Consider the following 64,747-nt stretch of genomic DNA (forward strand, 5'->3'; position numbering starts at 1 on the left):
AGAGATATACAGGACAGAGATGGGATGAGATTATTAGAATAAAACCTCTGAATCTAATAAGGAGTATTTTGGAGAAAAAAAAATGGTCTTGCATGTGAAGACTTATCTTTAGATAAACTTATCTTCCATGCAACATTTTTGTAAAACTCCCCAAGTTCCATCCTTTCGTAGAGGTTAGTAGAGCCCCAGACCTTGGTCTGGTACAGGAGAGAGTTTGGATAAAAATATATGAATCTGGACAAAAGGGCCAGCCCCACTTCCTTCAACCTCTTAAAGTCTGAGACTTGGGGCTTCCCCAGAGGTGGACCAGTGAGCCAGGCCTCCCCACCGTTTCCACCTGGTGGCCTTTGGGCACTACCTTCCAACTTGCCACCTTGTTTTTCCCACTCCCCTGATCATCTGATCAGCCTACTGCCTCCCTTCCCAATAAAGGTCATGTTCTTCTCTTCCTCTGTCCGTATTCCAGCTATTTCCCCCATAGCCACCGCTTCCTTCTTATCCAGGGTTTCTTACCCTCAGCACTATTGACCTTAGGTCACACAGTTCTTTGTGATGAGGGGCTGTCCTGTGCTCCATAGGATGTTTAGGAGCATTCCCAGGCCATTCCACTAGATACCAATAGCACCTCCACGTTATGACAACCAAAAATGTCTCCAGACATTGCCCAGTGTCCCCTGAATATGAAGTCACTTCATTGAGATCCCCTAAACCAGTCCTTTCTCCCTTCATCTGGGGCTCTTGTTTATTAAGCATTCCCCGGAGAAGACACTGAATTAAATCTTTCATGTGTTTTATGCTGATGGTTCTCAAAATGTAATGAACATAAGCATCACCTTGGAAGGTTCTTAAACTGCATATTCTAATTCAGTCATTTTTTTTTTTTTTGGAAGAGCTTGAGATTCTACTTTACTTTTATTTCTTTTTTTTTGAGACAGGGTCTTGCTCTGTCACCCAGGCTATAATGCAGTGGCAAGATCATGGCTCACTGCAGCCTTGACCTCCCTGGCTCAAATGATCCTCCTGCTTCAGCCTCCCAAGTAGCTGGGACCACAGGCATGTGACATCACAACCAACTAATTTTTATTTATTTTCATAGACAAGGTCTTGCCATGTTGCCTAGGCTGACCTCAAATTCCTGGGCTCAAGCAATCCTCCCACCTTGGCCTCCCAAAGTGCTGGGATTACAGATGTGAGCCATTATACCCAGCCCAAGATTCTACATTTCCAACAAGGTCCCAGATAATGCTATTACTGCTGGCTCATGGGCCACACTCGGTGAGCAAAGCTGCAGGTCATCACATCCTCATGGTCATATGAGGACTCTATTTCACAGATGGGGAAGCTGAGGCTCAGAGGGCTCATATGTGGCTCGATCACATTTTGAACCCAGGTCTGCCTGCCTCCAAAGCTTGTGCTCATAACTAGATTCTCAGCTGATGTTGGGCCAAGGTGCCTAGGTTCTCTCCTTGACCTTCCTTATCAAGTAATGATGCTAAGATACGCTCATCGGAGGCTGAGGCCCAGGCACATGTTTGCCTGAACTATCCATGTTATATGATTCCTTCCTCAGACAGAGTGAGCTATTCACGATCCCAGGTGTATCCTGAGGCCAGCCAAGGTGTATCCATGACCTCATGCCTCTGTTCCAGCCTGCCCTTTGACAGCTCATCCCACCTGCCTGCCCTCCCTGCCTATCTGTAGATGGTAGTCTAGGATTGCAGCTGCCCCGGGGGTTCATTTTCCCTCTCAGCTTCCTGCCTTAGCCGTCTCCTGCCTCCCACTCACCTATTACTCCAGCACTCTCACCTGGTCTTTTCTGTCTCATCACTGCCTCTTGACATCTTTATCTCATAGTAGTTAGTTAGGGGTTCTTGGTAATGCCCTAAATCCTTATGGCAGAAGGAGGGGAGTGGAGGAAGAGAGTGCGCTGTGCAGCTGTGCCTACTTCTGGAGGGTAAGACTCGGGCCCTCCAGGAACAAAGGATTCCGGCTGTTGGCAGCTATAGCCGAGCAAGATGCTGGCCAGAGATTGCACAGGAGTATTTTGTTTGCTTAAGAAAATAAACAACACTGAGTATGAGATGGAGGGAGGGCGTGTTGGTGCCAGAGAGATTGGGAAGAGTCTGCCAAGAGAGTGTTCTACTCACTCTCCTCTTTTCTTTAATCTCCACTGAGCTGGAGGCAGTTATTCTGTCCCCCACATCACATTCCTACTCCCGTTTCCCATGCCTGGACCCAGGTTGGGCAAACTCTTCCTGTAAAGAACCAGACAGGAACTATTTTAGGCTCTGTGTGCCATATGGTCTCAGTCACAACTACTCATCTCTGCCTCTATAGCACGAAAGCAATTAGCGACAATATGTCAACAAACACATGTGACCCATGAAAACTTTATTTACGGATACAGAAACCTGAAAATAATGTCTTTCTTTTGATTTTTTTCCCCAATCATTAAAAAATGTAAAAAGTACTCTTAGGTCGCAAGGTTAAGCCATTCTCAGCTTAGCAGTGGCAGGCTGGATTTGGCTTGGGACCTACAGTTGGCCAATCCCTGATTCCCAAAATGTATTCCTCAGGGATGTGGGCAAATACTTATGGGAAATGCTGGATTAAACAGAGTTAAGAAGCATCAGACATTTCCAGGACGGGCTAGCACATGCCAGGGCTCTCTAACTGACCTCATTAGGATTCATCTGTTTCATGGAGGATCTTGCAAGACCAGAATTCCTCAAGCCTAGAGTCTGAGGACTGTGCTTTGGGAAACACTGCTCTGCTTGATGCTCTCACTGGGCACATGGTAGAATCTAGAGCTGAGTGCCTTGCTAGCTGGAGATAAGGTCAGAGCTCTTGACTGCACTGGCACTCTTGACACATCACACTCTCGGTGTCCCCTGAGTGGTTCAGAGCCACACAGGCCAAGACTAGCCCACCAGAGCACCAGGCCTCCCAGCTTTCTGGGCTTGTCCATGCATACACTTCCTTATTCTTCCAGGTTTCCAGAACCTGAGGAGAGGTACATTTTGATTGAGTGATTATAACCCTAAGGACCAAGGGTAGCTGCATGTCAGGAAACACTCCTCAACTTCCTGGCCCTGACGGATTAAAGGAGAGGTATTTACAGGTTATTCCTTCGCTGTGGACTACTATCCCAGCATGAATAAGGCATCATTATTGAATTATTTTGACAGGAAGGAGACTGGTGCATGCTGCACACCAATAATGTATTAACATGTGTACAGTTTACCAAGCACCTCTGTGTTGTTTTTGCATTTGTTTATTACACTTGCCCTTGGGGGGAGGTGGGACAGGTTTTTAAAAAATTTATACATGCAGAGACTGCAGCTCAGAGAAGCTAAGAGACTTGTCCCTGCCCACATAGCCTGTGGTAGAGCCTGAACTCAGACCCAGGTCTCATCTCACCTCAGGGGCTGCTTTCCCCATCACCCTATTGTCTTAAAGTGATGGGTGACTAGGCAATGAAGTAATTTGCTAGGAAAGCATGACCAATTTCCCTTTCTCCACCTCCCTCTTTTTCCTCCACCCCTCCCCCCTCAGCCCCCATATATATGCCCAAATCTCCACAAAGCCTTGCTTGCCTGCAAACATTTACTTCCGAAACGACTTCCACAGCTGGGACGGGAACCTTCCACCCACAGCTACGCCTCTGATTGATGAATGGTGAGGGTGCCTGTTCAACTTTTCTTTTCTGCAAGCATCACTTACAGGACCAGAGGTGAGCATGGGGATTCTCGGGTACTTTTCTTTGAAGGACTAGACCTCTGCTTTATTTGTGGAAGGGGGTCAAGGCGGAGACAGCGGAAGTCAATTTTTTGAGTGTTGATATAGGGACAAGACATGACTGTGATGAGGAGCTGCTTTTGCCAATTTAACACCAAGAAGAATCGAGGCTGCTTGGGAGGAAGGCCAGGAGGAACACGAGACTGAGAGATGAATTTTCAACAGAGGCTGCAAAGCCTGTGGAGTTTAGCTAGGTGCAGTGGCTCATGCCTGTAATCCCAACACTTTGGGAGGCTGAGGTGGGCAGATAATTTAAGGTCAGGAGCTCGAGACCAGCCTGGACAGCATGGTGAAACCCTGTCTCTACTAAAAATACAAAAAAAAAAAAAATTAGCTGGGCATGTGTTTTCCATATTTTCAGATACAAAAATCCCAGCTACTTGGGAGACTGAGGCATGAGCATCACTTGAACCTGGTAGGCAGAGGTTGCAATGAGCCGAGATCATGCCACTGACTCCAGCCTGGGTGACAGAGTGAAATCCTGTAAAAAAAAAAAAAAAAAAAAAAAAAAGCCTGTGGAGTTTGAAAGAACAGAAATGAAAAGACATTGTGAGAGATGCTGAAGCATAGCCCCTGTCCCCCGTGATCCATAACCCAGGGGTGGCCACCTCCCTAGCCCAGGTGCCACCAGAACCAGGTCTTCTCTGGTCTTTCTTCCGGTGTAGGGATGGGAGGCAGTTTCTTTAGGTGTCAGACCAGTGCCTGGAGTAAGAAAGGTTCTTACATAATTGTGTAAAGAAGCACAAAAGAAAGGGAGAAAGTGAGAAAGGGAGGGAGCCAGAGAGTAAGGAAGGAAGGAAGAAAGAAAGGTAAGGAGGGAGGGAGGGAGAGAGGGAGGGAAAGAGCAAAGGGCAAAGAAGGCAGGTGGAAAGACATTCTCTGAATCAGTTATGATAAATACATAATGGCATTAAGTTCCCCAGCTTGGAGGCTCTTCACACTGTCCTTCCCAACTGGCACTTCAGAGGAAGGCTTTGGAGAAGATTCATTGGGAAATTTGACGCCTCTCTCTTATTTGGTTACTAAAAAAAGTGAATTCTTAGACTCAAGAATGAGTGGTTAGTGGAGGTGGCAGAGTCTGTGTATGACCCTGACCTGCCCTATGTGTCCCTCCCTGGGACCAGGATTAACCCCTTGCTCCCTTGTGATGAGGAGTGAGGGATAGCCATCTCCTGGGGAGGAGAAAAAGACCTGCCTGTCTATGTGTGCCTAGTGACTTCAGGGCAGAACTTGGACAAGCACATGTCTAGTTCAGCTCTTTGTTTTCCTAGGTTTGGGCTGCCCAGACGAGGCACATTAGAACCTCCCATTTCTCCACTCTTCAGGGTCAAATTCCGACTCGTAGGTTGGAGGCTAGAGAGAACTGCAATGGAGAAGGAGGAGGTGCAGAGCGTGTGGGTGTGGATGGGCAAGGTGGGGAAGAGCAGGTAGACTGATGGTAAGACCAGCAGCCTTAAATCTGAGGGGCAGAAAGACCCCTGCTTCACCCTCAGTGCACCCTAGCAAGGCTGCCAGTTTGCAATAGTCTCAACTTTCCCATTGGAGAGCCCCCGGGATTGGCCTGGGGAGACCCTCAAAGCATTTTCCCAGGGTATGTCACTCTGGGTCACAGGGCCGGCCTCACAGGCTGCCTCCCTTTCTTTCAGCAGACCCTTCTGCCCTCCTTTGCTGGCGACGGTCTCCCAAATGCAGATGGCTGTGCTCCCTTGCCTGGGTCTTATCCTGCTTCTCTGGAGCCAGGTGCCAGGGGCCCAGGGCCAAGAATTCCAATTTGGGCCCTGCCAAGTGAAGGGGGTTGTTCCCCAGAAACTGTGGGAAGCCTTCTGGGCTGTGAAAGACACTGTGGTGAGTAAAGAGCTGTTCTGGACTCAGCGGTGGGGGTTCCCAGGGGCAGTGGGCTGGTGGGGTGGGGGGAAGCTATTTTATGATTCTTGAGTCCTTCGCAGCTTCCGAATAAGTTTCCAGTATCCCATGTGATAACTCTGTGAGGTCAGAAGGCACCACAAGCCCCGTTTACACATGAGGAAACTGGGGCTCAGAAAAAATGTGAGCAGCCTCCAGTGAAATAAACAGAGCCCAGGGGAAACCATGAAGAGAGCTAGATTCATCCAGGCTTCATCCCGAATGGAGTCTTTGGCTCTAATCTGAGAACTGGAATGAGTGGCTGGGCTGTGGAGGAAGCTCCAAGGGCAAGAGGCAGTTCTGGCGTGCAGGCTGTCCTCCCTCACGTCCTGCTTCCTCGCCATGTTCAATATGGAGCCCAAATTCTGTCGGTAGTGGTTCTTAAAGCAGATAGGCTTATTTCCTCCCAAATGACCAGAGGCATCAAACCGCTTCCTTATCAAATCTGTGTTCAGGCTCTAAGAATAAGAACTCCTGGGACTCCATTTGCTCCTGGGGGGCCAAGCTTAGTTATTTTCATGGCTGCAACCTTGTCTCCCCTCCCCATGGGCCAGTTCAGCCCAGCCCTTCCTGGGTCCTCCTTTGGTCCCTCTGGCCTTTGAGCTCTCACAGACTGGATAGATGTAGGGGTCTAGGGAAGCAGCACATATTTGCAGAGTTGGTTTCTATGCTGATCCCTAACCTGGAGACGTCTTTTCTTTCTGTTTGCAAAGCAAGCTCAGGATAACATCAGGAGTGTCCGGCTGCTGCAGCAGGAGGTTCTGCAGAATGTCTCGGTAATCAGACCTCGGGGACACCACCCTCTGTGGGTCTGGTCTACTGTGTGTGGGTGGGAGTGCAAGGTTTTCTTAGGGGAGGTTGATGAAAGCCCTTCACTTCTTCCCTGGACTGACCTTACACAGGACAGGGCTAGGCTGTGAGCCAGGGAAGTCAGTGTCTGGGGTTATTGCTCTGTGGTATGTGTGTGCAGTGGTACTGGGAGATGGGGAGGGTGGAGGCTTGTAAACATCTTTCTCCATTTAGCCAGAGAATTATATATTTCTCTTTTACTTCTGTAGGCCCAATGGGTATCTACTCAGGTTCACATCCCCTCTTCCATTTTCATCCTTTTCTCTTGTGTCCATTTTCCTGGGTCCTCCTTTGGTCCATCTGGCTTTTGGTATCTCACAGACTGAATAGATTTAGGGGTCTAGGGAAGCAACACATATTTGCAGAGCTGCTTTCTACGCTGACCCCAACCCAGAGACAACTTTTCTTTCTGTTTGCGAAGTGAGCTCATGACTTAAAATAATACCTAACAAAAGGATTTATCCTTTCTTTCATCACGATCAGGTAGAGTATGTTATCAAGGATGGGTCACCATCTTCTCATCACCCATCGTGGGCACAAACCTGCTGAGCCCTGAGCCCTGAAAGATGTGGCACTTCAGGAGCTTGAGGGGGTTAGAGTGCAATTGCTGTGTCCAAAGATATTAGTTTCTCCTCATTTTTTCTGTTCTCAGTCATTTTCCAGCCAACTCTCTATCACCAAGTCCAAGTTCAAGCCCCTTTCAGGGTCCATCACATCCCCGTAGCTGCTAAAGAGACCATGTGGCATAGAAGAAAGGGAATATGAACCAGATGGGCAGTCAGGAATCCTGGGAGCTAGGTTGTGTCTGCCACTGACTGACTGTGTGACCTGGGGCAGGTCATTTATCTCCTTGGGTCTTGGTTCCTCCTGTCAAACAAAGATGCTGCTCTCCATGGCCCCTGAAGGCTCCTACAGATCTTAGGTTCGTCATCACCTCCTAGAAGATCCCTGTCTCTGCTGTGCTTATCTTGCCTTGGGTGGCATGTGGGTTGCTCCTTCAGGGGGTCAGGGCGGCCAGAGGCCTTGGCTCAGCAGTGACCCAGACCTTCCCCAGGATGCTGAGAGCTGTTACCTTGTCCACACCCTGCTGGAGTTCTACTTGAAAACTGTTTTCAAAAACTACCGCAATAGAACATTTGAAGTCAGGACTCTGAAGTCATTCTCTACTCTGGCCAACAACTTTGTTCTCATCGTGTCACAACTGCAACCCAGTGTGAGTAGCACAGGCTCTGGATACTGGCAACTCTGGGTTCAAGTCTAGGTCTGCTTCCAATCTGCTGGGTGACCCTCTGCAAAGACCTCCACCTTCCTGGGCTTCTGTTTGTCATCTGTAAAATGGGGATGATCACTCCTGCCTGGCAGGATTGCTGCAAGAATTAAAGGAGGCAGCCCCTTTCACAAGGTGGGAGTTTGGAATTAGCTACCTTGGAGATGCAGGATTCAGCCTTGGGCTCTCAGGCTTTTGGGAAAAGTGAGAGGGAAAAGTGAAGGGAGCTTGCATCTGCTCCTACCTAAAACTTGGCACAACTTCTTTTCCCATGTTATGCAGCAGGAAAATGAGATGTTTTCCATCAGAGACAGTGCACACAGGCGGTTTCTGCTATTCCGGAGAGCATTCAAACAGGTAAGGCCAAGAGCTGAGAGCTTGCCCATCCAGTAGAATAGACTATTCTGAACCATCACATGAGGGTGCTTCAGAGACCCAATGCAGAATGTAAAGCAGGGGACGCCATCCGCTTTGCCCCAAAGCCCCCCTGACTTAGCAGGAGCACAGGTATATTTGCAGAAGCATCATAAACTAAGTGGTCTTTTTTCTTCCAGTTTTCAAGTTAAAGTGCTTTTATATTTTCCTACAAGATAATTTTGCTAGAGGAAATTTCCCTGTGTTTTGTAGGTACTTGAGCTGGGCAACTGAAGTCAGAAGAGAGGGAGACACCCCACCCCTATCCCGTATTTTCCACGATGCTCAACTGGTCTAGTTGTGAAAAACAATTACAGGAAATTATATTTGCTTGTCCAAAATTATGACAACAAAGAAAAATATTTGCTTTTCCAAAATTATGACAACAAAGAAAACCCAAATTTCATGCCCAGCTCCCCTCAGAACATAAATGATTTTGATCACTTTTTATTTGAGGAAGAGATGCATCAGCCTGTAAATAAATGGTGAAGAGCAATAACATCTGATGGAGACTGGCCACCTGGGCTCATTTCACTTGTGCAGTGGATTCAGGTGGTGGGACACATCCACCTTATACTGGAGTTTGTGGTTCCTGTTGTTAGGGGTGCCCTGTGCCTTTTCCTTGTTCCTTGCCCACTGATACTCACTAGCCTGTTTGTCCTCACCCCTGAAGCAGACAAACACATGTAGATGGAGGAAAAGTGACAAGCAGGTGAGCTCATCAGAGGCCATCCCAAAGGTGACCCATCCCATGGATTGGAGTCAGGTCTATTTTAGGCATGGCGAGTTGGAAGAAAGACTATTCTCATAGCTAACATGGTTGACCTTCAACTCTCTTTTCCCTTTAGTTGGACATAGAAGCAGCTCTGACCAAAGCTCTTGGGGAAGTAGACATTCTTCTGACCTGGATGCAGCAATTCTACAAGCTCTGAATATCTAGACCAGGACCCCCCTTTCCCCACCAGTTCATTCCCTGTGTCATTTCAAACAGTCTCCCTTCCTATGCTGTTCGCTGGACACTTCATACCCTTGGCCACGGGTCCCATTTTTGGCCCAGGATTATTGTCAAAGAAGTCATTCTTTAAGCAGCCCCAGTGACAGTTAGGGAAGGTGCCTCTGGATGCTGTGAAGAGTCTACAAAGAAGATTTCTGTATTTATTACAACTCTATTTAATTAATGTCAGTATTTCAACTGAAGTTCTATTTATTTGTGAGACTGTAAGTTACATGAAGGCAGCAGAATATTGTGCCCCATGCTTCTTTACCCCTCACAATCCTTGCCACAGTGTGGGGCAGTGGATGGGTGCTCAGTAAGTACTTAATAAACTGTGGTGGTTTTTTTGGTCTGTCTTTGGATTGTTAAAAAACAGAGAGGGATGATGGGATGTAAAACTGAACTTTAGAGTGTGAAAATCACACTGTCTTCTGATATCTGCAGGGACAGAGCATTGGGGTGGGGGTAAGGTGCATCGGCTTGAAAAGCAAATGAGGCCGGGCGCGGTGGCTCAAGCCTGTAATCCCAGCACTTTGGGAGGCTGAGACGGGCGGATCACAAGGTCAGGAGATCGAGACCATCCTGGCTAACACGGTGAAACCCCGTCTCTACTAAAAAATACAAAAAACTAGCCGGGCGATGTGGCGGGCGCCTGTAGTCCCAGCTACTCGGGAGGCTGAGGCAGGAGAATGGCGTAAACCCGGGAGGCGGAGCTTGCAGTGAGCTGAGATCCGGCCACTGCACTCCAGCCCGGGCGACAGAGCGAGACTCCATCTCAAAAAAAAAAAAAAAAAAAAAAAAAAAGAAAAGCAAATGATAAAATGTGGACTAAAGTGCCCAGCACAAAGCAGATCCTCACTAAACAGTTCATTTCCCACCCACACTCACCAACCTACCCCATTATCCCTTTCTCTTGGTGCCTCCTTTTTTTTTGGTCCTAGTCATTCTTCCCTAATGTGCCACTTGAGTGTCAAGCTGACCTTGCTGATGGTGACATTGCACCTGGATGTACCGTCCAATCTGTGATGACATTCCCTGCTAATAAAAGACAACACAACTCAAGTCTGGCAGCCTTTCTTCTCTATTTCTGGATGAATGCCCAGTGAGACTGTACAGTATAGCCAGAAGAGGCCTTCTTCCCAGCACAAAGCTCAGCATCTAGCCTCAAGCTCTGGCTGAACTTTGTGGTCGACATCAATCTAAAGATATAATGTCTGACTATGACCTTGTTCCAAAAACTTAGACAAATAGTATATGTAGGAGGTGGAATATCTCTTCTTCCATGACATAAGTGCTATTGCAGAGCCCTGGCCACCCAGAAATTTCTTATTGCTTTCCTTCCCCACCTTGCTATACATTGTCTGGAACTGCCTAAGAAATGGGCAACATTTGTGAAAACCAAGAAATGTAATAGTTTTGGATGACTAAAATAGACCAAAGTTAAGGTAAGTGCACAAACATCAGTGTCAGGTTATGGAAGAAAGATAAAGAGATGACAAATACTTTTTTTTTTTTTGAGGGGAGATGCTGAGGTCAGGGCACTTACGTGCATCAAGTGATGGAGACAAAGTAAAGAGAGTTTATGGATACATATGCATATCTCACTCAAGCTTGGTTTCTGAAATTTAGAATACATCATCACATCAAGATAAATTGCCTTTAGCATAGAACTTCAGATAAGTAGACGTTCACTAGAAGTGCTAACTTCTGGATCAGGGCAAAGACGTTTCCAGGAGTGTTTTTATACTACACACCTGCCTAGTCCATGGGGCTGAGGCATGTCACATAACTCAGAGCAACAGCCTTCTATTTGTGTAAGACCCAAGCCTGGGAAGGATGCCCAAGACAATAGCTATGCCTCTGCCCCAGCCTGATGCCATGTGATCTAGAGTCTGGGCAGCAACAACCTGGTGGTCAAAGACATGGAAGAAATGCTCTGCAAATCCCACAGCCTGTTAGATTGGAAAGGAAGCAAGTGGCATTGGGACAATTGCTCTGCATGTCTACAGCTTACCTGTCAACTACAGGAGGCTGCCAAGCTGTGCGAGAGGACTTGAGGGCAGAGCCATGCTCAGAGCACAGATAGATGGGGACGGGAGTCAAGATGGGGCATGGGAAGTGACGAGGGCTGTAAGAACACACGAAGCAGGTATTGGATATCGGCAGACAGACGAGACTCCTTGGCACCACAGTCTGAGCCTGAGGTCGGGGGACAGCTGGGGAGTTGTCAGGCAGGAACATTGATGTAGTCGTTTGAATTACTGTCCTCCATCTGGGTGGCAGGCTGGTGGTAGAGGCTCACATATTCACAGCTGGTCTTCAGAGATGGGGCATGGAACCAGGGAGATTCAGACACCTGGGGACAATGAAAGAAGCATCACTGGATCTGGGTAGGGTGATTTTAATATCTTCCCAGGTGGATTTTCATAGTGGGCAATGGAGCATGGGCATGGCTGCTGAGTTCCAGAAGGCAAAGACACAGAGATGGCTCAGCTCCATCAAGCGGAGCAGCCCTGGGGATTTTCAGGGTAGTGCCTCACCCGAGATAACTGGAAAACACTGAGACCTAACGTGGGCAGGAAATGCCTTAAATAGGGCTCAGAGTAAAATCATGTGGCTAAGCATGGGCCTGAAAGAGACCCAGCTGCCAGAGGAGTATCCCCTCGGGGATAAGATGCTGTGACTTATGGAATAAACATGCATCTTCTTAGGGAGTTATTCAGAAGTAGAGTGAGTCACCCTCGGCATCTCTGTAAGGGCTCAGATACGCTGTGATGTGGCGTTATGACAGCGCATTCAGGAAGGGGATGGGTGGTGAAGGGGTTAAGATGGCAGCCCACAGGGCACACTGGTGCTCCTCTTCCCCAGAGGGAAACTTCAGGATCATCCACCTTGAGGATGGTCAGTTCTTAGAGGACAGGATTGTGCCAATGACCCCCACATGGCATAGTTACTATTGCATCCACTGAAGAAGGTCACAAGGTGGACGGTTATGTATTTAAACACAAGCTCTGAGAATTAGACTTCCAGCAGCCTGAATATAGCAGGCATTCAGGAAGCACTCATTGAAAGAAACTTTTATATATTTTGTACTTTACTAGAGGGAAGTAGCAGCAGCAGCTTGCTTTGAAAATACATCTTCCATCAGTCAAGGAAGTAGGAAGTCACAAAACAGAAAAGAAAAAAAAAAGGGAAGGTTGAGAAGAAAAGTAACAGTGAGAGCAAAGAAAACTAAGAAACAAAATTAGATGGTCCTGGTGTAAATGTCAGTGAGGATGAAACTCAGTCAAGTAATCGATGAAAGAGCTAAAAAGCACATGCGGGTAGCACTCCACTTAGATGATGTAAGACCGGTCAAGAAAGACCTGGATCCCAGAACAGCTCAAGATGTCAACCTGAAGCAAATTAACCAGCACATAACAATAGGAGAAACAATACATGAAGTTGGAGGTGACACAGAGAAAAAAGAGAGACGATCAAGATGAAGTTTCCAGGGTGAGAAGGAAGGCAGTAATATTCGAGCTTCCTTTAGAGGCCAAAGAAGAAGCTGAGGATGGGGAAGAAGATGAGGCTGAGGATGGGGAAGAGGATGAGGCAGAAGATGGGGAAGAGGATGAGACAGAGGATGGGGAAGAGGATGAGGCAGAGGGAATCCTCGATGTATGACATGGTTTTTTGTTTTTGTTAAATTAAATGAACTTTGAAAAAAGTAAGCAAGCCCTTTGTTAGTTTCTCACACTATCTCTTCTATTATGTTTTAATTAACTTTCTTTGTCTGATAATAGAGGGGGTTTTAGATTTGCTTTAAAAAACCCCCAAAATTTATCTTTCACTGCCTGTTATAGTTTATAATTTGAGATTAACTTATTTGGCTTAAGAAATGGAAATGCTCCCCATTATTAAAGGCTATAATAATGAGTCATTAAGCATAGGCACCTTGTTGTAAATTTGTTCCATCAAGGTTTTTTGCCCCTAATAGTGGGAATGAGAGTTTCAAGTAAAAAGGCAGGGTCAGCTTGGAACAAGGTGCAGGCCCAGGTGAGGGTCTGTGTGGTCATAGGGCAGTTTTAGAGAAAAGGGCTGCTGGAAAGATGGAGTAGACAGATGGTGTTGCGCCTGTCTGTCCCTCAGACTGGTTGCTGCACCATCCTCTGGAGTCTTGCCAGCTCAACAGTCAATACATAGGTACTAGGACCGTGTGCACATATTTCTGAAGCAAGCTGCTGCTGCTTCCCTCTTTAGTAAAGTACAAAATATACCGAAGTTCCTTTCAATGAGTACTTACTGAATGCCTACTATGTTCAGGCTGCTGAACACTGCCATGCAGGTGTGAACCTTCTCTAGCGGGGGTGGGGAAGGGTGGTTGGAGAAGCCAGAGGGGACTGCACAGAACTGCCTCTTGTTGCTGGGTACTACTGTCCCCTTTGTAGCCAGGCCCACGATTGACCAGCTGGGGATTAAATTTCTCAGCCTGCCTGAAGGGAGGGTCACTACGTGGTTAAGTTTCAGCCTGTAGGATGCAAGTGGAAATGGTGGGAAAAGTCAGGGTCATGGGCTTAAGAAGCAGCATTCTCTTCCTCCCTCCTGTAAGCTGGGACGTGCACACCATCCTGGTGCCTGAGTACTGACCATGGAGCTGGTAAGACTCCAGAGGATGGTGCAGCAACCAGACGGAAGGGAATTTCAGTCCCGAGATGACCTCTTGTCTCACTGGCTCAGGCCACCTCTTCCTGTCCCTCTGTCTCTGAGCCTTTACTTGGGGAGGGGGAAGTAGGATTCCACCGTGTGGGCCCTATCTTTTGGAGTCTTGCTGCATTAGGTTAGTCTACACTCGAATCAAAACAAGGATTTTCTTTTCCCAGGCGGCTGCCAAAGATGGCGGAAGTGCAGGTCCTGGTGCCTGATGGTCGAGGCCATCTTCTGGAACCTCTGGCGGCCATCGTGGCTAATTAGGTACTGCTGGGCCGGAAGGTGGTAGTCATACGCTGCGACGGCATCAACATTTCTGGCAATTTCTACAGAAACAAGTTGAAGTACTTGGCTTTCCCCTGCAAGTGGATGAACACCAACCCTTCCCGAGGCCCCTACCACTTTCCAGCCCCCAGTCGCATCTTCTGGCAGACCGTGCAAAGCTTGCTGCCCCAGGAGACCAAGTGAAGCCAGGCCGCCCCGGACTGCCTCAAGGTGTTTGACGGCGTCCCACCACCCCACGACAAGAAAAAGCGGATGGTGGTTCCTGCTGCCCTCAAGGTCGTGCGTATGAAGCTCACAAGAAAGTTTGCCTATTTGGGGCCCCTGACTCACGAGGTTGGCTGGAAGTACCAGGCAATGACAGCCACGCTGGAGGAGAAGAGGAAGGAGAAGGTCAAGATTCACTACCGGAAGAAGAAACAGCTCATGAAGCTACGAAAACAGGCCGAGAACGTGGAGAAGAAAACTGACATACAGTGGTCATCAAGACCCACGGACTCCTGGTCTGAGCCCAATAAAGACAGTTAATTCCTCATGCTTGGCCTGGCCTGCCCTTCCTCCATCGTGGCCCTGGAATGTGCCGGACCCAGGGGCAGCAGCAGTCCAGGTGCCACAGGCAGCCTGGGACATAGGAAGCTGGAAGCAAGGAAAGGGGCTTAGTCACTGCTTTCTGAGGTTACTTGAAAGCACGTGGAGAATTGTGCAGGTGTAATTTATCTATGACCAATAGGAAGAGCAACCAGTTACTATTAGCAAAAGGGAGCCGGAAGACTAATTGGAGGGGCCCTACCTTGTGAGTGGAGCATCCGTTTAACTTTCCACGGGGTCATATAACTCTGCAGCTGTTAGAATGTGCAAGCGCTTGGGGACAACACGAGCTTGCTGTTGTACAATGGGTATTTACAGCAGCATAGACTGGGAAGATGTGTGACCAAGGGGTTACAGGCATTGCCCGTGCTCCTCACCTGTATTTTGTAATCAGAATCAAATAAATTATTTTTAAAGAAAAAAAAACAGGGATTTTACCACACCCTTAAAAAAAAAACTTTATTCTGGGTTCTGCGTGTTTTGGACACTGTAGGCTGCTTTAGAGAATAAAAAGCTTTCTCATCCCAATTCTTAAACAAAGATGAATGGACAAAGGCTTTCCACCCAACCATCAGTGGCCATGAATGGAAACGCGAGTGCCCTCCGTCCACTCTAGATTTAAAGATGAATCCTCCTCACTCAACGTGTTGAACCTTGTCTACATCTCTCCCAAGTCTCCTCTAGACCAGGCCTAACCGCCTCCAGTGAAGCGTAAATTACTTCCTCTCACCTTCGAAAGTTTACTAGAAAGTTCTCGCGCACAGGAAGGTGAAACTGTCTAGGTAGCTTCCACCTCCCTAGGACCTCCTAGAAATCTAATCTCCTCCACGAGAAAGCCTTTCACATAACTGTAGAGCTGCCACCTATCATTCTCTGCTAAGCCAGCGGCATCCAGCACGCACGTATCCCATGACAACTGCTTGGCTAGAAGCTACGGAACCAGGTCTTCCACAGTTCCTGGTATTCAACCTCCTGACACCAAAGAAGGACGAAACTAAAACAACTTGTTGGGCTCAGGGCCCAGGAGCTGCTGGGAAACCCGCTCTCCGGATCGCGGGGGCGGCGCGGGAAGCCGCACTCGGGTCCCAGCCCAGGGCTGGGGCCGCCCAGTCGGGCCGCGGCTGCCAATCCCAGAAGGAGCAGAGCTTACCTGCAACGGGGCGGGGGGCAACGGCGCTCCGGGACCCGGAACGGGGGCCTCCCCCTTGCCTAGGGAACAGCGAGGGCGGGGTGAGACGGTGGCCCAGGCTCCCGCCCCACTCTCGTGCTACCGCCCCCAGCTCCACCCCCGTCCCCACCCCCAGCTCCACCCCGTGGGAAGCCCTGGCACCTAGGAGCGCGCCCCGCTGCGCCCGGCCTTCCCGGAGCCAGGGCACTCTTTCCGCTTCTCCCCGTGGCCTGCCCGGCCGCTCACCTGCAGCGTCCGCCCCACCAGCGCGCCGCGGGCAGGCGCTGTAGATGTTGTTTTGGGAGCGTGGTAGCCGTGACCCGCGGGTCCTCTGGGAGCTCTCCAGGACGCGCATCATCACGGCCAGTCGGCGGGCCCGCCTGGAGAGGGCTTCCCCGCAAAGTCACAGGAAGAGGGAGGAAAATGGCATCAGAGGCCCGTGCTACCTTCCCCAAACGAAAGGCTGCCTCTTCCCTCGGGCTTGGCAGTGTCTGACCTGGAGATGCTCCAAGCGTGGGGAATGTACGAGGCACCGCCTCGCCCTGCCCTGAAGACCAAAGGGCCCAGGCCGCTCTCCTCCTCAGACCAGGGGCCTCCACTTCCTTACACCCCAGGCTGCTCATCAAAAGCTCTCTGAGTTTCCCATGGAAGTTCAAAAGAGGGTTCCGAATGCTCTGGGCTCTTTGGGCAGCTCAGGACTCCCTCCCCAAGCCCCCAGCCCAGCCGCTCACCTTTCCTCCTTTCAACAGCGCTTTTCACCACCAGCCCCAGAAGTGCCAGCAGGAAAAGGCCCAGGATGGTCGAGATCAGAATGTAAAATCCTTGGCCTTCCCTCCCAGACCGTGAGCCATAGTCCAATGCTCTGGGGAGGGAAGGAAAGGTAGAGAGGGAGGAAGAGATTATTAAAGGAGGTAGGTTCAGGGCGTGCTCCTGTGTGGCCAACGTTTTTGGAGATGACTTACAGGTTCGTCCTTTTGTTAACAGAATTCACTCCACTCCCCGCTCAAAAAGACTTGCCTATGGAGTCACGAAACTTGAATTCAAATTCATATTCTGCCTTTTACTGGCTGTGTGATCTTGAATGAGTCTCCTAATCTCTCTGAGCCTTATATCTCTTCGTAAATAGGTATAGTAAAATCTATTTCGCAGAACTGTTATGAGGATGAAATAAGAATGGATATAAGGAATTTAACGCACCTTCCAATGTTCAGCACGTCAGTTTCTTCACGAGATTATTGCAGATATTGACTGGGCTAGTTCCTTATAATGGTGGGAAAAGGATGTTTTTCTCATAGTGCTCCTTCTGCCTAGAAGTTCTCCCCTCAATTTTCTCTGCATATTGAAATCTTACTTTTGTTAAAGGACATTGCGTAAGTCCTCTTTTCTTCCTAATTATGGTAAGCCAGACTTGTGTGTGTGTGTGTGTGTGTGTGTGTGTTGTGTGTGTGTGTGTGTGTGTGTGTGCGCGCGCGCGCTTTGGGTTTCCAATTCTGTGGTCATGCCTGTTTCAGGCTTTATCACAGTCAGACTTATGTTAATAAGATCTGGATATTGCATATTGTCATCTTCTTGTATCTTCAGGACATAGCACAATGCCCGCCACATAGTAGAGAGTAAGAAAATGCTGGTTGGACTTGATGTTTTCCCTACTAATAGGTTAGGAATCAGGAGTTCTGGTTCTATTTGAAACCACTTGGTTCTCATGACCCCAGTTTCTCCTACCTATAGAACCCATATGATATTGGAGGTCCTCTTGCTTATGCAAAACCAGTTTTGATTATTTTGGGTTTTTTTTTTTTTTTTGGAGCCTGCTATAATGCTTCCCCCTAGTGGTATATTGCAGTACTTCCCTGGACTGCACCCCAGCCTTTAGACCAGTGCTGTCCAGGAGAAATGTGAGTCACATATGTAATTTTAAATTTCCTAGGAGCCACATTAAAACAGTAAAAGGACATGGGTGAAAGTAATTTTATATTACCAGTTTAATAGTTAAGTTTATTTTTATTCTCATTTAGTTCTTCCTCATCAAAATAGATTTGAATGAATCTGAGTGACTGGAAGAGCTGGGTCTCACTACTTGCTACAGGATCAATGCTGGGGCACTGACAAGTGTGGCCAGGCGCGGTGGCTCAAGCCTGTAATCCCAGCACTTTGGGAGGCCGAGACGGGTGGATCACGAGGTCAGGAGATTGAGACCATCCTGGCTAACACGGTGAAACCCCGTCTCTACTAAAAAATACAAAAACACTAGCCGGGCGAGGTGGCGGGCGCCTGTAGTCCCAGCTACGCCGGAGGCTGAGGCAGGAGAATAGCGTGAACCCGAGAGGCGGAGCTTGCAGTGAGCTGAGATCCGGCCACTGCACTCCAGCTTGGGCGACAGAGCAAGACTCCGTCTCAAAAAAAAAAAAAAAAAAAAAAAAAAGAGCTAATGAGTTAATCAGCTATACTCATAGGTGGTATATTTCACAGTGGCCCAGAGACAAAACCAAGGAGGGTGTCTAATAATGGGCATTGCAGTGGATTTCAGTGGATCTCCTAATTCTAGCCTACATCTAGATCCTGGACAGTGTTCTCTTACCTCTGCCTGTGCAGCCTGGTGTGGTGGTTGTAGCTGGCTGTCCGGGGCTTGAGTAGCCTCTCTAGAGCTGAGATCTTTGAGGTTGTAGTGGATGGCAGGAAGGTTGGGGTCTTGTCACCTACTACTGAAGATGCTCTGGACACTCGAGGGCGGTGGGTGATTTGGGTGGTAGGGGAGGAGTGGTGGACTGGAGGGACCTTGGTCCTTTGAGCCGGTGTGGTAACTGCAGGAGGTAGCAGGAAAAAAATGATGTTCCTTTTATACACTCTGTTCTCCAACAGGATTAGGTCACCACCTCTTTCCACAACATACCCTTCCATTTTATGCAGACTATTTTGTTCTTGCAGTCCTCATGGCCTAAAATCCTTCTTAACATGCTATCCAGGCCTAGTCAATTCCAAGTATATTTAATTCAAATACCATTTCTTCCAGGAAGCCTTCCCTGACTTCCGAGGTAGAAGAGCTTGACCCCCTCTGAGCAGGGGGAGAAGCTTTTTTGTAGTTCTATTCCCACTCTGCCTTGTGCTGTATTTGTGTGCTAATTTGTTCTCCCCCATCTCATACCTATCAGTCACAACCTTGGCTACACGATCTGTTCAATTACACTATCCCTCTTGGCTCTCAGCAGGGTTACCTAGTGTAATATTGTTCAGTTAATGTGTCCACTTCATCGGTATATGGGATAATATGATGGAAATATTGCATGTCAAAATGCATTTAAAACTGGACAACGATATCAAAATGTAAAGGTATCATTAGTATGAACACCCTTAATCTTTTAGTTGCAAAATAAAGTTAAGAATCATTAGATGCCAGCAGGTAGAAGACAGCCCTACGGGAAGCACAAGACATGATGATCTCCAGCTGGGAAATGTCTGCCCAGTCTTGTTTTCCGCAGTCATTCATAAAAGAGCTAGATTTTGTGAGTGGAGCACAAACGTCATTGCTTGTGGTGCCACCTGGTGGTAATATGTAAGTTCTGCAGCTAGGACCAGGTGACCTGACAGACAGGCTTGAAGGATATGGACAGCAGATCTCAGGGAGGTATGTACCCTCTCTAAAGGCAGGGAATACACACCTAAGACTCAGCTCGGCTCTGCCAGCCACTGTATGAACTGAACATAGACCCCCTCCTCCATTTTCACACTGCCACAGCATCTCACCCACCTCTCCTACCCTCGCTGTGGTGAACTGACCTCTGGTTACGACTTTGGAAGAACTGGCATATGGCGGCATCTGGAACAAATAGGGCAGATGAAACCATTTTGGAGTCTCAGGCATTGGCTGCTCTTCCCATGATGGCTCGTATTCTATTGGAGGGAAGCAGAATATGTTGGTGATCTCTAGGAGGAGACTGAGGCTTGGGGAAAGGCCTGTTGGTGTAAACTGAAACTAATTCAGCCAGAGTGGATGACAGTGAGGGGATGAGGGCAGAGTCCACTGAAAGAAGCAGAACAGGAGCTGGGTTGGGGGCTTCCCTGGAGAAAATACTGGTTTCCCTAGTCCAGTCAACATTCCCTGCAAGATCAGCAGAGGTCATTGGGATTCTAGGCTGTTAAATTACTGCTGCATATGTGTGGGGAACTCAGTGGAGGAAAGGAGAAAGGCAGGATTCCAGAGAAATAAAGGATCAGATCATAGAGTAATAAGATTGGCCTGTAAGTGTGGCTGGGTAAATTAGTGTCTTTCCTTTATTTCTCATGGGACAATTACATAGGATAGTTATGTCCCTTTGCTTCCAATTTCCTCCATCTCAGAGCCTCTCCTCAATCTCAAGCCCCCATTCCCTTCATGCCCTGGGTAGGATGGACAATACAAAGAGAGTGCCTATCTTGTTCCTTACATCCATGTTGGGTAGAAAATTCTGTGGACCATGAAGTTAATTGACTACGAGGTTTCATATGGATCTCAATTATTATGTGGCTTATATGGCAACAGTGTCAGAGTCTAGGGGACTGTTACAGTTAGATGACTGTCCCAGTCTTCCCAAGTGGAAACATTTTCTGGGTAGTCTGAGCCTCCAATCAGCAGAGGAACCTACCACTGTGGACATTCAGGGTGACTTTCTGGGTCTTCCCCCGGTCTGTGTTCCTGCCCGCTCCACAGGCGTAGACTCCACTGTCACTTTCGGTCAGCTGTGTTACCTCCACTAGGAACAGATTCTTGCGTGGGTATTGCTTCAGAGTGACTCGGCCCTTGTATTCCGCCTTGATAAAGTTGGTGGTAGATACCACAGTACCACATGTTCCAGATCCAACCATCTCCCGGCACAGATATATCCTCACATGCATTTCAGGAAGTGGGCACTTGATGGTAACTGATCCACCCAGCTCTCCCTCTACCTTTACCTCTGGGAGGATCCTCAGGGCCCCTGATACTGCAGGGAGAAGAGATTAATGCAGAGGGAGCCCCATCTCTACCTATATCCCAGCCCCATCCATTTCCCAGCTCCAGCTCTCTCGCCAACCGTATCCCAGGCCCCAGCCCAACCTCACATTCATCCCTAGATCCAGCCCTGTCCCCATTATTAGCCTTGCCTCAGCCTATCCTTAGCCATAGCCGTATCCTCATTTCTTTTTTCTTTTTCTTTTCTTTCTTTTCTTCTTTCTTTCTTTTTTCTTTCTTTCTCTCTTTCTTTCTTTCTTTTCCTTCCTTCCTTCCTTCCTTCATTCCTCTCTTTTTCTTTTCTTTTCCCCTCCCTCCCTCCCTTTCCCTCTCTCTCTTTCTTCTCTCTCTCTCTCTCTCCCTCCCTCCCTCTTATAGGATCTCACTCTGTCACCCAGGCTGGAGAGCAGTGGTGTGATCATGACTCACTACAGCCTCAACCTCCTGGGCTCAAGCAATCCTCCCAACTCAGCCTCCCAAGTAGCAGGGACTACAGGTGCATGCTGCCATGCTTGGCTAATTTTTGTCTTTTTTGTAGAGATGGGGTTTTCATTATGTTGCCCAAGCTGGTCTCGAACTCATGGCCTCAAGTGATCTGCCTGCCTCGGCCTTCCGAAGTGCTGGGATTGAGCCACTGTGCCCGACCCTTATTCTCATTTCTACCCTTAGTCTCAACTTCAGCCTCGTTCCATCCCCAACCCTACCCACAACCTCAAGCCAGCTCTATGTTCACCCCCAATCCTATGCCCTAGTGTTACCTTAATTTAACCCTCAGCTTTGGCCTCACCACCGAACCCAAACCCATAAGGAGCCAGACACCAAACCCTTGAGATGATAATCAAAAGTATATCTCCCACTCCAAGGAGACATAATATGCCTCAGGTGATCCCAAACAGCATATAGCCCCCATGTGACCTCAGCATGATGCTGGCAGCATGGTGCGGTTATGTTGCAACAGGTTTTCCTTTCCAGTTTGGTTTCGCTCAGCCACATCCATCCAGCCATTCATCTGCAGTTCTATTTATTAACTCATTCAACAAGCGTTTATTGAATGTCTTTCCTGTGACAGTAAACCAGCCGGCATCCCTCCCTCAGGAACAAATCATTTAGTGAGTGATACCAATCAATGGCCAGTGAGCAGTGTAATACATCCCATGAGAGAGATCGCACGGGGTTCCCTGGAAGGAGTGAACCCGGGCACCTGATGTAGGCTGTTGCAGGGGGTGGTGTGGTTGGAGGAAGGCTTTCTGGAATAAGTGATGTCTGAGTTGTGACCTGAAGGAATGGGTATGGAGGGCAACTGAGAGAGTGACGATGCTCATCATGGAGGCAGGGGACATAGGAGGGGAGTTGAGGGTGTGTGTGCATGTGTGCATAGGTGTGCACACACTGTATGTGTGCTGGGGAGGGATAAAAGATGTGGTTCATGAGTCCCTGACATCATAAAGTTTATGCTTTGAGTGACAGAGGTCAGGTCTAATGCACTTGAGTCAGCTGCAGAAGAGACTAAGGCCATGCCTGAGTAATTGCCAACTAAGTGGATCCCATAAGTGTCTGCATATTTCTGGGAAGAAAGTTCATAGGGTAAAGCGTGTGTGTGTGTGGTGAGGTGGGGCTGGAAGGCTGAAGTGGAAGAGAAGAGAGTCTTCCAAACAGCCAAAACAGTCCCCTAAAAGGCTGGGATATGAGAGAGAACATAGCATGTCCATGGGCGGAGAGAAGTTTGCAAACATACTGAGATTTATCACAGGGCATGCATTAAGAAGAGCACTAGGGAGTTTAGTCAAATGAGAGTCAGGGAAAGCTTAGGAAACAGGTGGGGATTGAGACTTTGGGATAAAGACATTCTGGGCAAAGGGAAGAATTCTGACAATGGTAAAGAGGTAAAAACAATCATGGGAGCAGAAAAGGGGGTTGGGGAGGGTGGGGAGGGTTAGAGAGGGAGGATGTACGGGAACATGTTGAGATCTAAAAGTGTAGCTGACATAAACGTGGTAAAGACTACAGAAGAGGGTAAGGCCATGTCTGATTAATTGCCAACTAAGGCAGATGAACCAGCCAAAAACATGAACTCTGACATGGAAACTCTCACATGAAAAACCCAGCACAGCTTTAAACCCACTGGAAATCGAGTCATGAGGTAGCCTCACAACTAGACATTGCAATGGAAAGGTGACCTATCACAAAGTGTCAATCAACAGACAAAGACACAATCAAAGGGAGGTCTGGAGGAATCACCTTGTGCTTCCAGACAGCCCCCACCTGTGTGGGAAGCTGAACGCCGAGGGTGGAAGCACGTGGAAGTGTTTGAATGAGACTAACCCAGCCAGGAAGGAGCTGTGAATGCCACTTTCCCAAGAGCAAGAGGGTACAAAATGGGCAGGGGGAAGATAGCAGAAATGGGGTCATCACCTATGTAGCAACCTCCAGCAGCCTCAGGCTACCCAGGGTTGAGCTTTCGGTAAATCTCTGGCTTGCCTGTTCAGCTCCTTGTGCAGACCCTGGATGGATGAAGTGCAAGGAAAGCTACTGGCTATGCTGAGCTCTGGTCCACAAGGAAGCAGTAGCTAGTGATGTGAAAATGACCAGACCCCAAGAAAAAGAAACTAGTTCTCCTCAAGTTCATGGTAGCTTCTAACCTATTCCCAAGACTTAGTAAAGCAGATTTTGAAAACAGAAAAGACAGATATAAGCTACTGGTTTAGGCATCTAAAGTAGCACAGTGTGCATGAGACTCATCTGAGAATGGCTACAATGCAGATGACCTGATCCTGTGCTTAGGAATGGTGATTACATCTATGTGTGGCATGGTCTAGAAATATGTGTTTTTCAACAAGTGTCCTAGGTGCCCTTGCATTTCTGCAATCCTGGGCTATAGAACATTTACAAATGATTCTGGGGAAGAAAAGGAGGAATTGGAGAAGGCTTCGAAAGGAACTAACCTGTTCAATAGTAATATTTTTGAGAGGCTGCTAAGTGACATTAATCTCTAAATTGGTGACTTGATTTTCAGTGCTTATGATAGGGAAGAGGGAGATATGTGGCTTAAAGAATCACTCTCAATATATAAGTGGACGTAAATACATGATTGGAAAATGGGAAAACATTTTCACCATACAAAATAAGGTCAAGGTTCATAGGTCCTTGGTGGCTGGGGAGCTCTGGAGAGGGACTCTGGCATCCACTTAGGGGTGATTTTCCAGTGGAAGTGCAAATGAGGACCTAGTCAACTCAAATCAGAGCAGATCTCAGGAAGAGGAGAATTGGCCTGTGATTTTTATGTTTATCAAAAGGGGCATGGATTTTTTTTAAAAGGATGAGAAACATCCCACTCAGCATCTTATTTCCAAATACAGTAGCCTGGGTGTGTCTAGGCCTGCAGCCTGTCACAAAGAATGAAGTATCCATCTCCTTTCAAAGGCCAGCCCCTCCACCTGTATCCTGAGTCCATCATTCACATCTGTTTTAGTTCTGCTTGTCTGCAATGATCCTGTTTCTTTCTCTGGCTATTGGAGAAGAATGGCCTTCTCATCTAGCATTGCCATAGCTTACACACATGTCCTGCTATTGCCCATCTTTTCTTCTTCTTTTTTTAAGCCAGGGTCTTTCTCTGTCGCCCAGGCTGGAGTGCAGTGGTGCAATCTTGGCTCACTGCAGTCTCCACTTCCTGGGCTCAATTGAGGCTCCCACTTCAGCCTCCTGAGTAGATGGATGGGATTACAGGCGCCTGCCACCACGCATGGCTAATTTTTTTTGGGTAGAGATGGGCTTTCACCATGTTGCCCAGGCTGGTCTTGAATCCCAGCTCAAATGATCCACCCACCTTGGCCTCCCAAAGTGTTGGGATTGCAGGCATGAGCCTCCATGCCTGGCTTTGCCCATCTTTAAAAACTCCTCAGTTGACCTTTGCCTCCCCTTCACCTGCCAACACACCTCTTTATTCTCTTTCTCAAACCAGTCATCAAATTTGCTAAATCAGATTCACTTCCATACCTCCCAATTTCTCTTCAATCCACTCCTATCAGAATTTCGTGTCCAGTGTTCCACTGAAACTGCTCTTGTCAAGTCACTGAAATTCTCCTGTTGCCACATGTAATGGTTGCCTCTTTGTCTTCATTTCCCCTCATCCTCTCAGCAGCGGTTGACAGAATGGAGCTGGCCCATCTTGAAACACACCCTTGGTGTGGCTTCCCCAGTGCACACCCTCAGTGGTGGCTCCCTGTCAGCCTGTGTTCTTCCTCTCCTTCTCTCCCACCTCTCCATGCTGGGCTTGCCCAGGGCCTGTGCCTTGCACCTGTTCTTTTCTCTGTCCTCCCTCCCTCTCTGCCTTCACTCGCTCATTGACTCCCATGGCTTTTATAACTAATGCTATAGATTCCATCAAAACATGATCTCCAGTTTTACCTCTGAGCTCCAGACTTGCCTCTAATGTCTCCACTTGGACCCTACTTGAGTGTGTAAGATATATGCCAAACTTAGGACAGCCAAGAAAGAACTGATTTCTCTTCCAAAACCTTCACATACTCTTCCAATGATCCCATCATCCACCCAACTGCTGAAGCCTAGAACTCATCTTCATGTCAAAGAATAAAGAATAAATGTTAAGTGTGTGTGTGTGTGTGTGCGCGCGTGCACGCTGGGTCCCAGCATCAAATGTATATATGTATATATGTTTGTATGTATGTATGTGTGTATGTATGTATTATTGGTCAAGGTAAAAAGGTTTGAAAGCTCACACTGCATGACACTGCCTTGCTTTATTAAAGAGCTCCAGACAGGGCTCCAGGCAAAGTGGCCTACAGTTTGTGCCTCATGCACTAGGCCCTAGGGAGGCCCACCCCAGCATTTGCAGGACCTGGAGTAGGAGTACAAATTAAGGCCCAAATACTGTATATCTGAATATTTTTAAGTTATAAATCAAGTTAATGAACCGTTAAATAAAATTCGCTTTACTACCTAGCTTGACAAATGCACCCTCTTTGGATGTTCACTCTACTCCGTGGCCATGCAGGGAAAACAACCTCAAGCTTCCTGCCCCCAGTCTCTGCCCACCTTCCTTCTCATCCCTTCCTCCTGCCCACAGCACAGGGGTCCTGGTATATACATAGCAGACACCTCAGCTTGCAAGTACAGTCTTCTTCCCCCCCCACCTTCTTCCCAAGTAGCCACCTGTGGCCACCTTTTATAGGCCAGGGGTCAATCTCAAGAGGAAGACCCAGGATAGAATCTTGCACCATCATTGAAAGGGGGCCCACAGTCATGTGGACAGGGAATTCTAGTTCTAGAAGAGAGAGTTTGGGTAGGGCATGGTGGCTGGGGCCTGTAATCCCAGCACTTTGGGAGGCTGAAGCAGGCTGATCACTTGAGTCCAGGAGTTTGAGACCAGCCTGGGCAACATGGTGAGACCCTATCTCTATTAAAAATACAAAAATTAGCCAGGAGTGGTGGCATGTGCCTGTAGTCCCAGTTACTCAGGAGGCTGAGGTGGGAGGATCACTTGAGTCTGGGAAGCTGAGCTTACAGTGAGCCGTGATTGCACCACTGCATTCCAGCCTGGGTGACAGGAGTGAGATCCTGTCTCAAAAAAAGTGGGGTTGGGTGTGGGTTTGGGGTGTGTGCATCCCCCTGGCCTGCGAACTCCTCACCCTGTGGGCGTGGGCATGGGCATGGGCATGACTGGAGGAGGGTGGGGCCCATAGTGGGATCCCTTTTGGCCCATCTAGAATGGGGGTATTTCTCAGGACAGACTGAAGTGGTGCAATTTGAGGATCCTTCATGTCTTTAGGTCTTCCACTCCCCACCAAATTCCCTCTTCCTCCTCAGGCCTAAGTTTAATTAACCATCCACCATACCCTCCTATGTCCTACGGCCTCTCACAGTGTTTGATATTTCATGTAAACTCCATTACACTGGACTTTTAGAGATTTTCAATCTTCAGCTCAACAAATACCTGAGTTTCTTTCATACTCGAGACATCGCAAAGAAAGCAAACATCAATAGGAAGCCATTTCAACCCACAAGGAACTTGTCACTGAATAAACCAAATTAAGATGGGCACACATTAAACATAATACAAGGCAGCTATTGGGCTCAGAAGAAGGGCCTCAGGAATGTCTACAAGAAGGAGGTGAAGTTTGAGATGAACTTTGAAGAACCCATAAAAAGTGAAGGTGGCCAGGCGTGGTGGCTCAAGCCTGTAATCCCAGCACACTGGGAGGTCAAGATGGGTGGATCATCTGAGGTCAGGAGTTCAAGACCAGCCTGGCCAACATGGCAAAACCCCATCTCTACTAAAAATACAAAATTTAGCCAGGCACGATGGCGCACACCTGTAATCCAGCTACTTGGGAAGCTGAGGCAGGAGAATCGCTTGAACCCAGGAGGCGGAGGTTGCAGTGTGACGAGATCATGCCACTGCACTCCAGCTGGGGTGACAGAGAGAGACTCTGTCTCAAAAAATAATAATAATAATAATGATGAAGGTGAGAGGAAGGGTGTTCCTGGCAGAAGGCACAGCATGGGCAAGGGCATGGTGGCAGGAGTGTATGGCTTGTGTTCAAGGAGGAGTCCTGTTGGCCGGAGGTTAGGAAAGTGTTGGGGAGTGTGGTAGGCTCAGAGTATGAAAGAGGGGTACAGGGAGGAGTGCACATTGACTTCAGTAGGCAGTAGAAGTCATTAGAGGTTCTTGGGAGAGGTAATCCTGTGATTAGAAGTCAAGTTTAGGAAAATTAATCTGGTGCTGCAGGCATCCTGAGTTAGAAGAAGGGGGAAAGATAGTTAAGAGGGGATTGTGTGTTCTTTTCCTGTTCATTTCCTCTGTTACCTTCCTAGTATCAATTGCTGCTGCTTCTTATCCCGGTAGATATGGATCTAGAAACTGCATGATTTGGCCATTGATTGGATCAAAGTCTGAATGAGGATAAATGGGAAGAGGTGGTAATTAGCCATTCTGGCATTTTGTGACTGATGATCGGAGATACTTCAGACAGGTGAAATAGCTGGTTCGGATGGTGATCAATGAGGAGTTTGAGGTAAGGTTAGGTGGGCTACATTTCAAATCTCAGTGGAATATTGAAGTAGGGGTTGCCCAGGAGACAGTTGTAAATTGAGATATGGAATTCAGGAAATAGATTAGAGCTACTGAATGGATTACAGAGTTTTCATTTAGGGTTGAAAGTTGGAAATTCAGGACTGAAAAAGATCTATAGAAAGAGCATAGAGGTAAGAAGAAAGAAATATGGAGACACTTGCTTCAAGATCCCATAATAATAGGCAATACGTTTAAGAGAGATGACACCTTCAACTCTTAAGAGTTAACACCTGGCTGGGCACAGTGGCTCACACCTGTAATCCCAGAACTTTGTGAAGCTGAGCCAGGAGGATCACTTAAGGCCACAAGTTCAAGACCATCCTGGGCAACACAGCAAGACCCCAACTCTACAAAAAAATTAAAAATTAGCTGGGCATGGTGGCATGCACTTGTAGTCCTAGCTACTAGAGAGTCTGGGGTGACAGGATCACTCGAGCCCAGGAGTATGAGACTGCAGTGAGCTATGATCACACCACTGCACTCCAGCCTGGGTGACAGAGTTAACACCTGACTGAAACAGGAGAGTGTCTGGAGTGGAGAAAGGAGCATTAGCAGAGCCCTGGGAATGAGTGAGGAGGGCATCCAACACCTCACGTGGCCTCCATTCTTGTCCTGCCCTAGGTGTTGGTTTGCAACTGAATCTATCCAGAAACATCAGAGCTAGAGCTACCAGGCAACTCTTCTACTTGTGGCCAATTCAAACCTCATTCAGAGGTCTGAAGTGTTTCCCCATAGTACTTACCTGGCAGGAAGTAAAGTGACCAAAGCCAGAGGTCCATTGTTTCTTCTAGAGTGCAAGATTCACCCAAGAGCCCCTAGAGAGGGGGATGGAGACACGCTGCTTACTCAGGAAGCCTTCACAATCTGCAGCTAGAAAGAGATTTCTAGCCCCACGAGGAAGAAAGCTTCACGATGAGGAAATGACAACCTCCCTTGTTTGCTAACTAGTCTTAGGCTAAAAAGAGAGTGCTGACAAACCGCAGAGGAAGTCAGGAGCTGAGAAAACATGTTATGTGGAGTAAGAAAGGGTCACCCCGCTCAAAAGGCATCTAGGAAGTTCCTCCAGACTATTAGCAGCGACCAGGCCTGATATTCCTTTGTCTTGGTGCTTTTTCTTAGCAGGGCCTCCCGTGCTTTCCTTATACTCATTGGTTTCCAAGCTGGGGTCATTTGCTTTCATTTGGCCTTCAGGATAAAAGAGCCTTATCACCAATTTTCCCCACCTGAGGAAGGCTATATGGGCAGATGTTTGGGCCTGAAGTCAGAAGATGCTGACTGTAGTCCTTACCAGTCACCAGTTAACTCATCTTTACAAACGTTTTTGAGCACCTACTATGTGGGGATACTAACTATGGACTTTGAGCAATCCATTACTTTTCTCTGAGCCTCAATTTCTTCAATCTAGGAAATAAATGAAGCTGGGACTAGATGGTCCCTGGCATTCCCTCCTGCAGAATAGTTCCTAGGGACTTTATCATAGCTCCGCAGCACCTCAGCCATCCCTCACCCTTCATCTCCCCCAACTGTCCCCTCAAGGTGCTGCCCTGTGGCAAGAGCTCAGGCCTCTGTCCAGTGACCACCAAGACAATGCAAGAACTGGGCTGTGACAGGTCTTCCAGCCACCTTGCCTGAAGTCACGGCAGCCTGGTAGAGCCCTCCTTCAGGACCCCAAGGGCCCAAGGGTAAGGCCCATGACTGATGGAGAGAGATGCTGAGGCCACAGGGCATCTTGGGAAGAGTTTTGGATGCAAGTCAGAAGACTTCAGGTCTTGTCCTGCCTTCGCACTTTCTAGCTTTGGGCAAATTTCCCTGGGCCTCGGTTTTTTCCTTGATAAAGTAGGGATTGCCCCTGCCCTGCCCACCACACATGGCTTTTCTGAGGCCCAGCAGAACTCACAGGCATGCAAGTGCTTTAAGAAGCCTTCACTGTGAGCTGCGCAGGGGTGTTACTTATAAGGGCATTCCCAGGGCTCTGTTTCCGGAAGTTTCATCCCTGGAGGTCAGTTCCCAGGGCCCTACCTCAGGTGCAAGGACCTCTTGTGCCCCTGGAGGATCCAGGTTATTCTCATACTGTTTCTGGGGAGGGTGTGACTGACAGAGCCGATTCCACGGTGGTCATGTAAGCCACTCCCTGCTCGCCCCCACACAGCAGACTTGTCACATGTTCTCCAAAACAACAACATCCGCAGTGGAAGTCGAATGTGAGACTCAGAGCAGGTGCAGAGGAAGTGTGTGGGGGGGGTGGGCAGCATGCCCTGCCCCATCCCTATCTGAGACTCCCCTGGCCCAGAGCAGCTGTGGTTGTGATGCCCTCCAGCCCCGAAATAAGCCAAGATGGCAGAGGGCAGCCTCGGGCCTCTGCTTAGTGAGTGCCAGAGCTTTGAGCTGGGGTCAGCCCCACTCTGCCCTACTTAGTGGGCTCTTCCCAATGCCCCAGAGCTGTCACACAGCTGGGCTTCACCCTGCACTGGGCTTGAGGCCTGGGGCTGTCTTGGAGAGACAGAGAAGGAGAATATGAGTGAATGGACGTGATGTGTGTGGGGGCAAGAGTGTGTGAGTATGAATATATGTGTGAATGTGTGAGTGTGTGATGTGTGTTGTATGACTCTGATGTGTGAGCGTGTGAAGTATGGGTGGTGTGTGACTGAGGTGCGGTGTGTGAGGTGCAATGTGTGTTGTGTGGTACGTGTGTGTGGTGTGTGTGTGGTGTGTGGCTATAGTGTGTGTGTAGTGTGTGAACATGTAGTGGGTGGCTGAGTGTGAGTGTATTATGTGTAGCGTGTGTGAATGGTTGATGTGTGGCAGTAAGTGTGTGATGTGTGTAGTGAGTGTGTGAACATGTAGTGGGTGGCTAAGAGTGTGAGTGTATTATGTGTAGCGTGTGTGAATGGTTGATGTGTGGCAGTAAGTGTGTGATGTGCGTAGTGTGTGAGTGTGCAAATGTATGATGTGTGGCTGAGTGTGTATGTGCTGTGTAGTGTGTGTGTGAATGTAGGATGCGTGGCTGTGAGTGTGTGATGTGTGTAGTGTGGGTGTGTGACTATGTGGTGTGTGGCTGTATGTGAGTGTGTCCTGTGGAGTGTGTGAGTGTATAGTATGTGAGTCTGTGAATGTGTGGTGTGTGGCTGTGAGTGTGTGATGTGTGTAGTGTGTGTGTGAATGTAGGATGCGTGGCTGTGAGTGTGTGATGTGTGTAGTGTGTGTGTGTGAACGTGTGGTGTGTGGCTGTGAGTGTGTGATGTGTGTAGTGTGTGTGTGAAGGTAGGATGTGTGGATGTGAGTGTGTGATGTGTGTAGTGTGTGTGTGAAGGTAGGATGTGTGGCTGTGAGTGTGTGATGTGTGTAGTGTGTGTGTGTGAACGTGTGGTGTGTGGCTGTGAGTGTGTGAGTGTGCCCTGTGCATAGTATGTGCGTGTGTGAATGTGTGATGTGTGACTATGAGTGTGCGCTGTTTGTAGTGTGTGTGTGTGTGGTGTGTGGCTATGAGTGTGTGTGAGTGTGTGGTGTGTGGCTAAGTGTATGAGTGTGAGTGTGTGGTGTGTGGCTATGAGTGTGTGAGTGTTAGTGCTGTGTGCTGTGTGTGAGTGTGAATGTGGTGTGTGGCTATGTGAGTGTGTGCCATGTGGAGTGTGTATGTGTGTGAATGTGATACATCAGCAAAACTCACTAATGTCCCCATATTTAGGACAAAGATTTTTGGCTCTAGTGTGGCTATGAGTACGAGTGTGCACTGTGTGTTGTATGTAAGTGTGAATGTGTGGTGTGTGGCTATGAGTGTGTAAGTGTGAATGTGTGGTGTGTGGCTATGAGTGTGTGAGTGTGTGGTGTGTGGCTATGAGTGTGTGAGTGTGAGTGTGTGGCTATGAGTGTGTGAGTGTGTGGTGTGTGGTTATGAGTGTGTGAGTGTGTGGTGTGTGGCTATGAGTGTGTGAGTGTGTGTGGTGTGTGGTATGAGTGTGTGAGTGTGTGGTGTGTGCTATGAGTGTGTGAGTGTGTGGTGTGTGGCTATGTGAGTGTGTGCCATGTGGAGTGTGTGTGTGTGTGAGTGTGTGGTGTGTGGCTATGAGTGTGTGAGTGTGTGGTGTGTGGTTATGAGTGTGTGAGTGTGTGGTGTGTGGCTATGAGTGTGTGAGTGTGTGGTGCGTGGTTATGAGTGTGTGAGTGTGTGGTGTGTGGCTGTGCTGAGGCTGGGGCCTGCCAGGCACGGCGGAAGGTGTGTGGGATGGGAGTGGGGAGGAGCTTTTGCATCATGTGTGGCCGAAGTGAAACCTTGAAAACATCCCGTTAGGTTGTTAAGACTAAGAGTTAGGGGTCTGAGGACCGCTGGGCAGGAACTGAATGTTTGGAGTTTGAGGGGATTAAAACCCCCAGAACTGGACCTGTTCCATCTACCTTCAGTTGCTGCCCTTGAGTCATGGGGATTGGGGCCCAAGGGAAGACTGACCGCTGGTGAAATTGTGAAGTTTACATTTCTTACATCCTTATTTTCTCCTCTTTTTTTTCTCGTCTAAACTCAATTTCTCCTTTCTGACTCACAGGGCTGCCATGGTGCCCTGGCACTCCTACTCCCAGGGGAGCATCTGCCAGGCTGGAGCACACCATGGGGCAAGGGAGTCAATGGCCCAACACCCTCTAGAGGCCAGAAGGGGTGAACCTGATGGAAGACATTCACAGCCCCCCAATAGCAGGTGGAGGGAATAAATAATGCCTCATTGGAAAGTGTAAGTCCTTGAGGTGTGTTCATTCACTCTTTATGATGACCTTTTAGCTTAGGCTCTGCCATCCTCCCTGTGTTACAGATGGGCTAAGAAGAACGTTTCTCATAAGGCCGTTGTGAGGATCACATGAGGTAAGTGTTACAAGGGACTCAACACACAGCCTGCAATGTGGTCAGAGTGCAGTGGAGATTAGCCACCGCCACTGCGGGGAGGTTGTTGTCTTGGGTTCTGCTTGGTTATTGCATTTCTCTGCTTTAAGCTCCACATGGCTGGGTTAGAAGGGCCATTTCCAGGGCCTTCCCAAACTGAGGGCCTCCATCCTCAGGTGGTACTCTCCTTGACCCAATGCTGTTCTCTGCAATGACAGATCACAAGAATCTCCTTGTCTGGTGGACTCACCAAGAACAAGCCCCCGCGCCAGGTAGAGCTACCTGACTCAGGCACCCTGTAGTCCCGTCCTTCTGAGCACCAAAGGATCCCAGGCTTGCCTGTCCCAAAGTGAGCCACTCCACAGCAGTAGGGCCTTGGAGCATTTACCTTTATAACAATAAGCCCATTTGTGAGTCTCACTTTGTCCCCAGGCTGGAGTGCAGTGGCGCGATCTGGGCTCACTGCAACCTCTGCCTCCCGGGTTCAGGTGATTCTCGTGCCCCAGACTCCCAAGTAGCTGGGATTACAGGCGCCCACCACCACGCCCAGCTAATTTTTGTATTTTTAGTAGAGACGGGGTTTCTCCATGTTGGCCAGGATGGTCTTGATCTCCTGACCTTGTGATCTGCCTGCCTCGGCCTCCCAAAGTGCTAGTGCTGGGATTGCAGGTGTGAGCCACCGCACCCAGCCATGTGACTTTTTGAAGATAACAAATGGTAGGATTTTGGTGACTAAGATTTCTTTCCTGACTAGGGCCATATTCCTATTGGAGTTCTGAGGTTAAAACTCCAAACACGCAGGACTTTTGGTTCAACTTCAATGTGACTTAACAGCAACAACCTGGATTTTAGAATATTCATGTCCCTGTATCTAGGCCAAAGATTTTTGGCTCTAGGGAGAGTGGCTTGGCTGCCCTTTTGAGAATCAGCCTTGGAAGAGAAACTCCAGGGCTGCTTGGCTCCTATACCGATGATCCTCTCTCCATGCCTGCCTTGCTCCACAGCCTGCTGGGACCTTTGGTCTCAGTCTCACAGCCTGCCTCTCAGCATGTCCACTGTCCACTTAGACATGTAGCCTTTTTGAGATGATCTCTTATTTTTTGTTGCACAGACTCCTTAGTAGAGATAATTATTTTAGGAAAGCTGGGAGGGATGGGGTGGGAAACTACTTGTTTCTCTGCCTGGGGGGCCAGTTTCGTAGACCATAGCACAGTCAGTTCCTCTCGCTGCTGTTTAATGTTCTTAGGAGAGATGTTCTGTCTTGAGTTTTGGAAAGGTCTAAATCAGAGATCTATTTTTTAGCTTTACAAAACAAAATCAGTTGCTAGAAACAAATTCCTGGCTGGGTGCACTGGCTCACGCCTGTAGTTCTCATGCTTTGGGAGGCAGAGGTGGAAGGATTGCTTGAGGCCAGGAGTTCCAGACCAGCCTGAGCAACAAACAAGACCCTGTCTCTACAAAAACAAAACAACAAAACAAAACAAAAATAATTCCTAACCACTCTTGGGCCTTAATAATGCCCAGCAGTGGTTGAGCATTAATAATAGTTGGGCCTTAATAATAGTCCTATCTTTACATATTGGACTTTAAAAAATAATAAACATGAAGATAATTCAAGAACTTGGGGAAGATTTCCTTGTCATCAAATGTTTAAATAGTTCCTTGAATGCTCGGGGCCACTGACTGTTGCTAATTGGTTTATCATCATCAATCTTGCAGTTTATTGTCACTCCCCTGTACTAAGATGAATCATATCTTCTCCAAACTCACGTCCACCAGAACCTAAGAACCAGCTTCCTTATTTAAAAGGGTTTCTCATGCTACACGAGGAGCAGATGGACTTTGGGCTGTATTGACAATATCACTTAGGAATAATATAAGATCGCCTTTGGCTTTAGTGACACTTCTTGACCTTTGCTTCAAAGGACTGGGATAGGCCACACGAGCTCAGGACTGGCTCGCTGGTTATTGGCATTCATACAGAAGTTGCACCTTAGTCCTCTACCATAAACATGGCCCTTTGGTGAGTCAGAGAACAGCTTCCTGAAAGGGTAAGACAGTGGTGGGTTCTGACACACCTTGTCATTTTGATCCTCCTGGAACGATTTGCTATCATTCCAGAAGCTACGCATCCCCATCACAGAAGACAGAAATAAACATTTCTGATTCCCCTTCTTCTGGCTGGATAGAAGCCCAAGGCTCTGACCCAGGTTAGGGTCTGGGAACTGAAACTGAGTATTGCAGTTAGTGGGGCTGGAGGGGAGACCAAAAGAGGACTGAAGTCTGAGTCCCAGGAAAGTGTAGACTTGGCAAGCTCATAGCATCCACAGCATTATGTTTAAGGCCTGGGTGGAAGCAAAGGTTCACATCAGGCAGAATGGCAGACTAGGAGAACTCTCTTGCGGAGAGAACTCTCCACACACAGAGGCCCTGTGGAAGAGTCTAGGGATGAGATGGGGGGCTAGCTGCCAACAGACAGCTTGGGCAGTCCTTATAGGATATGGCATGGTTTCGCACCAGAACTTAGGAATGATCTTGACAGACAAGGGGGTCCCGGGGTGCCTAAAAGCGGGACCAAAGCAAAAGGCAGCCAGATGCAGTGGCTCGTGTCTGTGATCCCAGAACTTTGGGAGGCAGAGGTGAGAGGATCAATTGAGCCCATGAATTCAAGACCTGCATGGGCAACATGGCAAAATTCTGTCTCTACAAAAAAATACAAAATGTTAGCCAGTGTGGTGGTGGATGCCTGCAGCCCCAGCTACTCTGGAGGCTGAGGTGGGAGGATCACTTGAAACCAGGAGGTAGAGGCTGCAGTGAGCCATGATTGCACCACTGCACTCCAGCCTGGGCAACAGAGTGCCCTGTCTTAAAAAAGAAAAAGAAAAAGAAAAGAAAGCCCTGAAAGGGCTGTCTGAGAGACAGAAGGTATTGGGGACAAATACAGTCTGAGCCTCATTGGTGGCAATCACAGTCTTTAATTATTAATTGTCATATTTCTGATTTATTAGCCAGTGCCAGCTTGTAGGCTGGTTGAAGTACAGAACTCAGAGGGAAAAAGAAATTAATGTTAGCTTTCTGGAGAGCAGCCCCTCTCTGACACTATCAAACACTTCTTTGTTTCCCTTCAACTTGGAACTCTTCAAACACCAGGGGTTGTGAGGGTTTGGTCATTCTTTTATCTTAGGTCCATGTGAGTGACAGAAATGGTGGGGCCTGGGAAAGATCTCCCTTCTTTATATTTTCTCTTCTCCCTCCTCCTCCTTACAGAGGGGCAGGGGCTCTTGTAGAGAGATCCCTGGCCCGGGGCAGAAGACGCCAAATCTAGTTTATCTCACTGGGGGCCTTTGAGAAAAATGCTTCAGGGCCGGGCGCAGTGGTTCATGCCTGTAATCCCAGCACTTTGAGAGGCTAAAGTGGGTGGATCACTTGAGGCCAGGAGTTCGAGACCAGTCTGGTCAATATGGCGAAACCCTGTCTCTACAAAAAAAAAAAAAAGCCAGGCGTGGTGGCCCACATCTGTAGTCCCAGCTACTTGGGAGATTGAGGCACGAGAATCACTTGAACCTGGAAGGCAGAGGTTTCAGTGAGCCGAGATTGTGTCACTGCATTCCAGTCTGGGTGACACAGTGAGGCTATGTCTCAAAAAAAAAAAAGAAGAGAAAAAAAGAGGCCGGGCTCTGTGGCTCACGGCTGTAATCCCAGCACTTTGGGAGGCCGAGGCGGGCAGATCACAAGGTCAGGAGATCGAGACCATCCTGGCTAACACAGTGAAATGCTATCTCTACTAAAAATACAAAAAATTAGCCAGGCGTGGTGGCAGGTGCCTGTAGTCCCAACTACTTGGGAGGCTGAGGCAGGAGAATGGTGTGAACCCAAGAGGCGGAGATTATAGTGAGCTGAGATCGTGCCACTGCACTCCAGCCTGGGCGACAGAGCGAAACTCCATCTCAAAAAAAAAAAAAAAGAAAGAAAAATGCTTCACTCTTCCAAACCCTAATTTTCTCATGTGTGAAATGGTAAGAATGTGGGTTTATAATTACCTGTATGTACGCTCATCATACATGACCCCTGAGGCTTTAGGACTCGAGAAATTTTCTGACCTCTCCCAACAGGGGCAGAGGTGAGCACACCTAGTGAAAAGTTAAGACTCAGTGAGTATAAATACGCCAAGAGGAGCTGTGGCTTCTTTCACTGGTGTCCTCAGAAAGGCTGTGAGAGGTGTTGGTGGCATACCTGTCACAGCATCTAGCAGAGCACCTGAATTCTAGTATGTATTCAAATACGTCTTTTGATGGAAGGAAAGAAGAAGAGAGAAAGGACAGGAGGGAGGGATGAAGTGGAGGGAAAAATTCTGTTGACATCCCATGATAAGGGTGCAGAGGGGCGTTACACATCTCTCCTTTCTGCAATCAGCTCTCCCACCCCTGTCCCTCTTCCTTCAAGGGACCTGTGAGGACTTCCATTCTTCTCCATACCTGAGGTTCTCTCAACAGAAAGAAGTTGCAAGTGGGACCTCCTCACACCACCCTCATCCCCAATAGGAACAATTAGGCCAGGCTTCGATGTCACTGAGTAGGGGACCAGCACACCTCTGAGGACAGTAGGAAAAACCTAGGCAGGTGTTAGAGCAGGCAATGGGGTCCCCAGGAGCTGAGGGCCCCCAGGATCGACATGATTCTGAAGGTGATTGTCATGGGTGCAGGAGGCAGGCGGCGACACCATCTAGGCTTCCTGGTGGCCTTCCTGAGCCTCGGTGGCCATAGTGCTGGACTGGAGCAAGAAGTCTTTGTAGGCCATCTCGGCTTCCTCCTTAGATGACTAAGGTGCAAGAGGAGAGGCGTCAGTGTTGGGGGCATTGGCTCAGTGGGTGGAGTCGGGGGAGGGGAGGTACTCAATGTCCTGAATTCATGATCTTGGTCCAAGCAACACAAGCTTGTGGGGCCCACTGTTCTCATCCCAGCCCCCGTGTTCACCAAACAGGACGCATTTTGAGAAATGGAAAGTTGCAGCCTCTAAAAATATCTCCTTCTGTCTCACTACCTCCTTCTGACACGTGGAGTGGAACCACCTCTGTTGCCTGGGCCTGTCCCCGGAAGCTGCCCACACAGTCCGTGGGCAAGGTGGCCCAGGCTGGTGTCAACCATGGTGGTGTATGTTTTTCTTTCTCTACCAGCCCAGAGAGGTAGCTTTTTGGCACCACAGAGTTAAAGGGGAAGGCTGTCTCCAGGAATAACTTGTTCTAACTTTGCTAAATGCCAGAGATGTTTCAAGAAAAAGTAGATATGATAAAAACAACAACAACAACAAAAACATCACCTCGGGATTAGAGGCACGAGATGTTATTTTTGTGGGTCCCCTGAGTCCTAGGGAAGATTGCGGGGATGGTATATGGCACCCAAAGGCAGGAGTTGCCTCTGCTGGGGCTTCAAGAGAAGCGAGCAGGGGCTTTTAGCCTCAAACTGCCCACAGCAAGCAAATGTCTCCTAGGACCAGGCAAAAAGCTGGTCCTGAGCAAATCCTTAAGGGAGGATGGGTGGCCTGAGGTCCTTGGGTCCCCCAACCCAGGAAGAGCATCCATTTAATTACCAGGATTTGGCATTGGGGCTTCCCATCTTTTATGTACCTGCTTTTCTCATCTCCCGGCCTGCCTCCCACTTGCCATTTTCCAGCCTAATCATATAGCTCACCTCCTTCCTGGGTCTTATCCACATCAGCATCCCACCACCAGTAAGATATAGTTCTTCCTCAAAAAGTCCTGAGGACTCCTGAGGACTATTTATACCATCCTCCCTATTCTGGGATCAGCCCCCATGTTAAGGTAGTTCTTCCTGAAGTCTAACTGCAGCCCCTCATGCTGCATTTCCTTGGCGCATAGTGGGGCTTCCTTCTTCCTCCTCACCCTTTTTGCCTTCTTGGGTTCTTGGGTCTCCGTGGTGCTCTCAGGGGAGGCAACAAACTCTGTGTGAAGAAAGAGGGTAGGTGAGCCCTTACTAGCCTCCTTTTCCCAACCCAGATGTGGGGCCAATTCTTGCTCTCCCCAGGGGCTGTGCATTCCCTTGAGTGAGGGTCATACCATCTTTTCCTCCGAGGGATGTCTCCTGAGTGATTGAAGAGGCTCCCATGTTGTCATTGGCTCCAAATTCCCTGGAGTTCTCGAAGTCTGACATGCTAATGTCTGTCCTGTAGCTTCTGATTGAAACTCGATCTGTCCAGGAGGAAGAGGAGTTGGTGTAGGGACAGGGGCTGGGACCTAGAAGGCCAGGCCGGGCTGCTTGATCCACTGTAGCCCTGCAGGACAGCTGAGGTGGTGCACCTCTGACTATGACCCAGGGGGATGGAAATGATCCGAGTCTCCTCCCCAGTCCCTTTTCCTGGGTAATCAGGACTTGGTAATCCCTGATCTTTGTTTGTCACTCTGGGATCTTTCAATGCACAACATCTCCTTTGGTCCTCACATCAGCTCTGTGAGGTAGTGATTATCATCTTTGTCTTGAGCCGTGAGGAAACTGAGGCATGGCATAAGGATGGCCCAATGTCACACAGCTCATTCGTTATCCAATTAGTCCAAGCCCAGGGTCTCCTAAAACCCACTCTTCTCTTCCTGGCAGCCCTGCCTCTGAACCTAGACCCTGGGTAATTGCAGGTGACTTTCCAGAGTTAGTATTTGGACAGCAGCTCTGAATTTAAGTTTCGAGTGTATGTGGGTTTGTCTTTCCCCATCCTGCTTTCTCAGGATCCTTTGTTTTAGCCCGTGAAAAAGGAGAGACAACAGCAGCTCCCTCTATGGGTAGATGATTCAGGACTGAGGGCTCGGGTTGGAGGTGGAGGCAGGGAGTATCCCAGGGACTCACCGACGTTCTTCCTGTGCCGGGCTCTGGCCACCCCCACAACCACGGCTCCCAGTGCCAGCACTAGGCCCAGGGGCACCAGAGTGGAGACCAGCGCTCTGGAGCTCCCACCTTGTTCCTCAGAGCTGGAAGAAGGCTTAAGTTAGTTCATCCCTGGAAAGGAGATCTGGGGGCCAGAGGATGTGCTGCCAAGGTTGACTCGGCTACTTTGTCCTCCCAGGTTTATCCACCCCATCCTGCTGATGCAGCTCCCTAGCTCTGTTCTTCTAAGAAGCCTTCCCAGACTGGCAAAGGCAAGCACTGGGCCTTGTTGCATCCCAGGCCTGGAAGACTGAACTGAACTGTAAACACCTCCCCAGCCATGGGAGAAGGGCAGAGGGTACCATGGGACCCTCCCACTTATTGTATAAGCAGAGGTAGTAAGGGCTGCCCCAGTGCTCAAGAGACAGACAGGCTTTCCTCCTTGGACCTGGTGGCCCAGCCTCAGGTGCTCGGCTCTGGGATGTTCTCCGAGTGGGGAGCCTTGAATCCTTCCTCACCTGCTGGAATCCACAGATGCTCTGCTCCCACCAGCTTGATCTCCCGTATCTGCCACGACCTTTTCCTCTGCAAAAAGCCTGGGATTCTGAATGGCTTTGTTCTCAATCTGCTGGACACCAGAGTCTAGCACCTTCTCATCAGGAGCAGCGTCTGCCTTCGCTGGGCTGACATCGCGGGACCCTGCCGCAAGGAAGAGTGGGGCCTGGGTTGTGGTTTTTTCTCTATGCTCTTACTCCTTGAGGTGAAGGAGTCTGGGGAGACTTCATGAGGAATCACAGGGTCAGGGTTGGATCTCAAGGCTGTTGGGGTAGGACCCAGGATGCCATTAGAAACAGAGCTGTGATGGCCTTCTTCAATTGTCATAGATGATCTCTGCCCCATTACTACCAAACGTATGCTGGGGACCTTCAAGGCTTCGTGTCATAGATCAGCTGTGCATAAAGGCTGACCTATCACTAAGGCTGATCCATCACTTAGGCTGGGGAGATTTTCAAAGCTCTAAGACTCTGGCCCCAGGCTTCCCTACTGCCCAACTGGGTGCGATAGTGCTGCCCCCTGGAGGTAGCCTGGCAAAGGGCCCCTCAGTGAGTCCCACCGGCAGGGTCCAGACACAATAGGATTTCTTGAGGGACTACAAAATACCCTTATTAGGGCTAAAACATTTCATGTGGAATTTTAAAAGAAGACTTGAAATGCAAATTTACTAGATGTTTCCTAATTTTCTTGATCAGACCTTGTAAACGAAGGTACCTGGCCCTCTTTTGAGGGCAAGCTTTGGCAAGGGGAAGGGGGATGAACATATTGCATATGACAGTGATGTATGCATATTATTCTTCTATACAGAGAAGAATATTTCCAGATAGAGAAGAGACTTCAATCTGGGTTGAAGTGGCAACTATGGGACTTGTCTTTTTTTTTTTGAAATGGAATCTAGCTCTGTTGTCCAGGCTAGAGTGCGGTGGCACGATCTCATTCACTGCAACCCTTACCTCCTGGGTTCAAGCAATTCTCATGCCTCAGCTACCCAAATAGCTGGGATTACACCACCATGCTCAGCTAATTTTTGTATTTTTAGTTGAGACGAGTTTTCTCCATGTCGGCCAGGCTGGTGTTGAACTCCTGGCCTCAAGTGATCTGCCTACCTTGGCCTCCCAAGGTGCTAGGATTACAGGTGTGAGCCACCACATTCAGCTGGGAGTTGTCTTAATGCCAAGGTCAAATTGCAAACCCACTATTTTTATTTAGTTGGTATGTTTATTTGAGATGTCCCCTGAAAGGCTCAATGAGGCTATATAGGACCTAAATGTCCCCTCCCTTCCCGCCCTCCACTTTCAGCCTCTTACAGCCAAACATACGGGCCAGCACTGATTGAGAAGCTCGTAGGCAGGGGCCTTCAGGAAGTCCTGCCTCTGGGTCTGAGGGGTGCAGGCCCTGCCCTTGAAGACTCACCTGCTACCTTCTTCTCTTCAACTGCCACATAGACAGCTGCAGTCTCTCCATAGAAGTGGCCCTGCTTCACTCCACACCAGTACCAGCCCTCGTCCGCCCTGGTCACTGGGTTCAGGGTCAGGGAGACAAGCCGGCTGTTCTCGTCACAGTTCACGAAGGCCTCGCTGGGGCCTTCATCTTGGCTGGGCAGGGTCTGGCAGCCTGTGTTACTCCACTTGCACCAGTATTTCTCGTACGAGGAGAATTTGCATGGGAAGTGGCAGGGGACCTTGAGAGTCTCTCCCAGCACAGCCGTGACATTCCCTGGTACCTTGAGGTTTGGTTCTCCTGGAGGAGGGAGGAAGGTAGAAATAAGCACAGAAGTTGGTACTTGGAGATGCTGCAGGAAAGTGACTCTGGTGGGAACCTTAGTCCACATGTCATATATATATATGTATGTATATATATCAACCTTTTTCCTTTTTTTTTTTTTTTTTTTTTGAGACAGGGTTTCTCTCTGTCACCCAGGTTGGAGGATAGTGGTGCGATCATAGCTCACTGCAGCCTCCATCTCCTGGGCTCAAGTAGTCTTCCTGTCTTGGCCTCCTAAGGTGCTGGGATTACAGGCATGTACCACCATGCTCAGTCTACATTTCCTCTTCGTATAGCATTAGACATAAGTATGATTCTGACTACATAAGAAATATAATTGTGTGCCTAGGTAATAATTATTATTGATGAGCACCATGATCAATCCAGAGTCTACCATAACCCATAGATCTTTGCACATGGACTTCAGTTTGCTTCCTCACTCTTCCTTCTCTTCTAGACTCAATACAAAGAGGTATCTGCAATCCTCAACTTCAGCTGACGCCTGCACACTGTGAAAGAGGCCCATGTTCTTGATAGTAGGAGGTACCATGTATGGTAATTCAGAGTGTAGGGTGCGTGTTACAGATATGAAAATGTGACCTCTCAATAGGTGGCCTCCCTCCTGAGGTCTGGCCCATCAGGGTGGAGGTGGGTGAAAAAGGAGGAAGAGTGGCTGGGGATGCTGCTGCTGTCTGGAGAGGTCTTAGAGCTTTCTTCCTTCCTGTTCAACTCTTACCTTCGATAATCTTGATCTCCACGGTGGTCCTCCAGCGAGTATCACCGTTGGTCAGACACCAGTAGAAGCCGGCGTCCTGCGTGGTGAGCTGGTTGAGGATGACAGTGAAGGTGCCGTTGCCTGGCTCCTGGAGCAGGGAGAGGCGGCCCTCGTACTGCTCCTGAACCAGCCCCTGGCTCTCTACCAGCAGGGGGCAGCGGCCATTCTGGGTCCCTTCCCAGAGACACCAGTACTTGAGGCTTTTGCTTTCCTTAGGGTTGTAGGGGCAGAGCACCGCCACAGAGCCTCCTTCCACTCCCTTCACCACAGTGGGGCTGCGGGGAATCGTGGACTCTGAAAACACAGACAGAGATGAGATGGGAGAATGGCCACGCAGGAAGAGACTTGCGTGGCCTGAGAAGCCTTCTTCCGGGGTCTCAGCCAGGATGGGGAGTGAAGTTTACATGCATCACCTTACCCTCCTCAGAAAATGAAAAGGAACTTTCCTAATGTCACAGAGCCTGCAGCTGGAGCCACCAGGGCCAGACTCCGGGGACATGGAGTCTCCCCGTCAACCTGGACATGTTGTTCTTTTCCTCCACCTTATTCTGAGCAGAGAATGGAAGGAGTTGAAGGAGATAATATCAGCTCTTCTCCTTTGGCTTCTTACAAAGTCTCCCTCTGTATAATTTTTTGTCTGTTGTATACACTAATAAGGGTATTTCACAAAAGTGGCCAAATGGGATTATGTCCAAACCAAGAAAATATATTTAGAAAGGTATTATGTAAAATATAAAGTATGTAGCAAGGGTGAGCTAATTGTTGGGGCCCCAAGGGGCATCTCAAAGACGATAGCCATTGACCAGGCAGCTAAAGCCAAGGTCCAGAGAGAACCAGGTGAACAAAGATGCAGGGAGTCCTGGTGAGGACCCCAAGCTGGACATGAACATGGCATGCAGGGAACATAAGCCCCTTTAAAAAAAGTCACAAACACAGATACTTGGACCTGCAAGTACTGGTTTGCTGCTTCTAGCAAGGGCAACTCTATGCAGGGTGCTCTGGCGTGAGACGGAGCTGGGATTTAATTCTTTCACCATGCTGATGGCTCGCTAGAGTAGGGCTGAGTGGGTCAGATGGTGCTGAAATTCACAAATAACCCTACAAAATGTGGGAGTGAAACATTTAGAAGCTGGGGCACTTCTGGGAACGCATTGATACCAAGATTAGCCAATCCTTTTTCCATCTGAATGTGAGGGATGAGGCACCCATCTTGTGTAGGGGCCAGGGGAGGGGACAGAGGACCCCTGCAGAGCCTGCCACAGCCCTGAAACACAGTCTATAAGTCCTGCCTCAATCAAGAGCTTTACTCACCTCTTATTTGTTAAGCAGGGACAGCCATCAAAAGGACTTTGATAACAGAAGAGTAATTAGGAGCTGCCACCAGGCAGAGGCTGCTTTTTCTCGCTGTCCTGGGCAGCAGCCCACACAGCCTCCAGCTTGGGGCTGGTCAGTGAGTGGATGCTGTTGGCTGATTGATGACTATTGATAAATAGACTCAGAGGGAGCTGAGCTTGGCTCTCACCTGCAAGACTGCCCCACCTCCTCCCTCTCCTTCTCTAGGGTCTTACCCTCATTGACGAAGAGTTGCCAGGCCTGGATAGGCCAGCCTTCCTGCAGCTGACCATCCGAGTGGGCTCCACACAGGTAGCGCCCTTCATCCTCCTTCCTCAGGCCTGTGATCACCACACTGAATGAGCCATCCTGGTCCTGGGGGTTGAGCAGGATCCTGCCTTCAAAGGCTGAGTCCCTCTTCCCCAGTGTGTTGACGACCACATCACAGGTTTCCCTACTGCTCACTCGGCACAGAAATTTGGCCACATTTGCCACCTCAAGGCCCAGGGCACAGTGGAAGGTCACTGATCCCCTCAGGTCTGCATAAACCAGTTCCGGCTCGGGCTTTAGCACTTGGAGGTCAACATTCTTCTCATCACGACTGGAACCATCCCCAGCCTGGCAGAGATACAGTCCATGATCGCTGAGCCTGAGTCGGTCGATGACAACAGTGAAAATTAACTGGCCAGTACCTGGAATATGAAGGTCTATTCTGCCCTTATAGCTGGGATTCACATAATTTCTGGAGTCAATGACCAGCACAGAGGTCTGGTCTATCTTCTTGTACAAGGCCTTTACCTTTGGATCATTCTCAGTCTTGAAAGGGCATTTGATGGTCACCGTTCTGCCCACGTCCACTGTGTAGATCTCAGTGTCATTTGGGAGCTCAGGACCTGCAGGATGAGGGGTGCAGGGTAGGGGCCGGGTAAACTGTGATTCTACTTTCTTGCAACATAGGACTATTTGCTATTCCTAATTAGGGGGTGGGTGAACTTATAATCTGGAATGCCCTCCTTCCCAGAGGAACTCTGTCAGAATATGTCTTCCAAGGCCCAGCTTGACGGCCGTCTCCTCCATGAAACCTTCCCCAAGCTGACACTAATCTCTCCCTGCCCTATGCTTTCTTGATACATCTGCATTGCTTATTACGTCCAATCTGGTGTATGGTTAATTATGTTCTCCATGGACTGGAAGTACCTTGAAGGCAGGAGCATGTTTTTCTCATGTTTGACCCCTCTGCTGTGACAAGCACAATGCCTCTGCATAGTAGGTGGCCAAATTAATGTGTGTTGAAATGAACAGAACGAATGTAAATGCAGGGTGATGGATTTCAACGCGTACAATAGAAGTTACTAAAAATTACAACTGTAAATGTGAAATGGGCTGTCTCGAGGAGCAGTGAGTTTCTGCTAAAGTGCTTAATCAGAGGCTGCATACCCACCTTCGGCACGTTCTTCTAAGCATCCAGACAGGGTGAACTCTAAGCCCTCTTCACCTCTTAAGATTCTGTGGTTTCGAATCTCCATCCCCACCTGAATGACCTCCTCATTTAGTCCACAGACAATAGTATGCATATTCCAAAGGAGCAGAACATGTCTTTGGGAGTCCCCCTGAATTTCTTTCCTCTGTAAGACCTCTCTTTTGAATTGTCCTTGACTATCTAAAATGGCCTCATTGTTAAACCCTTGTCAGAAAGAGCTTTTCTTTTTTTCTCTTTCTCCAACTAGAGTAGGCTTGTTAGCAACCTATCCTTTCAGGATCTTGGTCTTTGGTCAAGAACTAATAATCTAGTTTATCCTGATAATACTGAAAGACTAAGGGTTCCTGGGTTAAAAATATATATATACATTTTACAAGAAGCCTTTTGGCAGCCCAAACCTTTATGGAAAGGTGCATTAACGATAGGAATTTAAGAATCCCTGTAAATCTCTCCCTGCCTTTTCTATCTCCTTAGCCTGATGGCAGATTTCCCTTTCTACCTGTAGCAAACACAAGAAAACTTGTCCTCCTGATACCCTTCTAAGCTGGGGTCTCCAGAAAACCTAAAATGTTATAGGCCACCAAGTCCTAGAAGGGTTCACTCATCACCCCCAAGCAGGCCCTATCTGTCTCCTTCTTCTGTTCTAAGAAGTCTTTGCCTGGGGAGAGGGGAGCCTTCTGACCCCCGGCCGGGCTACACATCCTTGTGAGGAAGTTCCTCCTCCAGCCCTCCATGCACCTTAGAGAATTCCCTCTAACATTCCCCCAGAAGCCCAAGGAGCCTGGATCCTTACCCTGGCTGACCTCCAGGCTGACATCAAAGGACAGGCCTCGGCTATTGATGCCCAGGCCACACTTGTAGTTTCCGGAGTCATCCCGGCTCAGCTGGGCAACGTTCACCACAAATGTGCCGTTCTCCGGGAAGTTGGTCAGGTTAGCCCTGCCTGCATAGTTGCTGGAGACGTAGCCCTCTGAGGAGATGAGGGTTATGCAGCGGCCACTGGCTCCCTTCCGGCACCAGTACTTCCGGGTGTGCCGGTTGACAGAGGTGGGTGGGTAGTAGCACTTGATGGACACTGAGTCACCTTCCACACTACTCACCTCCTGGGGACCAAATATGGGACTCTTTGTGGAGATGGCTGTGGGTACAGAAAAGAGAGGTTTTCTGAGGCCCTTGGGAGGTACAGCCTGTTCCAGATAATCCACTATGAGGAGATGTGGTTTTCTACCTGACACATAGGCCCTCTGTTGATAATTTATCATATATTACAGCTGGAAAATTGCTGAGATTAAATAAAGTGACTGTTTTAATCATGATTAAATTCTAATTGTAATTCATTAATGATAACCATTACAAGGACAAGGGAATGACAAATTTATGATATTCCTTGTTTTTTATTTTATATATATATATTTTTTGAGACAAAGTCTCACTCTGTCGCCCAAGCTGGTGTGCAGTGGCACGATCTCGGCTCAGTGCAACCTCCACTTCCCAGGTTCAAGTGATTCTCATGCCTCAGCCTCCCGAGTAGCTGGGACTACAGGCACATGCTGGCTAATTTTGGTTTCGATTTAGTAGAGACAAGGTTTCTCCATGTTGGCCAGGCTGGTCTTGAACTACTGACCTCAAGCAATCCACCCGCCTCGGCCTGCCAAAGTGCTGGCATTACAGCGGTGAGCCAGCATCCAGCCATCCTTTGGTTTTTCAAACAGTAACACCACTTTCGTAAGGTGTTACAAGTTTGCACTTGCCATGTGTTATTTCCTTATATTTCTAAAAACACTTTGTAGATGATTTTCTTTTCTTTTTTTCCCCCAGATAAAAATATTGAGAGCCAGGAAGGATAAGTGATTTCCCTCAGATTTCACAGCGGGTCATAGAGATTGTTGGTTGAAGTTAAGGTCTTTGTTATTCTCAAATAAGATCTTTCACAGACCCCTGGCCTTGAGATTAGGAAGTGCCATTCCTGTCCCTGATTTCCAACGCTCACAGACATGGTCTCTGTAGGACTCTTCCTCAAGGGAGTGCCAACTTTGAGAGGGACATCCCTGGGGATGAGTCTGATTTTAGTGTCCCCAGGGAGGTGAACCCTGGAGTCGGGCAGGCTGGAGGGGTAGAGCTTGGGGAGTAGGGACCTGGCAGACACACCTGGGAAGACCGCCAGCAGGCAGGTGAGCACGAAGAGCAGCATTGCTGGTGGGTCCTGAGCGCCGCACCACTCAGGCTGACTTCTCGTGTGCAACGCTGAAAAACAATAATCACAAGGAGATGAAGCTCCCCTTGTCTTCCAAGACTGTTGACCTTAGAGTTTCTGTGACATCTGTTTGACTTTGTGTCTCCAGCAACTGACATAAATCCTGTTGAATGAATCAGTGCCTCCACCTTTTCTATAACAACTCAAAGTCTTATCATCCTTCAACACTTACATTTCCTTAATAGCTATAAGTAGCTTTTGTCTTCTCAACTAAGCTGCAAGCTCCTTTGGGATAGAGATATTGTATCATTTGTTCTGTTTCCCTGCCCATGAGACACAGTCCCAGGCACTCTGTAAGATCTCAGGAACGGCTTGCTGGGTGATTGGTTCCTACCAGTATGTGGCCCCATCTTTCTGTTTCAGCTGCCCTCCCTACATTCCTGACATTCCTGGGAGGTGAAGCAGGCTGACATGTTTCCCGGTCTGTTCAGATGAGGAAACCGAGACCCACAGAGGAGGTGTCATGATTGTTAAGGCTGTAAATGTAATTATGATGGTCCTAACCCCATTGATTGCTCCCTTATTCTGTCTCAGGCACTGTGTTGAATAATTTATGTGTATTATCTCATATGGACTTGATATCAGCCCTATAAGGTTAGTATTCTTATTCACATTCACATGGTAAGAAATGAAGGCTTAAAGGTTAAGTAGTTTGCTCAAGGGCACACAGGGGTTAAGTGTGTGGGGGTACACAGAATGGGGGTGGGGAAGATTTAGGCCCATCTTCGTCTGACTGCAAAGTCCATGTGCTTAACCTCTCTGTCTTAATTTAATTTAATGTAACTTAATTTAGGAGAGCTAAGTAATTAAACATGAGGCCAAAGTACATAAGAAAGCGGCAGCCTTTTATTGCAAATATGCACACACTCTCGGGCGAGGTTCCCTGGTCCTCAGGTATAGGGGGGCCAGGGAAGTCGCGCCGGCACTCTCGGGTGAGGTTCCCCGGTCCACGAATGCGGTGGCCTAAGAAGTCACGCTGGCTACTGCTGGTGGCGGACTTCTGTGCATTGGTACTGGAAGCGGGAGGGCAGTGGGCGGGATAAGGGCGTGATAGGGGCGTCTCCATAGGCGTGGCCGGGTAAGTTTCGATCTCTTCGGATTGACGTGACCTGGCGCATGCTCGGTTGATCTGCATCTTCCCGGGCGCGGGCTGTATTTTCCTGCGCGCGGGTAAGTTGGTGAGGAAGAACCCGAAGCAACAGGAGCGGTGCCTTCTTGTTTACCTTCCTCCATCTTGTCCCTTCTCCTTCACCTAAACACTCTCCACTGCTGTATGGCACCCCAAATACAAGAGCATGCTTTTACCTTATGCTTATTTGTGTTATTTGTAGAGACCCTGTTGCTTATGAAAGCACTATCATTTACATTATTTCATTTGGGCTTTGTATGTTCCCTTGAAATAAGACAGAGAGGTCTAATCACAACCATTTTATGGATAAAGCATTGAGATTTTGAGATGCTGAATGATAGGCGTTACGTTTTCCCAGCAATTTGGTTATGGAATTGGGGTTTAAAAACTTAGGTGGTAGGGTCTTTGTAATCCTGCCTGGTAAGACCTGGCAGACAAAGATGAAGAATCAAAGATGGCCGGGCGCGGTGGCTCAAGCCTGTAATCCCAGCACTTTGGGAGGCCGAGACGGGCGGATCACGAGGTCAGGAGATCGAGACCATCCTGGCTAACACTGTGAAACCCCGTATCTACTAAAAATAAAATACAAAAAACTAGCCGGGCGAGGTGGCGGCGCCTGTAGTCCCAGCTACTCGGGAGGCTGAGGCAGGAGAATCGCGGGAACCCGGGAGGCGGAGCTTGCAGTGAGCTGAGATCCGGCCACTGCACTCCAGTCCGGGTGACAGAGCGAGACTCCGTCTCAAAAAAAAAAAAAAAAAAAAAAAAAAAAAAAAAGATAAGACCACTCAGATGGAGCAACCCGTGTGGACTTTGTCACCACCGTGGACAAAGCCCAGGGCTGAGGAGAGCTGAGGGTCCCAGGGGCCTGCCTGACAGCAGCTGTCATCAAGGCCCCAACTACAGCCTAGAGGAGGAGAGAGGAGTTCCCACTTTCCCAGAGTTTGACAGACTTTAAACTTTGGAGTTATCTTGACAAAGAGAGTGTCTTGACAAAAGAGTTATCTTGACAAATGATCGTAAGTTTGGGCAGTAATGAGTGCCATAAAGATAAGGATGCTATAAGCAGGAGGAAGCTGGGCATTATCTCCCAGACCTCCCTCACCACCCTGGCCCCTGCTCCTGCTCCCAGACTCCCTTCAGCTTGAGCCAAAGGCAATAGAGTTGTTTATCTTGGTTATTTCTTTGTTGCAGGGGAATTTCCCAGCAAGGAACCTTTTATTTCCTTGTGAATATAAAGGCATTTTGTTTCTGCAGTTCTTTGGAAGAGTAAGGGGAGGGAGTGGGAACAGATATGGGTGTCAGATGGCAACGTTGAGGCTCTCTTGAGTCCGGTTAATTGTCCCAGACCTTTCTTACCAGGTCAATGATTAATCCCTGGAGTGGGGCCTTAGCCAAATACCAGTCAGCTCCAACGTGAAAGCAATCAGGGGACGCTGACTGGGGTGTCATCACCCGCGTAAGCACTGCAAGCTGCCATGGGAGATGCTCCCAGGTGGAAGCAGCTTTCAGGAGGCCAGGAAGTCTCGGCAACAGTTGGGATGGGCTGGCTGCAAAGACCTGAGAGATCTACCACTTGTTACTTGTGCTGGCACAGGGTGGGTGCAGTCACAGGTGGGAGGACAAAATGCTGCCTGCTTTTAAGAACTCACACCAGCAGCAGCTGTCCTTGCTTCTTATTCCTGTCCTCACCTCTAGATAAGCAACTGCCTAATATTTGTGTGAGACAGGAGCGGTCTTCCTACAAGCTGAGCAGCCCTCTTCTGGACTTGGCCTGAGTTGCAGAGAGTCAGATGCCAGCTTCTCCAAGGTGAAGACCCTGACCTCTGTCCCAGACTTCTCATTTTGTGACATGTTTAGGTGACTGTGCGTGTTTGTGTGGAGAGGGGACATGTGCGTGCACCCATTACCCTCTGCATGGTCTCAAGCCAGGGATGAGAGCATCAGGCATGCACAGGCAGGTCGGGCAGATGGCAACATGGGCGGGATGCACACAGTCCAGTCCTAGACGGGATGATTGGCAGGAGAGGATACCCCTGCTCTCAGGAACAGGAGCTCTTCTTTGCCCAAAGCTAAAACTTGAAGCACAATTTCTCTAGTAACAGTTGGAAGGAACCCAAGCTTTCAGAATCATTAGAGACCCCTTCCTCTCAAAACCAGAGACTTTCTTCCAAACCTGGGGGATTCAAATCTCAGGGAGACCCACCCCACTGGGTGTCTGGGGCTGGATTTAAAGGATTTGCTTAAGGAAGGAAGAAAAAGAACACAATGTTGGGCACTCGCTATGTGCCAAATGCTTTGCTAGGTTCTTTTCTTGTATGACTTCATCCATCAGCACAACAACCCAAGAGGTAGATACTGTTATCCTCATGACACAGGTCGGAAATCTAAGGGTTATAGGGATTCTTGACCCCAAGACTCACAGCAGAATCCGAATTTGAGGTCATTACCCCATTATCACGCTTTAAATGAGCAGAGGGACCTTCTTTATTGAGTTTTATATATATGACACTATATCATGCATGAGGGCACGTTTTCTGGTCCTTAAACTAGCAGTTGTTTTTTCACTGCTGAGGCTAGGATGTGCTAGATCATTTTCAGTTTACTAAGTTAGTGTCCCATCATGTTTGTAATATATGGCCCCACAATTGTGGATTGGGGCAGGAGTGTAAGCTGTGCTGAAGAATAGTTTTTCTTTTTATAAAATGTATTTAACAAGCTCCTATTCAGTTAAAATGACTGCACTTCAGCTCTCATGGTGTGGAGTCCAAACCTTTGTCCATCTAATCTCAGATTTCTCTCTTTTTCAGAGGGAGAAAGGTCCCCTGGACTTGATATGAGAGTAGAAGTCTGCTTGCTGGGCATCGTTTAAAGACAGAGAGTGAGCTACTTAGGTTGGATCCATGTGGATAAGAGAGGAGACAAACACTATGGGCTAGGCTAGAAGAACGTACACTGAGTCCTTTCCAGGTGCTTTACGTGTGTTAATGTGTTTCATTTTTACAGCCACCCTAGGAGATAGGACAAAATGGGCAACCTCATTTCATGAGTGAGATAATTGAGACACGGAGAGGTGAAACATTTGCCCAAGGTTGCACAGTTGGTAAGTGACTTAGATGGAATTCTGGATCAAGAGCATAGGCCCTTGGCCACTCTGCTGTACCTTGGAGGGTCTTGCTGTTGAGAGGAAGCAGTGGAGAGAGGAAGGAACAGGATATCCAATCTTAGAGAAGAGAATTTGTTCAGTTCTTTCCTCTCTGCCTTTCACAGAAAAGGCAGTTCTTATAAAGAGACACCTGGGGCCGGGCGTGGTGGCTCACACCTGTAATCCCAGCACTTTGGGAGGCCGAGGTGGGCGGATCACGAGGTCAGGAGTTCAAGACCAGCCTGGCCAACATGGTAAAACCCTGTCTCTACTAAAAGTGTAAAAATTAGCTGGGTGTGGTGGCACGGGTCTGTAATCCCAGCTACTTGGGAGGCTGAGGCAGGAGAATTGCTTGAACCCAGGAGGTGGAGGCTGCAGTGAGCTGAGATCACGCCACTGCACTCCAGCCTGGGTGACAGAGCAAGACTCCAAAAAATTAAAAAATGAAGAGACACCTGGACCCAGAGGTAGGTGTCAACAGAGAAATTTCTTCCTGGAAAATATTAGCTGCTATTTATTTAGCACCTACCATGTGTAGGATATGTTACATAACCATGTGTATAACCAGGCATGTTGACGCCAAAGCCTCTTTCCACTCCACCATACTGTGTCGATGCCAGTGGCATTGGGACCCCAGCCCCAGCCCCTCCAGAGAGAGGGCGAGACATAGATGAAGGTCTCTGCTGAGCACAATGCATAGGTATTATTTTTTTAAAGTTGGATAGTTTGCTTTGTAGGTGACATCAAAATGTCCTCATGACCATACCAAAATGGCTGTACCAAAACTTCATTGTTCAAACTTGCTGGTGACTTTATACCACTCACATAGACTCATGCTGTCTTGGTTTCCTCAACTAGGGAATGGTATCACAAAACCAGCCCTGCCTACCTCCTCGTTTGTATCAGGGGAGAATGAGATGAAGCTGTGAAAGCCCAGGGCAAGTGGGTTTACCAAATGGAAGCCTGTGTGACTCCACTTTTTATCACCTAAAGCCACAGAGGTCTAGAGGCGCTAGGAGATAGGCAGAGAGAGTTGCTTTCCTGACTCCTGGCTCAGTGTTCTTTCTGTTACATTAGCACATCCAGGGGCAGAGAGAAGGATGGAGAGAGAATTCCAGGTCTGACTCTGGGAAGACCTATGTCCAGGCACCAGATCCCTAAACCCCTGAAATTGGCATCTCCTCTCCAGATGTTAAGGGATCTGTAATTCTCCTAGTGAAGGGGGAAAGTGATGGCACAAAATAGGAGCAGCTTCAATGGTCCCAGACACCGTGGCAGTTGCACAAAGGAAACTGGGGGTCGGGGACAGAGCTTGACCAGCTGCTGCCCTTTGCCGGACGGTCTCACTGCTGGCTTGGGATGCTGTCAGGATGGGCAAAGGGAGGGGAGCCCATGTCTGAGATCTGCTGGCTGCAGAGCCAGGAGGAGCAGCACGAGTTGAGTATGCTACCTGTGGGGCTCAGCCCTACCTCACTCAGTGACCCCGTGAGGACCTCATTTTTTCTACCTCTAGGAAGGGCAGGATGATGTGATGACACACACTTATGTCTCTCATGGCAGGAATCTGCTAGAGCAAAGCGAGGTGGAATTGGAAAGGATTTCAGGGGTTCTTGGAAGCCCAGAAAAAGGAGCTGAACATGCCTTTGCCAGAAAGCCACAAGCGGGAAACCTCAAAGACTGGAAGAGGACTTGCTAGGTGCCATACTTTATGCGCATTATCTAATCCCAGGTCTGTCTGGTGTTCAATATATCCTTGATTAATTAAACTAAACTGAAAAATATGAAACAATTCCTATTTCATTCTAGAGGTGACAAAGCTATTTCACACGTATTTTCTCATTTGAACCCACATTGACCCTGAATGATAGGTGTTATTTCTGTCTTTGTTTTACAGATTAAGAAACTGAGGATCAGAGAGGTTAGGTGGTTTGCCTAAGGCCACACAGTTAATCAACTGTGAGGAGTTAGGAAACCCAGGCACAGACCAAGCTGAAAGAGTAGAGCTACATATGCTGACCACAGTGGTCCCTTCCCACCTGCTGATATTTCTCAGAAAAGGATGGGGGGCTTGCACACACTTGTATCCCTACTTATCCCACTGGGATATGCACGCTTACTCCCCACCCACACACAGTCACACAGTCTGCCTCCTTGTCCTTCTCACCCCACTATCTGGGAGACTGGGAATTGGGAATGGAGGGGGTTGCCTGAGCCATCGTCCCGAGCCCTTTCCAGATAGCATCCCGTCTGGGGATCCCAGAGCAGTAACACTTACTTTTAGCCACTTCCTTCTCTCCCGTTGATCTGATTTCAGGGACACAGCCTGCTGGCCAGTTGGTAACCCCTGCCTCTCTAGGAGCTACTGACAGGGCACTGGACGCTGCTGCCAAAACTGAAACTCTGCTCGGTGTTTGACCCACACCTGGGCTCTTAAAGGGCCACTCTCCCACAGGCACCGTGGCCAGCCAGGGTCACGTGACTTTCACAGCTCCCTTGCTTTCCTTTCATTTTAGCTTTCCTGGCTGGCTCCATTTGGTTTCCTTTGACCTTGGGGAGACTCGATTACTTGGGAATCCTCCATCATTGCAGCTTCAGGATGAGGGACAGAATGTCAAGTGTGAAGATGCTGTTCTGTCACTTTCTAGCTGCAAGACCTTAGGCAAGTCACCTTCCTATTTCTTTTCATCTGGAAAAGAAGGATGGTAATATCAAATCTACAGGTAGAGGATATAGCCAGATATTAGCTACAGAAAACCCGGCCCAATGCTTGATTTGAAGTTGACATCATCTTAAGGGGCACAGGTGGCAGGAGTGGCTCTCATAATCCTTGGTCTCATATCCCCAGTTGCTCGGGAACCCCCTCCAACTCCCTAGGTTACTTAGCCTGGACTAAAAATGCCCTTTACACACCTCCTGCCAAGCCCCTTTTACCAGTCCCAGAGGTCCAGGAGCTGGCAAGACTGTGGCCCTTCCTGTTTCTCTCCCCGGAGTCATGAAAGACTCTCGCTGCTTCTGGGCTCCCCTGAACATGGCTGACCTCAGAGTCTTGTTAGGACCCGGGCTTGGCTCCGTAGCAAGGAGGGTGCCGACCTGCTGAGTTGAAGTAGCACCTCCTTCCCTATCTCAGTCAGTCCATGGGGGCTGCCAAGACATGACCTGGTTGGGACTCCGGGGTGTTCCCCAAATGATCGTGGCAGTCCTGTGACAAAAGTGAAGCCCACTCCCCAACACACACACGTATGCCCCCGACCCCTCACTGCAAACCCCCACTGAAATGCTGCCCCATCCTTCCTGTGCAGGGCTGACCCAGGCTCTCACTACAGAGTCCTACAGGCCGAACACCAGAAGGGGAAGGAAAAATAGAGAACTAGAGCCCTGGAGAAACACAAGGCAGCCAGAGCCCTGGGTCTTATTTTAGCTAACCACTGACTCACTTGCGGGTATTAACACACAATCACAGATTTCAATGGCAAGCAAAACAACCCATAACTTCTTTATGTAGCTTAATTTCTTTCTTTTTTTGTGGTTTGCACATTTGGATTTTCTTTTTTTATTTTATTTTAGGTTCCGGGATACGTGTGCAGAACGTGCAGGTTTGTTACACAGGTAAACGTGTGCCGTGGTGGTTTGCTGCACCCATCAACCCATCACCTAGGTATTAAGCCCCACATGCATTAGCTATTGGTCCTGATGCTCTCCCTCCCCCGACCCCTACCACAAGCCCCAGTGTGTGATGTTTCCCTCCCTGTGTCCCTGTGTTCTCATTGTTCAGCTCCCACTTATGAGTGAGAACATGTGGTGTTTGGTTTTCTGTTCTGTGTTAGTTTGCTGAGGATGATGGCTTCCAGATGTAGCTTAATTTCAAACCCTAAACCCATAATCCGATAAAAGACAACAAGTTCCTTAGTCACTTCTAGGCAAGCTCAGCCTAATTCAATGATCTCTCAGTCACTTCACTCCAGATTTAAAATTTAGCCTCATTATGGAGTTCCCTTCCTTTTTGTCTCCCTTCTCTCCTCTGGGGTCCAGTCTGGGGAGAATGGTCTTGGGCGAGGGGGTGGTCAATGTTACTGCTGAGGCAGTGAAAGGGGGTGGCCCATTATTTTGGTCTTGCCTTGTCACGATGCTTTGCTGGCCTTGGGCTCCAGAAGGAAATAATTTTGTCTACTGAGATGTGACTTGCCCTGCTTGGTCAGTGGGCTTTGTCCCTGCTCATCCTGAGGGCTCTGTGGTCCATACTGTGCCCTCCTAGTGCATACCCCGAGCTCCCTGGGGTGGGTCTTCCAGGCCCTCAGCCTCTCTTTGCTCTCCTTGTGGGTGCAGGGTGAGCTTGTCAGATCGCAGGCTCCTGAGGCCTTTGGGAGATCCTGTGCAACAGAGGTGCATTTTCCTCAACACTCTTGTGGCCTCCCGTGTACCAGTGTTCCCATACAATTGGGGGTGCAATGGATAGCAGCAAGACTGTGGACCACCAAAGTTCTATACAGGATGGGCAAAGGTGAAGGCCCCTCAATCTGGAATTTCCAAGGCCATCTGGATATCTCTATCATGGTTAATCCCCTCTCCCCTACTGTAGCCTGGACTCTGCCCCATGGTGGTGTCTGGGAGAGCACCAAGACACATCAGTAACTAAGCTCTCCTTCTTACTCGTCAGCAGTCTTTCTCCTCCCCAGTTCTGGGGTTAATGTCTAGGGGGAGGATGTGAGGGGAGACAAGATGTACAGGTCCAGTGATGAGGCAAGCCTAGTTCTGTCAGATTATAACTCCCTTTAAACGGTTCCCGGTTTACACCTCTCTCCATTTGAACTCAGTAGTGAAAATATTTGTAGGGTTTGTTTCTTCCTTCCCAAAGCAAGAAATAAGTTGCATCCAGTTGTCCTGGCTGGAGTAGAAGTCAAGGCAGGTTCACAGAACACTAGTGTAGAAATTTGACGAGTGAAGGCTTGCAGGGAGGAAGGGGAGAACACTCATTAAATCATTGCTTCTCATGCTGCCTTGGTGGGGGTGGAGGGCAGGTTGCAGATTTCCTTCCCTGCTTTGCTATTTCATGACAGTGGGTAATTTACTAGATCATGCACTGCTGCATGTTTTCAATAGTCTCCAAAACTGTCTTAGCTGACCCATGTCAGACACACACGTATACACACACACACACACACACACACACACACACATACCTGGAGCCCACTGATCGTACTGATCCAGTTTACAGAAAGGGGAAAATGAGAAGTAGAGCCCCGGGAAAAGGCAGGGAGTCAAAATCCTACGTCCTATTTTGGGCTCAGCCACACGCCGGTGGTGTGATTGGACTCACTCGCTTCCCCTCTCACACTGTGGTTTCCCCATCTGGAACCCAGTGGCCCTAAAATAGTGCTATTTCCCAGCCCTGTGGGAGAAGGAACAGGCCAAGAGAGTCTATTGCCCAAATCAATAATAATGATGATAACAGCAGTGATTATGGTTTCCAAACTTACAACACTTCATCTGCTCAACCCTCCCCACTTCTTTTAAAGTAATCATACAAGAAAATACACCAGCAGAAGGACAGCTTCTCATTGGACTTTCCTGACTCTGGGACTCAGCATAAGTCGCTGTGGAACACCTTTGTTTTGTTCCCGATTCTGTCTCTAATTGCTGAGTGACCTTTGCCAGATCACTTCATCCTGTAAGTCTGCAGGATTGTTTGTTTCATCAGAGGACAGAGCCAAATGCTTCCCCAGGCTCTTTCAGTTCTAGGATTCTGTGTTTTGGTTGAGCACTGTATTAGTTTCCAACAGCTGCTATAACAAATTAACACAACTTTAGTGGCTTAAGACAACAGAAATGTGTGCTCTTTCTGTTTTGGAGACCAGAAGCCTGAAATCAAGGTGCCAGCAGAGCCATCCTCCAGGCTCCAGAGGATAATCCGTTGCTTGGCTCTTCTAGCTTCTGGTTGCGGCTGACATCCTTAGTGTTCTTTGGCACGTAGCTGTGTCACTCCAACCTCTGCCTTCATAGTCACATTGGCTTCTGTGTACGTCTCAAATATCTCTCTGTTTCTCTGTTATATGGATAGCATTTAGGGTCCACCCAGCTAATCCAGGGTGATGTCCTCATCTCAAAATCCTGAACTTAATCACATCTTCAAAGACTCTTTCCCAAATGTTACATTTCTAGGCTCCACAGATTGAGACATAGACAAACCTTGGGGAGTGGGGGGTGGGGGTTATTTCTCAGCCTATTGACCACGACCAGCTCAAGGTCCAGGGAGATTTGAGACATGCAGGAGCATGCACCCCTGTTCCCCAAGGGCAAGTAGTCCAATTGAGGAGTCATCACTCACATGCAACACTGTCAAGGAACAACACAAGCCAGGAGGTAGCAAGCATGGAGAGCCTGTGTAGCCTTGGGGAAAGATCAGGGGCTCTGGACCTCAACTGCCCTGGGTTCACATCCAAGTCTTACCACCTGCCAGCCAAGGGACCTTGAACAAATTGTTTCATGTCTCTGGGGAAAATTATACTTACTGTATAAGTATGTAATAAAGATTAAGTATGGGCCAGTCTCAGTGGTTCACACCTCTAGTCCCGGCACTTTGGGAGGCCAAGGTGGGAGGATCACTTGAGGTCAAGAGTTAGAGACTAGCCTGGGTCAGATAGCAAGACATTATCTCTACAAAAACAAAAAAATTAGCCTGGTGTGGTGACACTCCCCTGTGGTCCCAGCTACTTGGGAGGCTGAGGTGGAAGGATTGCTTGAACCCAGGAGTTGCAGTCTGAAATGAGCTATGGTTGCACCATTGCTCTCCAGCCTGGGTGACAGAGCAAGACCCTATCTCCCCAAAATACAAATCTAAAAAAGATTAGCTATAATATGTTCAGTGACTAGCATCTAATAGGTGCTTATGATTCAGCATCAAATAAATGGGACAGCAAAAGGCAAGTGTGTGTGTGTGTGTACATGCATACATGTCTGACACCATCTGCTAAGACAGTTTTGGAGACTACTGGGAGCATGTACCAGTACATGGTGGAGTAACTAGAGTGATTAGCCACTGAATGATGAAGGACCAAGAACAGAAAAGTGAAAATGACTTGCCCCAGTTTGCACAGGAGGTCATTGCATAGATGGGTCTAGAATCAAGGTTTTCCAGAAAGCGTTTTCCTCCACTTCCCAAAACTTTTGCTGTCAGGATGATATTTCTACAGACAGCGAGGGATGTCCATTTACACCCTTGGTTTAGCCAGAGAATATTGGAGATGATCAAGCCCACAGGCTCACACAAATCCAGCCCTTCAGACTGTCATTAGCTTGATGCTCCATGACCATGGGTTGATACAATCACCAACAGAGAAAGGGAGGCTAGATAGCCCTTCTTCACTCTCCACTAATCAGTGGGCATCCCTCTGCATGGACGGTTCCTCTGAGTGTGGCTTTTGCCATAAAAATGAGATAAGAGGAACAGAGGAAATGCTGTTTACTGCCAACTCTCTGCTCCTGTGTACAGATCTTCAGCTGAGTCAATGTTTAACACCTGTCTGGAGTCAATGTTTAATCCCAGGCCAGCCAGCCCTGCAATCCAGCATTCCTCATCAAGCCTAAAATATAGTTATTTTAGAATCAACCACTGAAGAATAAAATTGGAACTGAATCTGCCAAAGCTAAATAGACTCTCCCCACTTTTAAAGGATACTGGCTGTTTGGAATTATTCGTGCCATCTATTCCCATTAGCAGATAGTGATATGGAGTTTGCTGACCCTAGCTGTCACTCAGTGGCACGAGCACAGCGTTTGTTCTTCCTGTTTCAGTTCTTCCTTTTGGGCTGGGGGAGAAAAGCATTGGGTGGGGACCACTGCCCTTGTTATGCAGTTGGCAATGCTGCTGGCTGGCAACATTCTTCCTTGTGAGGCTGCTACTTGGAATCCCACTAGGGGAGCTGGAACTTGAATGTTCTGGTTGGCTGCATTTAGGCATGTTTTCTGGGAGTTTCTGAGCCCAGATTTATGTTTAAAGGCCTAAACCTTTCCCCCAGTGAGTCTCCCTGTTAAGGAGCAGGTGGGAGAGGGAAGAGTTCATTAGAAAGACCCTGACTGATTCTCTAGGGGCTTCCTAGGGTCCTTCCTAAGGAGCTCAGGGCACATGGCATCTACCAATGGGCAGCGTTATGTCAATTCTAAGAACAACCTTAATCAGGGAAGTCAAAGGATGGCAAGCTAGGTGGTGGGGTGCAGGGACGTGAAGAGGGAAGGAAGGCTGCTGTCAGATTAGCAGCTCTAGTCTTCAGTTGGTGTTGGAGAGGTGACTCACTGGCCAAATGTCTGCATGCAATGCTCAAATCTTTTCACTTTCTTCTGTGAACACACTGAAGCACCTCCTTCTCCTTGACCACCTGCCTCCCTGTGTCACTGCCCTGGTGTCCCACCCTTCACCTGTTTTCCTCGCTCAGGTGCCTCCCAGTCAGAGAGTGAAAACAACATTTCTTCTGGGGCTCCCAGCGTGGGGAGGTTGTTGATACCCTTTCTCATTTTGGCTGGTGAAGGAGTGAAGGTGGAAACTGTGGTAAGAGCCCCCTGAGATTGCCGTGTCCAGCCCTGAGGAGCCTGCCCTGGGGAGTGGGGAGTGAAGTGGAACATAAGAGGCCCTGGAGGCTGGGCGTGGTGGCCCGCACCTGTAATCCCAGCACTTCAGGGGGCCAAGGGAGGCGGATCACTTGAGGCCGGGAATTAGAGATCAGCCTGGCCAACACGGTGAAAAATACTCTACTAAAAATACAAAAGTTAGCCAGCCATGCTGGCGTGCGCCTGTAATCCCAGCTACTCAGGTGGCTGAGGTAGGAGGACTGCTTGAACCCTGGAGGTGGAGGTTGCAGTGAGCCAAGATTGTGCCACTGCACTCCAGCCTGGGTGAGGGAGCGAGAGTCTGTCTCAAAATTAAATAAATAAATAAAAATAATAAAAAAAAAAAGAAAAGAAAAGAAAAGAAAAAGGCCCTGGAAATGGAAAGTCAGCCATGGTCCAAAAGCTCTCTCAATTCTTCTTTGGGCCTAGTCCCTACACTCCAAAGAGCTTTGATTCTTTGTTTCTGAGAGGCAGGGACATATGAGCAAACATTTTTTGAGGTTACCGAACCATTGTCCTGTGTGCTCCTACCTCCACACCCTGGCTAGGGAGGAGCGGAAGGAGGAAGATTTTTAGAGTAGGCATCCAAAGTCAATAGGTGGAGTGTCAGGTGACAGGGCCCAGCCCCTCTCATAAGCCACTGGGGTCCTCCGGAAGACTTGGCTGTTTCCTTGTTCCTGGTCTAAGCCTGGCTCTCAGCCCAAGGCTTGCCTGGCAGGCAGCGTTTGGAAAAATAGCCCCTGTAATCCCCTGCAGCCTGTGTTCATCTGAGCCTCAGTGTCCCCATCTGTAGAATGGGAGTCTGTTTTTTTTTGGTGATGTATATTGTAATTAATTTGTAGTTGTCTGTACTCCACTGGCAGAGGTAGGGAAGGAAAATGCTGGCCCCATAAAATGTTTAGATTAGTTGCATTTACTAATCAGTCTGATTTTTCCATGCCAGGCCCTAAAGAAGCCACATTCTGAATTTTTTTTCTTGAACTCTTGTCTGAAATGAAACGCAGTATCTTCAGACAAATTAAAGCATTCTGAAAACACCTTTGGATACAATAGTCCTAGCTTTCTTCCTCTTCTCTAAAGTACTCAACGTTAGGAAGCCAGAATTTTGCCACTCAGGGAAAGAAGTGGCCTTTGTTTGACCCTCTACGCTCACAGCAGAACTGGTAGATCTGGATAGAGGTAGCAAATAAGTGAGGAGTGGGAATAAGGCCAGAGGTTGGCAGAGGCAGAACATAGAAGAGTTCAGATCCTATTCAGCAAATGTGTATCTTTTTGTTGTTGCTGTTTGTAGAGATGAGGTCTCACTATGTTGTCCAGGCTGGTTTCTAACTCCTGGCATCACGTGATCCTCCTGCCTCGGGGTCCCACACTGCTGGGATTACAGGCATGAGCCACGGTGCCTGGCTTCAATCAATGTCTTTGATGCAATGCATCCAGGAGGCAAACAGTCTTTGATGCAATGCATCCAGGAGGCCTGCAGGCTGGGGGCATTGGCACCAGTGATCTGCACATGCCTCTAGAGGTGCAGCATGGGGTTCTCTCCCGAGGCTGCCACTTCTCTGCTGCCCACGTGGCTTTCATCTGGCCCATTAGAGAGTAGGCAGTAGGATGACAGCTCATCCTCCTGCTGACAGCGAAGGAAGCAGGCAGGCTCGGAAAGGCCAGCACCTGTAAACCAAGCTGTGTCACCGCATGAAAAATGAAGAGCTTGGTGGCACTGCACCCTGAATGCAGAGTTTGTTTCTTTCTGAGTAGAATCTCCATTCTCCATTCCTCGTTAGTCATGCTTTCAGCTCTGGGGTATCTGTACCAGGGGAGCACAATCATATAACCTGCTTTGGCTGAAGTGCGCTATGGGTCTCTCTGTGAGGTATCTTCCTGTAGGGTCTGACTGAGGCTGTTATTAAACTGACTTTTTATGTGTCAGACCACAGTGGGCTACTGGAGGAGAGGAAGAAACCTCCAACATGTTAGCAGAGAGCTCTGAGAAGTTGGCTGAGAGTCAGGCATTTGCCCTAAGTAACCTGAGACAGATAGACATCCCCGCAAATAAAGATCTGAGCTCCTTTTATACATATGCCAGCAAGGACCTCAGGGCTGGTGCCTGGATTTTTAGCTCTAGTTCTGGCTCTCTGAACTTTTTTATAGTGCCTCATTAGGCCGGGATTGTAATAAACTAGTTAGGTGACTAAAGAGAACCAATTCCTGGAAATGATTATGAAACCTTCCATGCATGAGCCTAAAAAAGAGAGAGAGAGGGAGAGAGAAAGAAATAAGCAAGCCTTTAGAGCTTTACACAGGAAAGGACCTGACCAGATACTCAGACTATACATCCAAGCAAGGGGGAAGGCAGGGGACACCACAGAGATGGAGAATGAAGCTGTGGAGATGGGCTGCTTTGCATGAAGTCCCAGCGTGCCCTTTCCTGAGTAGTGTAACTTAATTTATCTGGTCCTCAGTTTTCCCATCTGTGAAATGGGAATGATCACACCCACCTTACAGAAATGTTGCCGTAACTGCGATACACAATGTGAAAACACCTGGAATAGTGCCCGCTGTGCAGAAACACATTAACAAGCAGTAGCAGCCTTAGTAAGTAACAGGGTGAGGAGAACTGCAGAATTGCTCCCTAACCTGAGAATCTGCTTGATCTTGTGCATATCAATGTCCTCCCTGCATCCTCAATTAGAGTCTAGGTTAGAAATCCCCAGGGAGGCTTCCCTGATTCTTGATGTTTGCCTGCCCCTCATCTCAGTCATGCTAGCCGGAGGTATAAGATGAAAAACAAAAGCACTGACAATACTCTCCTCTGCCAGTTTGGTCTCTGGCCCTTTAAATCAACACTCCTGCCTACTCCATGGATCAGTTAGCCCATAAAGGAGAGCTGTAAACACTTGGGGCTTCCCCGCTTCTTTCCCTGAAAGTTCTTACTCAGATCTTATCTCTGCCCCCTACAAACTCTTGGCCCTGGGAATCTAATCTGGATCTGCTCTGGCCTTTTGAACTCCTACCAGCTCCACCACTGGTGGGGCTTGACTTTCCCTATAATGGCCTCCCTGCCAGAAACGCTCCTGGCTCTAGCCACGTGGCCAACACTCTTGCTGGGCTGATGGTCTCCTCTCTCCCCTTCTTCCCCCAAGATGGGGTAGTCAGACAGAACATTCTAGCTGCTGAATTCCACAGTGAAAGTATTAGAGCCATTCCGAGGAAGGAGAGGTCCTAGAGAAAGGTGGTCAGGGAAGCCCTTGAGGAAGAATAGGATCTGATCTCCAGATCCCAGCGGGAACAAGACAGTCCTATACAATTTCATGGCTTAGTGCGGGGATTGGCAGATTCTGGCTCAAGGGCCAAATCCAGCCTCCCTCCTTTTTTGGGAAATAAAGTTTTGTTGGAACACAGCTGTGGTCATTTGTTTCTGGATTGCCTGGCTGCTTTTGTGCTGCAATGGCAGAACCGAGTAGTTGCCACAGAGACTGTACGGGCTGCAAAGCCTAAAATATTTACCATGTGGCCCTTTACTGAAGACATGGCCAACCCCTGGTTTAGTGCATCAGGCTTCCCCAAACAGTGATGTGAGGAACTCCAGCCCCGTGAGACTGCTTCAATGAAACACAATAATCCAACACATCTGGGAAACACACATACTGTCCCCACCCGAGGTGTGAAAGCCCAAGGTGTTCCACAATACACCTTCATGTAGCAAAGGGTCCAAAAGATCCTGCATAGAAGAATGTTTGTGGTTTCCCAGCATTTCCAAACCTTCATTAATCTACCAAACCTCCTTCTCCTCAGAACACCTTTTCACGTCCTGAGAATCTAGCATTAGAAACAGTCTGGGTACTGGACCCATCCCTGCCACAAATGAGAACCAATTCCTGGAAATGATCATGAAACCTTCCATGCACGAGCCTAAGAGAGAGAGAGAAAGAAGCAAGCCTTTCGAGCTTTACACAGGAAAGGACCTGACCAGATGCCTAG

The 64,747-nt window shown here is 48.5% G+C and overlaps 3 protein-coding genes, 2 long non-coding RNA genes and 1 pseudogene across 8 annotated transcripts; 4 read left to right on the forward strand and 2 right to left on the reverse strand.

The window, feature by feature from the left end:
- Positions 1-1,892: 1,892 nt before the first annotated feature.
- On the forward strand, positions 1,893-9,580 carry IL24 (interleukin 24). Its single transcript, XM_033195312.1, has 8 exons — positions 1,893-1,954; positions 3,556-3,678; positions 5,070-5,225; positions 5,445-5,643; positions 6,414-6,476; positions 7,604-7,762; positions 8,099-8,173; positions 9,079-9,580. Exons 1-8 carry the CDS (start codon positions 1,893-1,895, stop codon positions 9,160-9,162), a joined length of 921 nt encoding a protein of 306 aa, XP_033051203.1. The 3' UTR covers positions 9,163-9,580.
- A 568-nt stretch (positions 9,581-10,148) lies between these two features.
- Positions 10,149-29,039, reverse strand: FCMR (Fc fragment of IgM receptor). 3 transcript variants are annotated; one of them, XM_033198455.1, is made up of 8 exons: positions 28,747-29,039; positions 20,571-20,906; positions 19,726-19,839; positions 18,530-18,752; positions 16,683-16,813; positions 16,198-16,341; positions 15,934-15,992; positions 10,149-11,580 (listed from the first exon to the last, which is right to left on the reverse strand). In XM_033198455.1, the coding sequence occupies exons 1-8, from the start codon at positions 28,781-28,783 to the stop codon at positions 11,452-11,454; spliced, it is 1,173 nt and encodes a 390-aa protein (XP_033054346.1). In that variant the 5' UTR covers positions 28,784-29,039; the 3' UTR covers positions 10,149-11,451. The 3 variants fall into 3 exon arrangements, with proteins under 3 accessions (XP_033054346.1, XP_033054348.1, XP_033054347.1); XM_033198457.1 differs by lacking the exon at positions 20,571-20,906 and having other exon boundaries at positions 28,747-28,941; XM_033198456.1 differs by lacking the exon at positions 15,934-15,992 and having other exon boundaries at positions 11,437-11,580.
- On the forward strand, positions 14,100-14,711 carry LOC117075774 (annotated as a pseudogene).
- LOC117075775 lies at positions 27,392-40,399 on the forward strand. Of its 2 annotated transcripts, XR_004434114.1 has the most exons (4): positions 27,392-27,496; positions 27,777-27,945; positions 32,543-32,853; positions 39,940-40,399. It is a non-coding gene; the product is annotated as an uncharacterized LOC117075775 (long non-coding RNA). The 2 variants fall into 2 exon arrangements; XR_004434113.1 differs by lacking the exon at positions 39,940-40,399 and having other exon boundaries at positions 32,543-33,318.
- Positions 35,827-54,592, reverse strand: PIGR (polymeric immunoglobulin receptor). The gene is made up of 11 exons (XM_033198453.1): positions 54,447-54,592; positions 47,795-47,890; positions 46,440-46,784; positions 44,403-45,059; positions 42,796-43,128; positions 41,709-42,035; positions 40,259-40,439; positions 39,723-39,844; positions 38,945-39,076; positions 38,771-38,829; positions 35,827-37,689 (listed from the first exon to the last, which is right to left on the reverse strand). Exons 2-11 carry the CDS (start codon positions 47,835-47,837, stop codon positions 37,594-37,596), a joined length of 2,295 nt encoding a protein of 764 aa, XP_033054344.1. The 5' UTR covers positions 47,838-47,890; positions 54,447-54,592; the 3' UTR covers positions 35,827-37,593.
- Positions 49,807-54,812, forward strand: LOC117075776. Its single transcript, XR_004434115.1, has 4 exons — positions 49,807-50,836; positions 51,837-51,996; positions 53,732-53,900; positions 54,685-54,812. It is a non-coding gene; the product is annotated as an uncharacterized LOC117075776 (long non-coding RNA).
- Positions 54,813-64,747: the final 9,935 nt, after the last annotated feature.

Source organism: Trachypithecus francoisi, unplaced genomic scaffold, assembly GCF_009764315.1.
Source record: "Trachypithecus francoisi isolate TF-2019V2 unplaced genomic scaffold, Tfra_2.0 Lachesis_group5, whole genome shotgun sequence".
NCBI lineage: Eukaryota > Metazoa > Chordata > Mammalia > Primates > Cercopithecidae > Trachypithecus > Trachypithecus francoisi.

Bases quoted from the DNA above. Each gene is read 5' to 3' on its own strand.
- PIGR (XM_033198453.1), bottom strand. From the start codon at position 47,837: ATGCTGCTCTTCGTGCTCACCTGCCTGCTGGCGGTCTTCCCAG. The intron at 40,440-41,708 runs GTGAGTCTTCAA...TCCTTGCGGCAG, and splicing joins TGAAGAGAAGAAGGTAGCAG to GGTCCCGCGATGTCAGCCCA. The intron at 39,845-40,258 runs GTGAGGAAGGAT...GCCTTCTTCCAG, and splicing joins GCATCTGTGGATTCCAGCAG to CTCTGAGGAACAAGGTGGGA.
- IL24 (XM_033195312.1), top strand. From the start codon at position 1,893: ATGGCAGAAGGAGGGGAGTGGAGGAAGAGAGTGCGCTGTGCAGCTGTG. The intron at 7,763-8,098 runs GTGAGTAGCACA...CATGTTATGCAG, and splicing joins TGTCACAACTGCAACCCAGT to CAGGAAAATGAGATGTTTTC. The intron at 8,174-9,078 runs GTAAGGCCAAGA...TTTTCCCTTTAG, and splicing joins TCCGGAGAGCATTCAAACAG to TTGGACATAGAAGCAGCTCT.
- FCMR (XM_033198455.1), bottom strand. From the start codon at position 28,783: ATGGACCTCTGGCTTTGGTCACTTTACTTCCTGCCAG. The intron at 20,907-28,746 runs GTAAGTACTATG...TTCTCCCTGCAG, and splicing joins GTCACTTTACTTCCTGCCAG to TATCAGGGGCCCTGAGGATC. The intron at 11,581-15,933 runs GTAAGCTCTGCT...CATTGTCCCCAG, and splicing joins TGCCCCCCGCCCCGTTGCAG to GTGTCTGAATCTCCCTGGTT.